The sequence below is a fragment of the Phalacrocorax aristotelis genome, chromosome 1 (assembly GCF_949628215.1).
Source record: "Phalacrocorax aristotelis chromosome 1, bGulAri2.1, whole genome shotgun sequence".
Taxonomy (NCBI): Eukaryota; Metazoa; Chordata; class Aves; order Suliformes; family Phalacrocoracidae; genus Phalacrocorax; species Phalacrocorax aristotelis.
The window spans coordinates 105668205-105722790 of record NC_134276.1 but is presented as its reverse complement, the minus strand read 5'-3'; the positions used below and the strand labels follow the sequence as shown (position 1 = coordinate 105722790).

Below are 54586 nucleotides of genomic sequence, written 5' to 3'. Positions count from 1 at the left end.
CGGTACCTTAGTGCATCACACCCCCACAGCCAGGCCCTAGAGTTGGAAGACCATTCTCATCCAAACATGGATCTTGCTGTACAAATGAATGAACTGGTGACATGGGAAAGCTTTGGGGAGTTGCATGACTTGCACTTACTGAATCTGAGATCTCTCTGACAGGCAGATAACAGATGAGGCCATCCCCTGACCCCCAAACGTAGAGGTGAGAAATATATCCAACAAGTGCGATTAGTATGTGCTTTTAAGAAACATACACCCTTGACACAACACAACCTGTAAATTAAAATGAGTTAAACAGCAACAATGGCAGGCTTAGCTATAAGAATTTAATACTGTTATCTGCTTATTAGGGTAATGATCACATGGCTTTGAGGGGTTAGGGAAGGATTTGCTGCGCAAATGTTTCTAAACAGTTGGCTTCTAAACTCAGCCAGTGGAAAGGCAGCGCCGCAGTTGCAAATAAGCAACATCCTCCTAAAGCTGATGGAGGTCGTTCAAAAACAATTCTTTGCAGAAACAATGGAGGCAATCAGAAGGAAGCTTTGCAAGTTCTGAAAAAAAACCCATAGGCTTCCAGATGGGATGGACAGAAAACCAAAATAGATTTGTGTAGCCCTTGTATTATAAGTTGGCTTGGTGGTCCTTTGTAATCACTCTTCCCAGTGCTGAAATCAAACAGTATTTCAGCTGCTGCTTCTCTGGATGAGCCAAGCGCGCTTCCTTCCTCACGGTGGCCAGGCAGGCAGGTAGGAAGTCCCTTTTGCCTGTGGCTAAGAGTGGGGCATACCTGGAGGGAGAGCAAGGAAGGCTCAAGTGAAAAGGTGGGGAAAAGTCAAAGGTACAGGAAGACCTCTATGAGATAGGTGTTTCCATTTACAGCCAGTAAAAACCAGTGACAATAGCCAAAAACCAGTGACAATACATGCTAAGATTTCATTAAGTTAGCCACGCTGAAAGGTCGTAACTAACGACTCTTTTTGAAAACTGTTTGCAATGTCTACAAAGTTTGGAGGTGAGCTGCTGATGGGAAAAAAAAACCCAGACCAGAGATTTTGTCCTATTTTCCACTTTCTGTCTTCCTTCAGGATCTGTGTAGAAGGCCCACTATACTTTTTTCCTTGCCTTCTCTACCTGTCATCTCAGTATAAAAATTCAGCCTCACCAGGCCTTGGAAGCCGCCATAGCTGGAGTACCACGAAGACTACTACCACCTCACAACAGAACAAACAAGGGAAATCGTCTTCCTGAAGAAGAAAGCAGTACAGGTTGGATCACAAAATGGTAGGGCTTACATTCAAATCTAATAAAATGCTTTGAGCAAATAATCACAAACTATGTTCAGATATGATTTTCCCTTTAATTGCTGAGCTTTGTTATTCAGTCTTAATGTGATAACTTCCAAAATGATGACAAAACATGCACGTCAGGTTTCATTTTTTGGCCACTTCTGTGCTCTGCCTGTGGATCTTTGTGTGCAAATGATGTCTAATATTATTTTACAGCCTTTTTATTTTAATATATTACGCATAGGGAAACATTGTTCAGCCATACAATTTCTCATTGAATATTCATGAAGCTTGTCTAGACTGTGCTCTTCCTAGAAAGGTTGGACTAGATGATCCCTGCGGTCCCTTCCAACCTGGGATTCTGTGATTCTGTGAAGTGGACCTTACCCACAAATGATTATATTATTCTACAGTAGACAATAAAACACCTCAGCCTGCTTCATAACATAATGAAATTCAGTGGTAAATAAGTGAATGGCTATTTCACCCCACCTGTGTGTTGCTGCCACGCTTACCAGAGCAGTGCGTGGTCAGGTCAGATGTATGATTTCTCCTGGAAAACAGTCTGTTCTTTTGATGAAGAGGAAAGAAGGAAATTTTTAAATTCTCCAGTGCCCCCCCCCAAAAAAAAAAAAAAAAAAAAGGGCAATTTAAGTTGTTTGCTGGGGGAAACAAAGGTGGTACAGTCTTTGGAACAGTGTTTGATTAATTTTAAGCAATAAACTTCCCTTTGATGTTCCCATGGATCTCTCAGCAGAGAGCTGTAAGGGGAGGACTTGTACATGGTTCCTGAAGGGGGAACAGGCAGCCTGTGGCATGGATGCACTCATGGCATTGCCAGATGTCTCTGAATATGTGCAAGTGTTTTACAGAATACATGCATTTTACCAATGTTCAGTGAATTTCTGATCCTGGAAACTTATTTCATCCACACCAACAAAAATTATTGTTATTAGTCCAATTGTCCGCTGTATTTTATTCATATTAGGGATGGTTCCTCAGGCGGATTCTTTCAGTACAATGCTACAGCCAGTGCTTTCGCAGAGATGTTTTCTCCATTTGTTCTCAACTCTGAGGAGAGGGGTCCAAGTTGGCAAACTTGAGTTTTGGTCCAGACTTTGATGCTGACTCACTCTCTCCTTCTGGAGTCGCTTCGTTTCAGTGTTCACCATTTTCTTTACTGGGGATAATACTGTTTCCCTGCCTTTGTGATTCATGTAGGGAACAGAACAAAGCACTAGGGTTAGTATTTCTGAATGAACCTCTGCAAGTTAAAGACTGGGAGCCTACTGAGCGGGCACCTTCTGTGTTAGTCCCAGCTAAGGAGTTTTTCTGTAGTCTGAAAACTACTACAGCATAAATTACCAGATTTATTTTGGACAACTCCAGCAGGAATTTGTATTTTCAAACAACAAAGAATTAATTTTAATGGAAAACCTTTAGGGTTTATGCCACACCTTGAACCACTGCAGGTATAATTAATCTGCCCACTGTCATGCAAGTGTCCTCTAGAGACATTTTTTTTTTCCTTTGGAGTCAGCCTGCAGCCCTGAGAAAGAGACTCTCTAAACATTAATCCAAAATAGGAAGAGAGAGATTGTACCTAATCAACCCTACAAAGTATGTGCTGTTAGGAACAACAATGGGTGTGGATACAATTTCAAATAGTGAACAGTTGATCCTTGTCTGAATTCTGCAAAGTTTTTGGCTTTTACAGATGCAGTACACAGTTAGGTAGCCAGTAGCCATAGCGACCTACTCAAATGCAAATGATTTGTTCTGCATAGCGCAGGAGTATTAAGAGTTGATGATATCTACTGGAGCAGGTACACAATACAAATGGCAGAGCCAAGTGAATAATGAAATCACAGTCCAAAATCCCAGGAGTGCTCAGCCAAGGAAATGAAATGGAGATGTGAACAACAGTAATTGCTCCAGTGATCAGCATGTGAACATGGACATCACTCTGTACCAAAAAAAATACGGTGTTGTTATGGCTTCTCCCTTTGTTGACAGAAGCTGTTGTTGCTTGTTCATGGTGTCAGTGGAGAGGAGACCTTCATGATGGCTCTTTCTTCACTTGATTCTGTACCTGGTTTTGTTTACCCAATTAGTACATAATGCAAATATTCCTAGCAGAATCAGGGTTTAACATTTATTCCTTTTTGTTTCCACTGCATGCACTGAATCTTCATTGATATTTTTGGCCTCATGCCTCATGTGGTCAATTTACTAGTGAAGTATTGCAGGTGCAGGCTCTCTGGTGGTGTTTTTCCTCACCGTCCTACATGCAAACATCTCAATACCAACACGCTTCTCCTAACAAATAAAAATATCACCCTGCAGTACAACAGGCCAATTTCTTTTCAGGCAAGTTGTGTTTAGCATCGCTCAGAGAACAATCAGCATTTCCAAACGATTAAAGCAAACCCTTGAGAGTAACCCACAGGAACTCCAGAGCAACAATGCAAATGACATTTAGCTATTTGCACCCCTGTAACTGGAAGTTATGACGTGCTTTTTGCATGTTATGAAGGCCACCAGATGAGATTGTTATGGTACTCTCAGCCTCTTTTCAGCAGCTTGTTCTACTCTGATTTGCACTCCAGATAAAACAACATTGCAGTTTGTGGTGTGAATATCCCCAATCATTAATATGTAACAAAAACAGAGGCAACTAACAGGATGTCTCTGATTTCTCTCAATCTCTGAGTGCACTAGGAAGCTTTTTTAGCACTATTCAAAAGTCATTAAGTAATTTTTTTTTCTCTCAAGGATTTACTTTTATTTTTATCCCATCCTGTGTTTCCCTGTGCTTTGCCCCTCTCTCAGCAGACACAGCTCCTGAGCTTTGTCCTTGTCAGGTACCCCCCCATGGGATCTAGCTCTTCTGTATCTTCGTCCAGAGCTGTCCTGCTGTCTGACATCTGTCCATCCCTCCCCAAAGGCCAGGAATCCCCGAACAATCCTCTCAGCTTTTGGGCTCTTGTTACCTCCTCTTCCGTAGTATGAGATTGCACATATTACTGTAAACCTTATTTCCCTTACAGACTTTGTACATGAGAGAAGGGTTCTGCTGATAAATCAACCAACTGCACCTGGAGGTAGTGAAGTTATTAAACAAAAATCTTGGTATTTTTGAATAGGCTTCCACTTTTTCCAGGTCACACAAACCTTCCATGGATGTCTGAATGGGCCCCAAGATAAAAAAGAGGTTGCTAGCTGGGCAAAAGGAACTATCTGTACAAAGTCAGACGTGGTGTTTTGTTTCAACACTGTCTTGGAACTGAAATAAAAAATAGAAACAGGAAATTTAGCAGATGGTGTATGTATGTGTATATATATAAATAAAATATATCTTAGATTCTCGGTTCAGTTAACTGGAGACATTTGTACAGAATGAGAAAATGCATTGCTATTTGGATTCTTTCAGCATCCTGAAATTGCTAACAAAGCAGGTTGGGATGCTCAAAGACCCATCCTACCACCTGTTCCTAGAAATACAATGCCCGACTCAATTTTGAAGGTCTCAGCTAGTTTGCAGTAGTAAAATTAAAACCAATAAATTTAAGAACAGTAGCAGACCCCACTTAGTACAGAACAGCTAGTTGTCAAGAAACTTTAATAAAAGCATCCCCATTCCTTAACTTGCTTACAGGAGGCTTAACTCACCACATAATATAGCATTTCCTCAACTGTCCCTGGAGAAAAAATATTGTAGCTTTTCTGAAGGCTGTGAAAATCTGAAGCAGTCAACAGAGACTGTTAAGAGTAAGTGAAGTCTGAGGCCTCTACATTATAAAGTGACAAATTCAGCTGAAACGCAACTCCACCAGGTGACAAGGAAGTCTCTCGAGCCATAAGCCTTCACAAAAAGCACCCAATCCGAGAAACTGTTACACGGGTGCAATAATTTCAGCAGCAGCTGGGTGTGTAGGTGCCACAGGTTTCTGTCTCTTCACTCCCTATACAGTCATTTGAAAGACTAAAAGCATTACCTGAAAGACTGTGGCTCCAGCTGGAGCGATGGAAATGGGAGCTGTAATTAACGGTGACGCTGCTGTAGCCCCAGACGCTCTCTCTGTAAGTGACTGGGGTTTTCACTCTGACAACTGCCGTCACCCTCCACAGCACCGGTACGTTTGCGTTCCCAGTGCCACGCTGCGGCAGCACTTGTGGTGGGAGGAGTGGGAGGGAAAGGCTAAAGTGTGCCTCTGTAACTCTCTGAGCTCACCATTTGCAGATTCATATTAGGAGACTGAAAGAGTGTCATGGAGTAGCCGGTGCAGTGCCTGTATGTGTGAGGTTGTTATTAAAGTGGAAACAAAGTGGAAAGCAAAAAGAAATCTCCCTTCATTCCTCTTACTAAAATCTGGTAGTTTTTTTCCTCAAGATCTGCCGTTCAAGTCAAGTGGTAGACCTGAAAATAAAGGAAACATATTCGTTTTAAATTAAAAGTAATTCTTGTTCTCTTCCTATGTTTTTACATGCTGCAGAGATTGCTAATGCCTCCTATGGTTACTGTCTAGAAGTAAATTTATTTTGCAGAGTAAAATGTAAGAAGGGGGAAGAGGAGGAAGCTTCAAAATATTACATCCTTCACTGATGGTTCTTCTGGACCCTCCCCGCAGCTGTAATTCACATTTGCCAGGCGAGCTGACTCGGTGCCCTCCTCAGAACTTTGCATGCAACTGTTGAGCGTGAAGCACCTTCTCATATATTAGCTGGGGCTCGAAATAATAAGTCTAGGCTAATATGCACACATGAGAAAGTACAGATCAGATTGCTTGGTGCGACTGTTGATATTGCTCAGGGACAAGGACCGGTATCATCTCATGTAGTCTCGAAAATGGCTGTAGGGTAGCTATCAGGATTTTGGTATCACAGTCCATTATCACAAAGCATAGTACACAGTGCAGCTATGCAGATTAGGTGATCATCAAAATATAGATGAACTCTTCCAAGAGATTAACTTCTGTAGAGTGTCATAGTAAGACTGAAATCACTGATGAGAGGCCAGGAGCATAATAAAGCAGCTGCAGAACAGCACAGGAACAGACACGCTCAGTCCATCTAGGAATTGCAACCATCTTTTATAAAATGCTCACAGTATTAGAAGCAGGAAAGTTTGATCACAAGCACATAAATCAGTGACTGCAGGAGCTCTGTAATGGATGGTTTTGCATTGAAGAAGGGGGTGTGGGGGATTGCAATGAAGAACTGCAGATTGTTCTGTATACAAGAATAATGCCATCCTTAGATCCTCTGTGTTTTGTAATCACCCTGCAATTTCTCTCAGCAAAAGGATTTAAAAATATTTGTTCAAGTTCATTTGGCATATATCTGCTTTATTCCTTTACACACAAGAAAATGGACATATCTTTCCTTGACTTATAGCACAGACACAAAAACATATTGAGAGTAGGAGAGTAGGTGAAATTTCCTTCCTCCATAGCAGGATTTGTGAAAGGCCCCCACTGGTACAGACAATGCTGCTTCCATTGAAAAAGGCTATAAAACTAGACTTGGCATGCTGGCAAGCTCCTCTAACCAGCTCTTAACACATAGATTCAGCATCATAACCCACTCACACCAGGTGCGGAGGGCTTACACACGCTGTGCCTTCCGCCTCAGCACCCAATGGGGCCAGAGGGCTGCAGGGCTGCCCCCTCCCTACTTTTGGGCTGGGGCTGGGTCCCAGGCACCAGCACCTGTGCAGCTCACACAGCGTGCTCGGTCAGGCACCCATTGGCAGAGGTGTGAACGTCCAAATATTCATCGTAACAGAGACACTGACATTATTCTTTGCCTTTTTTTTTATGAGCTACTAGTGAAGCCTTGAAAGTGATGTGGCTGCTTTTATATTAGCATGGAAATACATGGAGTTAAAGAGGATCAGTGTCATGTTAGACATCTGAAGAACCATCTGGTTTTTTTCAAAATATGAACACAGTGCAGTAGAGAGAACAGATTCTGACACCTGCGTATGAAAGCCTATCTTTGTACACAAAAGAAAGACCTCCCCGGGAACTAATGCTTGGTTCAGTTTATTAAGAGCTACTGCACTACATAATCATAGAGGGAATCAGAGCAAGCTGTAAAAGCTAATATCCAGTTAAAGCTTGCAAAGTCCTATTTTCAAAAGTGATTAGTCTGAAGTTGACTTAATTTCATTTAAAGTCAGTTTTGAAAATGTGAGAAATTACTCTGAAATCACGGAGGTTATTTCAAATACATCCCCTGACATAGTTTACTTACACATTCATTGCCACAAATGAAGCCTCAATTGTTTTTCAAATTAAAAACCCAAAACCTCATTTTTGAAGAGGCGGCAGGGGGTTGTACAGCACAGCTGAGGTGGCAAATATGTCTGTCATTTGCTCCAAATTTTGAACATAATACATTCAGAAAACCTCATACAAATTCAGTTTTCAGAGACAGAAAGGGAGATTCTTACAGCAGAGAAAATTCTGGAATTAGCAGCATCTCAAAACATAATGGGCAAATATTTCTATCATAATAGCTGTATAGTATATCTACTAAACCATAGCTATAAACCTAAATATATTTAAAATAATAAACAGATATAAGTACTGATGTTCAGCCTCTAAAGTCTCAAACAGAAGAAAATTGTGCAGGAAATTAAGCAGATAAATCCAACATTAGTGGGTCCAATTTCTAAGTTGTTCCATTTGGCTTCTTTCACTTTTTACATCACATGTAATACAGCTCTTACTGTCACACTGTGAAAGGAACTACTCCTTTCCCCTCCTCCTGGCACTTAAATGTTGTATCTATACCCAGAAACTCTTTATATACATAACTATATTAAATATATAGAGATATATAAAATGCAATACACTCTCTATGGTGTATTTTATAACTATGTATCTGTTAAGGTAGTTATTGATGTAACTATACATCTAGATGAGGAAAACAGCCCTGACCCCCATTAATCATGTGGGCTGTTGGAAGCAACACATCAGCATTTCAGCAGCCCCAGCGACATTCAAAACTGGCTGAACCACCACTGATCACTTAATCTTATGAAAAATGCCTAAGAAAGCAGGACATTTATTGTTCTTATTAGATGCTCGCGGGCTGATCCAGGTCTCATCGTGATCAACAAAGGCCTTTCTATTAACTAGCAGATGCCAGGCAGAATTTGAAGGGAACAATCCTGCAGTCTCCAGTTCACATCAAGAAACACTGAAGATGTTCTGGTGCAACTCCACAGCCATTTAAACCAACCAGTGTGAGGGTCACCCATGCCCCTGTCTTCGGCCAGGCTTTTCCACCTTTTATCCCAGCACCAGTATGTAGTCCTGAGTCAACTCCTAACTGATTTGGTTGAAACACACGTTTTTTGGTAAGATTTGTTTGTGCAGTCATCCCAACCTATGTAGGCTTTAATTATGATGGAACCACAGCCTCATTCTTCAGGAAACATCCTGAATCTAGAGGGAAAGAGTAAAAACCAGTGTGCTGAAATTACCAAAATACATATGTCCATGTACATATCTATACCTATGAATACAGATATAAAGGTATAAGTGGGAATTGCTATGATTAAGGATGCTTTTCTCTGTTCTTGCAAAACTGCATCATCTACTGTCTTTAGTTGGATATTAATGGAATATTGCTCAAGCTTACATATAAGTTACCTAAATTCCTTCAGATGTCGCATCTGAAAAAGGAAAGGACTTATGTGTAACAGCAAGGATGCAAATGACTGGTATATTAGAAACACACTTCAGGTAAACTTTGTGAGCTACATAACATGTCATAACAGCAGCCTGAATTAATCAGCAGTGTCCATTGGAAGTATTTGACTTATTCTGTGGTATGTCTCTGCCTGTGCAGGCAAGGCACCCATGTTAAGCAGAAAATGTGGACTGAAAATATGGTGACATATTTAACGAAAAGTTTTTACTTCATTTCTTCATGATTATACCTGGGCAGAATTCAGTAAAAATGATGCTTAAGTTGTGCTTTTCAAAACTGTTTAGAGTTGACAGGGTTCTACTCCCAAGTGAAAATAAGTAGGAGTTTTACTGACTTCCACAGAATATAAGCCAATGCTGAGCACTTCTGAAAATAGCTTTCCATCTGTATATTTATTTAAATGAATAGGGACTGTTAGTAGAAATAGGAACTGAAAAGATCAGGCTTTTAATTTTGAAAGTTAAAGTTAAATATAGGTTACTACACTAGAAAACTCAAACATAAGAAATACCCAGACAAACCTTAACACTTTTTGCTCTCATTTATGGCAGAACCGGATGGAAAACAGCTCCATTGCCCCAGGTGACACAGATCCATGATTTCTGAGGTCATTAGACATGACTGACTCTTTAGCAATGGCATTTCACGCTTTCAGTGGGCAGATGAGACCTCTAACAGAACCACCTATAAGTTAGTCCCGGGTAGTCAACCCATCCTAAAAGAAATTATTGTATTGGCCAAAGTAGTCAAACCTACCCTGTTTCTACATTCAGGTAGAGTCCTACTTCCCATTTTCCCAAAGTGGCCCTTTTCTTCTGCTGCTAAATGTGGTTGCTTTCTTTAAAGGAATAGCCCTTTGTGACAAACAAATGTAGGTTGGCTCTGAGCCAGCTAACCATTTACTGTAGTCAGTATTTAACATAAGAATAATCCTACTGACTGCAGTGTGGGTGCTTGTGTGTTTGTAGTTAAACAGCCATACGAGTAGTTTGTTGGCTCAAGGCCTAACTACTGCAGAAACTAGCAAAGGTCATGGTAAGATGTGGTAATACCACTTCCTGGCATTTTAGGTCCTCTAAAATTTGGTCCCCTTAGGCCTCTCTGACCTCACTGCCCTTTCAGAGGACTTTGCTAACGGAAAGGTCATCTTGGGTTCTTGCTCTGTTGTGTACCACTATGGACAAGAGATCTACTGGACTAGAGGACAAGCTGTTGTTTGTTGCCAGGAGCCTTACCAGTGGCAAATTTAGCTCTTGAAGTCTTGAAGGCTCGGTTCTGATCAGTGGCACAGTGCGGGAAGGAGCACCTACGCAAGGCTGTTCTTGGGAAGAATTAAGAAGCTGTGTCTGAGGGAGATGATTATCTCCCTCATCTCTAGGGAATGGGACTGGCTGCTGCACCTCTGCAACCAGTTCTGGTTTCTCTTGCTTTCACATTCTGAGCAGGCAAAGCAGTAGACTTCATGCCAAAGACTCCAAGTCAGTGCAAGATGGCCCCAGGAAATCTTCTCAGTAACACCTGAATAACGAAAGCCAGGTACAGTCACAGGCTCCTGATTTCTGATCCTTAAGCTTGAAATATACCAGACAATAGAGGGAACAATACCTTTTCTATTTATTTTCATTATCCTTTACTTCTTTCACTTATAATTTTACATTTAAATATTGCTTTGGTTTGTTTTTTTGAAGTTTGTCTTTCACAAACAAAAGAGAAGCCCAGAGACTAAAAGTCTGTCCTTAAGTTTTCATTGGATCTCAATGGTAGAAGAAAAAGTCAAAACTACTCAGTGTCATTCAACCCATGGGAGGCCAAACTGGGTCTCTGTTCCACCCAAAGCAGGATGGTAATTGTTATTGCCCATTGCTTTTGCAGCTATTTTGTCACTTGTTGCAGGTCAACAATTACCTACTTAGAAAAGTCAGTTTTTCTCCGTTTATATTTGGAATGTAAATTCCTGTTCTGATTTTGGTAAGACATTTTCTGATTTTACTTGGGGTTGTCTTTCACCCTGTGTAATCTCTGACCTCATGAGCATTCAAACACGCATTTAGACACAAGATTATTCAGAGACATTAAAGCCTGGCATGTTTTGAGTTTTTTTCTGGTCAGAGGTTTGGAATCTTTGGTGTACTTTGTTATATTGCCCAACTCAGATTTAAGTCAATAGAATTTAAGTATGTCCTTTATTGATTTGCCCACCCAGGTGGCACTGCCAGTGTTATGTTTTGGGGTTTTTCTTCTTTTCTTTGAACAGGTGTTTGAAAAGAAATCAGGAAGTCAAGAAAAGAGGAAATATTACTGAATATGAGATAACCTTTTCTTCCTATGGCACTCAGAGTTTGATGATCCCATGTTTTGAGCATATTGGGTTGTATTTGTGGTCTCAGAAAATTGGTGAAGCTCATTCCAAATCAAGGTCTGCAGAATGGAATTAGTTTGGTCGTGGGTTTTTTTTTGCTTTGCTTTTTAGATGCTGTAGAGAAGAAATAATGCTTTCAGGTTGGTGCTAGTAATTAATCTCTACCACCAAAGTACAGAAAGCATTACATCTGATGCTTCACATAGAATGTTTCTGCCTTGTGATCAGCCTAAAGTTGGCTTAACTGAAGTTGAAACTATCCTAGTCAAAGCTGTTAGATCTAGAACAGACATGCCCAATGATAAGATGCAAAAGGAAGTGCAAGGGTGAAATGTGAATACTGATGCAGGTTTCAGACACTCTGACATTTCACAGAGTATTTTCTCAAGTTCTAGAATTTGTCCCTCAACCCAATATATCTTAAAAGTTACCCCAGTACTCCTTGGGGTTGGAGTTGAAGTCTGTGGTTGACAATCCTGCATCATCCTCAGCGGCGTTCTGCCATGTGAGTACCCGTGTGTTTAGGCAGGAGACAGAGATCTCAGGGACTGCTCTGAATTTGTTAATGGAGATTCCTCAGACACTCAGAAGACTTAATTCCAAGCGCTAGGAGGATTCCTCTGACCTGTCTTCATTACTATATAGCAACCAGTAACACATTTGCAGACACAAATCATTCCTAAAACCCCCACAGTGCCTGCACAGTTTGCAGCCTGCAGAAAGAATCACATTTTGTGTTTGTCACTTATCCTAAGGAAAACAGTATATGGAGCACAGTAGAAGAAAAAGGGGTCTTTCACTAAGGAATTTTTTGTCTTCTCTCATCAGTGTCACTGGAATCACCACAAGCAGACATGTTTACTGAGCTCTGGGTAGTTGACTAGGTAGCAGTGCTATGTAAACCTCTTCATCACAAATCAAATTGTTTATCTATGCATGTCATTTCTGGCCATATCATGGGGTGTTTTTCAGTCTTTTGCCGAGTGTATTTTCCTAATGTCTCCTATAATGTGCAGTAAGTTATGAGCAGAGCTGGAAACTTCAGCATAGCTAGATCTACAACACAATCTGTTATTGTTTCAGGATGTGATTGAATAGAAATTCTGCTCCTCTAGTCTCATGCACATATCTGCCAAAATGTACAATTTAAGTAAATTGTGTTAGGAATGAAGTCATACTGTCATACAATATAATAATGGAAAGTGGCTGATTACATTCTGTATTATAAAGAGCTGGGTCTCATCATAGCAGGAGATTCAAGGCCTTTTAAGAACAAAACCTGACTCTCTGAAGTAATGACATTTAAACATTATTTGTCAAGTAAGAAAATATCAGAGCATATCTTTTTAGGCTCAAGTCCACATTAATCTCAATATTCAAAAAGAAAAGAGCTTATCAACCTGAGCAGACCCCCTCTTTTTCAGAGCACCAAATCTGAAGACAATCTAGTACATCAGTTTCATTAAAAAGAAGACATAAACATTACAAACTAAAAATATCCACTACCAAAAGATGCCTAAGCACACACAGAGAGTTAAAACCAAAGGAAGTTAATGTTGGCATGAGCCAGTAAACATCAAAGGAAGATATGATAGATTCATGCCAATAAATTGGTAGTGACGCAAGAGTTTTATGAGCCTTGGCAGTCCTGTTGGCCCGGACATTTTTGCAGGCATAACAAACTGAAGATATTATCTCTTACTGTTACTAAGATATTATTAGTCAGAGCAATCAGATTTTTTTTTTCTTTAGGGCAGACTGAGTTCACACTGAGGCAAGTGCTGTGTTGAGCTAAATAACAGAAGTGAACAGAAAACCAGGAACAAGCCAAGAAGAATGGATATATTTCACAACTAATGAATCTTTTAAAATTAGTGCTTTGAGAATGCTCCTGCTTTCTAGATATTCCCATCTACAGTTAGTTGGATCTGACTTTGTAAATCATATTTTGCTGTGATCCTAAAAGCTGTGCATATGAAAATAAATCAAAATGGACAAACGTAGTTGACAAAAAGAATGAGGTTTTTCAATAAAAGTGAAAATGCCAATCTAAAGTGCTATGGAGTACCTTTGTTTTGCCACTTTTGGCATTTGTATTGGCATCCAAAGATTTGTGGAGACATTTCTGACTGCTTGCTGAGACATTGGAGAGCAAACCCAATCATTTTTGTGAGGAGGAGTGCAGCCAAATAGGAAATGACCGAGTCAAGTAAAAGAATGTCATCTCAGAGTTTTGATTCAGGAAAGCATTTAAGGAAGTGCACGACTCCAAGCACTTGAACAAACCCGTGGAAAAGAACAGCACGTGCTCACAGGTAGGTACCTATCTCTGAGCAATGAAACAATGAGCTTTGCTGGGCTCAATAAGGCTGCATGTTGGAGGAGAGGCCAAATCCCCCTTCCCTTCCCCAAGCTTGTAAAAGTACAACTGTTTTAGTAAAAGTCCCCCTAAGCTCCTGCAGTTAATAAAACAGACGTAACATTTTTGAATTTTTTATAGGGAACTCTCCTGATAAAAACATTTTAAGCTGCATAGCTTATCTAGTTATTGGATTTGTTTAGATCAGCAATGTGACTGAAATCAACCTGCAGAGTGTTCAGCATCAATTGCAAAGTCCAGCTGAAAACGTGAAGCTCCTGTCCTGGCAAATGGAAGTTGTGGGTGGAAGGTCCTTTATCCAGTCCAGTCATAGAACCTTGTCTATTTGGCAAGTCCTTATTTGAGGCAGCACCATCCGTGCCATAAAACTTTGCTGTGGGTGAGTGTTGAAGTGGAAACTGATCTTTTAGGGCATTCTAAAAATGGGCATATTTCATTGTTCCTGTCAGTACATGATAAATACTTCTAGAGAGAGTAAATGTTTTACAGGTTGTTCCAGTACCAGAATGGCACACTTAATGAATTGCTGGCTTCAAAGTACATCAGAAGTCCAATATTCAGACTGAGGTTCTCTGGATTTCAATCTTTCTCTCTTTTTTTTGAGGTTACAAGGGACAGTAGTAGCATTGTGGAGTCTATATGAGGCGAATGCATGGCAAGGATACATTTTACTCTGTCAGGTTCTGACATGCATTCTTTTTGAAGGTGATTATTGATTTTCTGCCTCCACAAGAAGAAATGACTCAAAAAAAAACCCCCACAACCTGAGAATATAAATCATGGCTTAAGGAAAAAAAGAAACCCCATCTTGCTTTTTTAAAAATGTATATATTTTAGAATAGGAATGGGGAAGGAAAGAATAATGCCATTACTTTTTACAGAAAGAAGTGTTTCTCCGAAATAATACTCTGCATTACTTAACTAGCTTGTAGAAGACTTGGACATTATCAGATGTGGCAAACCAACACTTCTTATGGTACAATTTTCTTTAGGTGAATGCTAAATGTTTGTGCTTAATGCACTCTCTCTCTGACATCACACACGTGATAATCATCTTTGCTGTGGATCTTTGTGTCTTTGGAAATGAAACAAAATGGCTGACTAAATATGGAATGATAAACTATATATTTTACTGTCTGTTATAAAGATTTACAAATATGGCAGCCTAGCACTGTTTTAAGATTAATTGTGTCTGTTCTTTGCTGTGGGTTTTGTGTTCCAGTCTCATCTCAGTAGCAGCTGCACTTGAAAATGAGCATGAAAAACTGAACAAGAAGTGAAGGCTTTGATACTGCAGATTTGTATATTTGGGGCAGTAGCATTTTTATATTAGTGGTAACATTTTTTTATATTGCAGATTATATTTGTTCACTTTTTCTTTCCTCCATCCAAAAATGTAACCAAAAATATAGAAGATATCTAGGGGAAAAATATTCCAGCTGAAAGAGAAGACCACTCACGTATTGGTGTTTTTGCCCGTAGACATCAAGGACAATATGGTTCTACAATATGATGAGATGTTTGCCTTCTCTTGGCATATAATTTAGATCCTTGTTCCAAGAAAGAAAAGAAAAGAATTAGGAGTGGGTAAAAGGTTGAAATCAGAAGAAAGTTGAGAAATTGAGATGGAGCATGGAATGCAGATGGGGAAAGGTGCAAGGGGGAATAGGTGGGAGGAAGAAATGAGTAAGAAATAAAAAAATAGAAACAGTGGAATAAAACCTGGAAGGGCAAAGGCAAGGAAAAAGTGGGATGGAGAAACACGGATGGTATGGAAAATGAAAAGCCTTCCTACTCCTTTCAGGTCAAAATAGAATAATGCCAGCAGGAAACAGATGAAATTTGTGCCTTTTCAGATTTCACTGAGGAGAGAAGTTCCCATGCTATTCTGACAACCTTTTTAAACACTAAATTTACTTTAAAATATATCCCTGCCCCTTACTCCCAAAGAAAATGTCAGCTGAGAGGAAAAAAAAAAGTATCATCCCAAACTGCTGGTAGTCAGGAAGTGTAAAAGTGACAGGGATGACTCATATCGCATACATCAGGCACACTGAAAACAGAAGATATGAACAGGAAAATAGGAAGATGAGTGTCTTGTGGTCTATTTGAAGTGCTTTAAATCTGTAGTTTATAAAGCAGCAGGTGGGAATAGGTGTCTAGTAATAACTAGCCAATGGATAAAATATCAAGGGAGTTTCCCCCCCCCCCCCAAATCATATATTGCTTTGAGGACAAAATACAACTATTTTGGTACAGAGGTCCACAAAAACCACCAATAAAAAGTTCCAAACCTCAAACCAGTAAAGACATAAACCAGCTGCCACCTCTCTTCTGGATATCGAATTTTTCTTCTCCAGGCAAATACTAAATGGCTTGTCTATTGCAGGGCAATATTTTTTGCTCATATAAATGCCCACAGCAGTGGTGTTAATATCACTCTTGTCCTGGGAAAGAATGGCAGAACTAGGTTTTGGGGTAGGTCCTAGAGAAACATGCATTGGCCAGTGAAAGAGTAGGCAGAGCTCTGGGGGTGATGCTGAACCACAGGAAAATAATACCAGAAGCAACGCTAAGGCTATCTACCTTGCCTGCTCTTACCACTTCAGATAAAAGAGAAAATACCATTACTTACTGATTCTTTTTACACATAAGAGGCAGCCCCAGGAGTACTAAACCAGCCAACTGGAGTAATACCAATTTAGGACAGAATCATCCAGCCTGGTCCTACACCACTTCTTTCATGCTATGGTGCAGATGAAGTCAGCGTGTTATTGAATCCACACTTACACTCTGTCAAGAACTATTCTGAAATAAGTTCTTACAAGCAAGGAGAGCTAGCGCATTCACTGTGTCACAAGCACATTACATCTGATTGCATTCAGCCCTACCTATTTTGTGAATCCCCAGATGAAAATAGCCACAGAATAATTTACTCTGGAAGGGACAGGTTGAGCACGCACTCAGTTGAATTGTCCACATTGTAAATAAAGCCATTAACAGTCTTGGCTGTGGTATTGATCCCTGAGGCGTGCCACTAGTAATCAGCTGCCAGCTGGACTTCGTACTGCTGATCACCACCCTTCGAGCCCAGCGGTCCAGCCAAATTTCCACCCACCTTATTGCCCACTTATTCAATCCAGATCTCACCAATTTGGCAGCAAACATACTGCAAGAAACAGTGTCAAAGGCCTTGCTAAAGTCAAGGTATACAACACCTGCTGCTCTCCCTTTCATCGCACAGCCAGTGATCTCATCATAGAGAGCAGGCAGGCTGGTCAGGCATGATAACAAAATATTTCTTCTTCAAATAATCTTTGCTTCCTCTCTTCTTCTGGGTGTAAACTAAACTGAAAACCATGCAAATCTCAGATGTAAATTCGCCCAGTAAATGTGCATGCAATGCATTATTACAGGTATACATTACTGTAACACCCAAAATCTCAAATTCAAACCCAGGGTGGTATTACAGACAGATGAAAGAATGCTACCTTTGCTCAAAGTGAATTTACAGTCAAGGACCAAACCTTACCATAAATGACTTGTGACTTCCTGTTACCAGTATAATACTATTTCTCTTGGGAACGATTGTGCAAAGTATTGCTTGCGAATTAAGGGTAGCTGTTTAAGAGTCAGCTTACGGTTTTGTTTATCTAAGAATTCACAAAGCTAATAACCTTAGAAAGATTATCAAAAGCTACATTTCCACTGTATATTACAGTCAAGGGGGTAGTGTTATACATTTTTGCATATCTATGCAGTAAACATTTTTAGGCAACAGAAACTCGGATTTGAGGGACTAAGTCTTATACTTCAGCTAGAGGCGCTACACCAAGCTTTCCAAAACACAGAATCTTCAACAATCTCTTTCACACCCACAAGCAGTGATTTAGAGAAGAACAGATTGTTTATCTGTATCGTAGATTCAGTTCAGTTCAGTTCAGTTTTAGGCCCCTCACTGCAAGAAGGACACGGAGGTGCTGGAGCGTGTCCAAAGAAGGGCAGCAAAGTTGGTGAAGGGTCTAGAGAACAAGTCTTATGAGGAGCGGCTGAGGCAGCTGGGGTTGTTTAGTCTGGAGAAGAGGAGGCTGAGGGGAGACCTTATCGCTCTCTACATCTGCCTGACAGGAGGTTGTAGCGAGGCGGGGGTCGGTCTCTTCTCCCGAGTAACAAGCGATAGGACGAGAGGAAACGGCCTCAAGCTGAGCCAGGGGAAGTTTAGGTTGGACATTAGGAAAAACTTCTTCACCGAAAGGGTTGTCAGGCATTGGAACAGGCTGCCCAGGGAGGCGGTGGAGTCTCCATCCCTGGGGGGTATTTAAAAGAAGGGTAGACGTGGTGCTTGAGGTTATGGTTTAGTGGTGGACTTGGCAGTGAGAGGTTAGTGGTTGGACTCGATGATCTTAAGGGTCTTTTCCAACCTTAACGATTCTATGATTCTATGATTCTATAGATGCGTTCTGCCCACTGATGAACACAAATCATTACCATTACTAATCAAGGATGATCTCCAGGGTACAGGTAGCAGGTTCCATTCTGCAGATGTTTATGCTGGCTCCATTGACTTCTGGAGAACTCAGCAGCCATATGAGTGCTGAAAATCCACTGCAAATCCATCATAATTGGAAAATTCATTGTAAGATCCAATAAAACAAAAAAGAAAAGTTACTTCCTTCTTTCTCTCCCAGCTCAGTCAGAAAACATCCAAAATACAGCAAACCCTGTAGAGAAAATGAGATAAATTGGTTTAAGATTACTTGTCCCTATAAACCATTTTGGACCTCAACAACATAAGTGGATATGAAATGCTTTCTAAGTTTTCATGGACACTAAAGTACTGCAAAGAAATTTCGTGCCCAATTTCAGCAGAAATGTTTCTTGGTCTGTCTTGTCCAGATCATTTATTATTCACACAAGTTTGGCTAAGTCAAAGGTAAATAACTTTCCACTGTACCTGATTCTACCTTAAAAGCTCCATGCAGTTTCTATTGCCAGAGCTCAAGAGATGCATCACATAGAGATAGCTGCCAGGATGGACTGACAGCGATCTGAGTCCATTCATAAGTCCCGAGTCATTTGTGCACAAGCAAAAATAGTCCAAACTCCAGTGCATTCAAAACTGAGACATTAATTATACTTGGTACATCCCTTCTCTCTGTCATTCAGCCTGGACAGACAAGGCATAGCATTGGCCTCTACATAATATAACTGCCCATCAGTGGTTTTTCTAGTTTTAAAACTTTCCTGGAGGTGGGAGCAGGCATTGTGTCTGAGCTGCAGCCAGAGGAATGGTAGACAGGGCCTGGCAGGTGTCTGCCAGGCTCTGGCTCCTCCAATGTGCATGGTGAACATAGCGGTGATACTGCACGCTACTTCTCAGCCTCCTCCTTTTAAACACGGCGATGCCACTGGACTGCTTGCAGAGCTGAATGCAGAGCTTTGCCAAACGGAGAAAACCTCATTAGCAACCCACTGGAGGGGGGGCTCTGCACTGCTTTGAGTGGGAACTGGATTGAAGCCTTTTTAGTTTTCAAAAAGAGTATGGAACAAGTGACTGTGCTACAGTAAGGGAGCAGTGACAGATCAGATCATCGGTTTTCCTTCTAAAGTTTTGGAAATTCAGTTTGCAAAATCATAGTTCAAAACTGAAGTAGCAGGACATACTGAATCAGGCCTTTTCCTGGGTTATACTTGAAATAAAGTGCTTCTAAGCCTGTTGTAGTAGCGGGGAATATGAAAGATTATTCACTGTCAACAAAGGCTAGAAACAAAACATTGCAAGAACACTGCAGATGGTTAAAATAAGGGTTTCTCGTGTAATGTGCCTTATGTAAAAGTGTCCTCCCCTGTCCTCCAATGTCAACAGGAAACAGTTGTGTGTCCTTCAGCGTGGCTTGAATACATTTTTATAGTACTATCCTGTATTGGTGCTTTCAAATTTAAATCATACACAAAGCTGAGTGCTCTACGATGATTAGGAGGATTTTCTTTTGAGTTTGTAGGTTCACTTCATTTCAGAACAGGAAGCTGTTTTATCTACTTGCTTAATACAGCATCAGCATGATGAGCAGGATAGCTTTCTAGCTGCAAATGAAAAGGTTCGGAGATTAGCACTTTCCCCCAATGGATGTTATGGCTCGTATACCAAACAGCCCTGAATGGAGATGCCGGAGATGTTTCAGACCTTAAAACTGTAAAACTGTGTGTTAACTCAGATGAGTCTTGTATTTTATTACTGCAGATAAAACATACAATTTAATTAAAAGTGCACCTATAAAACGTAAGGTTCAGTTAACTCTTGGCTTTATTTTAATACAACCTACATAGGTAACTAATGGTAATGTTATGTAAAGAATGAATCGCTTTTCAAGTCATAAACCACCTTGGAGCTATGTTGTTTTCTCAATTTATAACAGCTCCAATTTTGAGCTCAGTTTCTGCTCACATCATCACTTAACCCTTCGTCTTCTATGCTCATTTTTCTATAGAGTTTATCTTCACACACTATAACAGATCCATTACCACAGCTGCTTTCTATATCGTAAATGTAAGTGAATTTCAACCTGTATGCATCCGAACTCAAGGCTGAATTTTAAGGAGGGGAGATAGAGTATTTAAAAGAATGCATATACAGTGGTACAGTCAGAACATCAAGGGCAGCAGAGCCAATGAAAGTAAATTTGGGTATGTTTTTTACCTGGGTGCATATTTGAAAGTCAAAGGAATTGAGTCACAGGGCATTATTTTTTTAAGTGTAACCAGGTACCTCAAGGATTCATCTTTTACTTTGGTATCCAATGAATTTTATTTTTTTTTTAATCATTAAGCCTGGGTAGGGTACTCTTCATCCTGATGCTGATATAACTTCTGTTGTCAAAATAAAATCTAAAGCATTGCTGCTGTGCAGACATATATTTGTATCCACTTAGCAAGGTCAAGAGACCTGGCCTTCAGCTGGGATAAACAGAAGAAAATGAAAATGCTAAAGTTGTTTTGAATTAAATCAACTGATGAGCCGTCCAACATCTCCTTACACCAAGTACCTGTACCATTACCCATCTACCATACATTTAAAGTACCTTTCCTGAAAACAAGAAGCATAGGCTTCCTTTCTCCAAGACATTGCTTTTCATTGCTAAGGCAGCCTTAGGATATCCCCTTTTCAGATGCTCTTTCTTCAGCCTTTTCTCCTCAGAAGTAAGAGCCACATTTCAACTTCAATAAATAATATTGGAGAGGTTTTTTAGAAAACAGCAGTTAGCCAAAATTCTCCCAAATTCGGTTGGGCATACTGTACACCATGGTTTCTGTAAAACAGGAAGAAAGAAAAGCAACTCTATTCCTCAAGGCAGTATGTAGTACATTGGATGACAAGAGCAATTTATGCTGTACATCTTTCTGTCTGATTTAGGATGCTTCCTTAGCATATTTGGTAGGCAGCATCCTTGAAGCACACCTTTCTTCCTTCGTCTTTCTTATCAGCGCTTCCTCCCTCATGCATAGCTGGCTTGCAGAAACCCTCAACATGCAGATGATCGTGTAAGAGCTACAAGTGCTTAACTAACATGTTCCTGTTCCAAGAGCAACAAAAACGAAGCTTAGGTGGCACAGTACAGAAACGCCAGGCCTGGGGAGATGAGAGCAAGGGCAAGTTAGAGAACATGGTGCCCTGCCTCTCTGGGGCTTGGGGTACTAATACTCCCCACCCTGCAGCTTTCTTGCTCAGACCCACCTCAGGCAACTCCACATTTCACATCATTACAGAGCACCAGCATAACATGAGAGGCCTTAGTGCCCAGAGGAAATCTCAGTGCTGGGTCTTTATGTTCCCTTCAGAGGAGTTTTTGCTGGCCAAACACATGCATGGTACAAATCCTCTCCTCCACTGCTTGGAGCTCCTGTCCTGAGAGGTGGGGTCATCCTCACACCCTGCCTTCTTAATAACTTCTTAGGGAAGTTATTCTGACATGTGGCAGGGCTGCTTAAAGTTATGCCTCTTTGTGTCATGCAGAGGTGAGCCATAGTAGAGACCTAAGGCATTTGGGGAACTGGCCTTTTGTCCAGATTTATTAACTAATTACAACATCATCCATTCCTCTGGCTTTTAGACATTCATTTGTTTTTTGCTGGTTTACAACATCTTTTGCCAATAGAATAATGCTGATTGACTCAAAGGACGGCTCACCCAGTAATATTTTTCTCATCTGCAGCCCCTCAGATTTCTAGTTAATGAACATGTTTAATTAAGTTAATCAGAAGTAGATTTAATAGAGTTTACATGATAAAAGAGATATTACTGCATTAATGAAAACGTTTTATTTGGCATTTGACGGATGTTAAAGGAAGTGCATTCCAAGGCTATATTGACTGCATTAGTTTTTCTATCCTGTACAAAGAGCAGTCATCAAATTATCTGCCTTGTGACAGCAATAAAAATCTGGACCTTTACAGTACAGGAATTAATCATTCCTTAACTGTTACCCTGAAGGCACATCAAAATTTTTCCCCAATCAAAATTATTGGTCATTTGAAAGTCATATCTAGAACCATAAAGAAATTTAAGGAAAAAAAAAAAACAAGCCCCCCAAAATCCAACAAACCAACTTCTTTTTAAGCTGAAAAAAATCTCATTAAAATGTCCACTGAGAGAATTTCCACTTAGAGAAAAAATGTGGAGACAAAACCTGCTTTCTATCAGTGCTTTACTAATGTTTAATTTCAAACTTGTGAGAACAGCTTTTATTGATTTATCTTCCCTCTGGTGTGCCTTCCAAACCAACCATCCACACACATGCACAGGATTAGGGAAGCAATTGTAGTACTGGATAAAATCAGTGTTTTCCTTGCCCTCTGCTTTCTGTTCATCACCAGTCCCACCCTTTCTGCCACTTTCCTAGCAGCAGGTGATGGGGGAATTAAAACCAGCAGGAATGAAGGGCAGATGGATTTTTCCACCCAAACTGTTCAGTCCTAGCATGTGTTTGTGTGTGTATTTAGAAATAGACTCAACACTTGGTCTCCTGCTGCTGCCTGCTCTCCAGAGCTTCAGGTTTAGATTGGAGAGTTGCATTTCAAGAAAGGCACAATACCTAGGAATGATTGTAACAGTTTCTTTAAGAGAAAAGGAACATTTTATGCTGTGTTTAAATGTGATGGCAGATTTTTTACTCCTGAATTTGGCTTAGGCTTTTGTTTGAATGTCAATGATATTCTAAAGTTATTCACTTTTACCACAATTTGGTTGTTTATTTTTCATAACTGCAGTTTGAAAATTAAAGACACACACTTGTTTTCATGGAAGCAGGGAAGACTAACACTGGAGTCTCCAGTGCATGAATTCTCCAGAAGCAAGAATCTTTATGCTTCTAGAATAGGGGCAAACTTGCTCTCATCTGTGTGGTGCCCAATGTACACAGCCTGTGTCCAACCTTACTGATAGGACACCTGACTAACATTTTTAGCTTATCTTGCAAAGAACAGACTAAATCCTCTTTCCTTTTGGACAGAACTTAATCAGCAAGAGAGGGACTGTATTTTCTGAAGCTCTAGCACAAAGTTCATATAGCATATGTGAACTTAAGCATACAAGATGCCTTCTTAGTGCTTTTATCCTGATCTCAACAGCTCTGTGTTTGTACCAGATTTTTTTTTTTTTTGGCTTTTTCCTATTATCTTCTTCCTTATTTCTCTTCCATACAGAAGGGCAACTAGGATGCTGCTTAAAGGCCACCATTTTCAACAAGATTTCCTTCAAGTCAAACATTTATAGAAGCCCTAGTGAGGTCATACTCAAAGAACTGCATCTCTCTCTGCTGTCCATCTTAGATGTACATTAGGTTCTTCATAAACACTTGCATGAAGAAGCAGACCATGAGACTGGTATTATAAAACCATATACTGAAAATGTCCAAGGATCTAAAACCTTTCTAGCAATATTTCTCTTTTCTATTTGGTCCATATCAGAGATGTGCAATAGCTAGGTTTATTTTCAGTTGGACAGTGAGAAAAGCAAAAACTTGCATGCACATGTAATTCAGATAAAATTTGAGATCTGTAGATCTTTGTTTACAGCAATGAAAGTCTTCCACAGAACATATAATTTCATTCAAAACATGCCACTTGACTCTGTCTGAATTCCCAGACAGCTGGGGATTGTACCACTGACTCTGTATTACCGAGAAGCACAGGTTTAGAGCATTCAAAGGAAAATCTGAGGCACTGGAGGGAAAGGTAACACTACTATTCCCCTCAGCTCTGTGAATTTAGTTCCTCTGTTTTCCATTTCTACCCCTTCCCTCCTCCTGCCTGCCCCAGGCAAACTATTGTGAGCTGGCCATAACGCACAGCTCATTTGTGATAACAAAACTCAGGTATTTCACCAGATTTATTCTTTATTGGGAAATATTCAGCATCTCCTGGAGAGCAGTGTGCCAAGAGGGGCCTTCTTGGCACACTCAGCATGGTTTCCTCAGTTACAGATGTAAAAAAACCCAAATACCCTGATTTTATGGCTACAGATCAGCTTAAGGATCAGGAGAGAGCAGACGCAGTATATGCCTCAGTTTGTGTTCCCAATACTCATTAAAAAAAGTAGCAAGCGTGGCAGCCAGCCTGCCAGCTAGGGCAAAGGGGCTGACTTATCCAGGCCAAGACTCTTGCCAGGGAAAGAAACAGCACAAATTTATGCACTTGGGAAGAATGGCGATCCCCTGCTGGGGCAGGGGAAGTAAGGGCTCATGCAGCAAAACTCATCCCCTCTCACATGAACCATACTTTCCAAGCAGATTCATGACATTTTCACTGCAGGACTCATTCAGACAGGAGTTTCCCCCAGGAGCTCAATGCAGGCTTTCTGGAAGCAACCTGCGTAGGGAACAGTAATGCTGTCTGCAGGGCCGTTGGGTGGCTCCATCAGCACCATTCCTGAAGATCCCTCTCTGGGGCACTCCTGCCTGCACCATCTTGTTCCTACTTGGCATCTGGGCCCAATAGAGAGCAGATATGGAAGTTCTAGGCTTCTGTCTAGCAACCTGTGTCTCCTCTCCACCGCACAGCATGGCACCAGCAGAGGTGGCCATCCTACTTGGATGGAGATATGGGACCTCAATAGTCTCACATGCAGCATGGCCCAGCGACCCCAGGACTGTGCCACACTGGAGGGGGAACCACATTTACTGCAGGGGTAGCCTCAGGAGAGGTTTTCCTGGTCCTGCCTGGTATCCTTTCTGACACCCATCCCAGTGGGATATGAGGCTTTAAGTGGTCTATGAGCCAGCACATGGGGACCACAGCCTGGCCAAAGGCAGGAGCAGGCTGTCTTCAGGCCCTGGGTCTCAGCTTTGAAAGGCTGAGTATGTGCATTTTTGTGGGGAACCTAGCCACTGAGGACAGGTGGCCACCAGCACAGGGGACATACAACAACATGGTCCTGGGCACCACTACACCGCCCCACACACACTCGGATGTGTGGAGGGAGGGCAGGAAAGGTTTACAGCGGGTGGGCAGTGGGGTACAGTCAGGTCCCAGGGGGGCCTCGCTGTGGGGCTGCAAGGCTGGCAGGGAAATGAAAACCCAGCAGCAGTAGCTCAAGGCAGGGGGAGCCTGCCTGGAGGTCACTGTTGGGGCTTTGGGGTAGTGGTGGTGGCCTGAGAGCAATTCACTGGGGTGTACCTGGTGCTTCCTGGAGGCTGTGTGTTAGACACCCAGAGTGCTCAAGCCAAGACAGCCCATAATAATTTAATAGAACAGCAAAGACATTACCAAAACTACCTTTCTAAATTCATCATTCCCTGCTTTCCGCTCTTTGGGTGCATATCTAAGTATACATCACACTACTGCTAATAGCAAAGCGATTAGTATCTGCCCATCAATATTAGCAATACACCTGCATGTAACAGCACTTATCTTTTGTCTGTGAGACATCTCAGACTATTACATGCCTAGAATGCTTTGCCAAGTATGTCAATGAAATACGTATCCTGGCTAAAGTTTTCTAGGCAAAAGACACCAATCTTCCATTATTTTTCATGGAAAATGTATGGCATACCTAGTCTAAAAACCCAAACCCCTGTAGCTGTGCTACAAAGCAGCAGTTCTGAACTTCAGCGGAGTGCTGACAGCAAATAGAAAGTTATTTACAAGGCCTGGGCAGCAGCCACAATATTGTAAAGGCAGGCTTCAATTGATTAAAACAAAATTTTAAGTGGGAAGGTAAATTTTGCAGCTGCTAACTAGCATAGAATTTTCCAGAGCTTTTTCTTAGGTTAAGAATTAAAAAGTCAACAGTCACATTTTCCTTAATTTCATATACCAGTGCATTTCTATAAATGACTGAGTCATTCCTTTCTCTTGTAAGCAGCATGAATTTCACAGCATCTTAGAATGGTTTGGGTTGGAAAGGACCTTTGAAGGCCATCCATTCCAACCCCCCTGCAATAAGCAGGAGCCTCTTCAACTAGATCAGGTTGCTCAGAGCCCTGTCCAACCTGACCTTGAACGTTTCCAGGGATGGGGCATCCACAACTCAGGACAACCTGTTCCAGTGTCTCACCACCCTCAGCGAAAAAATTCTTCACTCTTCCTTCTATCTAATCTGAAACTATCTTCTTTTAGTTTAAAACCATTACCACTACAGGCCCTGGTAAAAAGTCTCTCCATCTTTCTTACAAGTCAAGTCCCCTTTATGACACGCATTTATAAGGTCTCTGCAGAGCCTTCTCTTCTCCAGGCTGAACAACCCCAACTCTCTCAGCCTTTCTTCACAGGAGAGGTGCTCGATCCTTCTGACAATTTTTGTGGCCCTCCTCTGGACCCACTCCAACAGGTCCATGTCTGCCTTTTGCTGGGGACCCCAGAGCTGCAGTCCTGCAGGTAGGAGTTTCACAAGAGCAGAGCACACAGGGAGAATCACCTCTCTCAACCTGCTGTTCATGCTTCTTTTTATGCACCTTTTTTTAGCTCCTCCCTGTTATGACAACAGCCCAAGAATATCACTTTTCCCTTTATCTTCTCACATGGTGCTGAACGAGCGTCCGCAGCAAAATAAGAACAAGAAAAGCTTCAGGGCTGTTTTGCTTGGAAGCTTCCTCCTGAATCCTCCATTGTCTTTTTTAAGTAGATTTCTAAGTTTTATAAAAACGGAACTGAGGATGGTAAATCTTTACCAGACTACCTCTGGAAAAATACCAGTTATTTCTGTAGCATTCATGGCATAAATACTTGGGGCATCTCATCACACAGGTGCTTCTGCTGCAAGCACTCAGCAGCTTTCACTGAGAATATCAACATGGGGACTATAAAATCCAAATGCTTATTTGGGCCCCTGGAAAGTATTTTCACGAAAGATGTTAAGGTAGCTTTGAGCTCCAATGGTTAAGACAGATTTAACCATGTTATATAAATCCCTAGCGGCAAACTATATTGGCCACAGAGCAGGGACAATGACTGCTAACAAGACAAAACACACAAAGAAGTAACATTTACTTTTTCTTCTGAATAGTATTGTGAAATTTAAAAAAAATCTTACTCAGAAGGTTGAAGATAATGTACGGCCTATGAGTTGTAATCCAGTTGTTTATTAAGATGTGGTAACTATCCTCAAGCCCGTGAAGACAAATACCCATGTATTTATCATAGAATCATAGAATCGTTAAGGTTAGAAAAGACCCTTATAAGAATGTTACCCCCAGTTGTAAGGAAAAAAATTAAAGAAACAAGTGCGTGTATGAAAAAGAAAATAGTCTACTACTTCAAAAGTCACTGGATCAAATGCATTACTGATATAACTTTATTAAGATCAATTGAGTCATATCATGAATGGAGTGGTTAACTGAACAGAAATTATGAGGAAAAATTAGGTCTTTTTTTAACAAAAAGAAAAAGCAGACTATCCTAAGTAAAGAATGAACAGAAGAGGTGGGAAAATAAAGAGTGGGAAAAACTTTTTACTCCTTTTTTTATTGAATAAGCAGGAAAAGAGATTAATTCTGGGAGGTGGTCGTGGCACACCATACCTGCTTACACTTCACAAACCCTGCATCCATGGGATGAGTTGTCATTAGGCAGCTTCTCCAGTCCAGTGCAGTCCATGAGCAAAGCAAAACAGAGGTGGTTGCTTGGAGTCCAGCTGTACTGAAGCTACTCAGCTAGAAGCCACCCTCCTATTGTCAAAGGTTATAATCCATAATGAATCAATTCAGTAACGCAATCATGAGTTACATCATAATAAATCTATGCCCAACATCTGAAGACTTAGGTCATGAGAAAATTAAGTAAGAGTAAAGTGGAAGAAGCAGGAGCTGAGCAGCTACTCGGACTCACTTTCCTTTCTTAAAGCAAAAACAAACAGCTTCAAGAATGTCGGAAAGATCTGGCATAAAAAAGCTATTGTATGACTCATCATTGTGTGATGCTCATCACAAGTGTGAATAATTTCTTAATAAGCAGTGAGAAATCAAAGCAATACTAGTAAGAATCCAGCAGCTGCACCAAGCATAAAGTTTCTGTACCTCGTGCACTATACAATTCAGCGGAACAGATTCTGATGTCTACAGTCCTTAAATCTATTATGTCTCAGCCCATCTGCTAGTGCAAGATGGGGCCCGAGATATTTTTTCTTCTTCCTTCAGTACGCTGGTTACTCACATAGATGGTAGGACACATGGTAGGTAGGAGGCTCTTCTGAGCTGTTTCATCCCTGTCCTGCACAGAGTCAGAGATTATAACAAGCCCTGTTCTGATCCAAATCTTGAGCAATGGGAAGATAAGGGCAAGCTGGGAAAGATCATGCTGCACAGGTGGCATCATCATTCCAACAGACCTCCACTCTTCAATTCCTAAACTATTCATATTAAATATTTATAAGTGTGTAACAAATGAAATTGTTATTTGCAAAGTCTTCTTTCCAGTTAAGCGATTTAATAAACCAATGAATTAGCAAACAGAAGGAAACAGAAAATAAATTAGAACATCATACTTGTGTTTACATTAAATGGTCACTTGTATTAATGTTTATAGCTGGTTTATCTAAGGGCAACATCCTATGATTCATTATTCATCAATATTAATGAACATTTTGTCCTTTAGTTTCTATGGAGTTTTGTGCACGATGTAACTTCAGTACAATTTTTGAAGGGTGTTTTGAGAACATCAAGAAGCTGAAAGAGAAGACCATTGACAAAAAGGGAAGAGTACTTTACAGAGACGATGTGCCCCTATGCTTGTAAACAAAGCCACACAATTAAATATCAATATAAGTTATTTTATTTACTGCCATTAAATCAACCATAAAGTCAATCCTTACTTGAACCTCCTGAAACCCATACTCCAGTAGATACTCTCAGAAGGCACCTGACAACCACTGACAGATCTGGATGTGTTAAGAGGCTGTAGTAGTGGCCGCAGACTTGGTAGAAAAGGTGATGCTGCTACCACCCTTCATAATAGAAAATAGCAAACCTCCAATTCTGTTAGGGCCCGTTCAGCCTCCTTACTTCAAGAGAATGGTGTGATCACCAGGATAATGGCTGTCATTAGTGGGAGAAGAAAGGAAAAGAAGCCTCATTCTATGGGGGTTTTCAGGACCTGCCTGGAGAAAGCCCTGAGCAGCCTGGACTGATCCAAGAGCTGGTCCTACTTTGGGCAGGGGCTTGAACCAGAGACCTCCACTGAGGCCAAGAGCCTAGAAATTCACTGTGGCAGTATCCAAGCTGTGGAGACACTGCAGCCTCAGTGCTTGACAACAAAACAAAGATCAAATAGATAAAAGAGCTGTGTTCCTTCTTCTCACTTGCAAACTCAGTTTTTGATGCAAAACAGCACTAATTTCTAGCCTGCATAGGTAAATAGGAACAGGAGCTTTATAATCCCAATTTTAGGTTGCATAGGATAGCTTTTAGGTAGCTAAATTACATTCTGAAGTATTAAATGTTGCTATGTTTTCCTTATACAGAGGCTGTTTAATTGGATTCCCTGTACTACGGTAGCCTAGCTCTGGAGTCAGAGGTGACTGCCGTTAGAACATCAGAAGGTAAAGCAGTTTTCTATATAATATGTAGTTCCTCAGTGCTCTTTTTGGTGGAATGAGATATAAAAAGACCTATTTAACTGACTCATGTGATGTCTGATAGCTGAAGCAAGAGAAATTCAGGCAAAAAAAGTACATCTTACTAGATGAACGGTGTTTATTCTCTATCCAAGCAAATCTGTAAATCAGCATTAAATGCTTAAAAGATATGTTCAGGCAGAAGGTAAGGGTTTGATGCAAAAAAAACATTTGGTAAAGTTATGGACTGAGCTTTGCAAAATGGCAAATTATTCCAATAATGCCTTCCAGGGCATGAGTTCATTTTGCTAGTAGCAGGGTTACCACCACGAGGCCACTACCATTAAAACCTGCATGAAACAGAACTTCAGCTAGAAACCAATAATCAGGCCTTTTCTTCACAGACTGATTTTTCAGAACCTAATCTATGAAACAAAAAAGATCAAATCCCTTCTTGTTTGATCCTTTCTAAAGTCTCTTTTCCTCATAAGCGGTCCATTCCCATTCACTTTCTGAATATCTCCAAATAGATCCCCTAGCCAAGGAGTACAAATATCCCTCCTCTATGCTTTCTGTCTCCTTTTTTATGGGGCTGTGCACTGGCTTTTTAATTGAGATCCCGTCTCCCTGCAGACTGCCACCTTGTTCCATAAATGTTTGTCTGGGCAGCCTCTCATTATTTACAGCTTCAGGTAAGGCCATCTCCATTAGTGGATATTAAGCCACAAACAGGAACTTTAACAACTGTTATATGGATTCTGTGTCTCTAAAATAGTTTTTAAGCATATTTTCACACTTTTTTTTTTGGTGCTCTTTGTGTGCTAAGATTCAATTCTGACTTTAGGACAGAATGCTGTTCTTGCCTGCCCTATTGCAGAGAATTCTGATTGTGTGTTGATATTTTTTGTAAAATGATCACTGTGTGAGTACAAAAGATGATGTCAAACCTATCAGTCCTGTTTTGACTCAGGGTAAGACCATTGCTCTTTGAAAGCTCTTCTATGGTAGGACAAGACATTATGACAGTAAGAAGAATTCTTTAAAATCCTTACAACATTGGGCCTCATAGAAATAATTCTTTTGTCCTTAACTCTGAAGAACCTGAGTCTGTTTACCTCTGTTTCCTAATGTAAAAATTGGAGATACGCCGTAGAGACTTCCATATTCTGCTACAAAAGGCAGTCTGAAATGTTTCATTTCATTCTTTAATGTTCCCACTTTCTTCAAGAGTACTTCTTGCTGTCCCATTTCTTCTGAATAGGGAGGAGCTGTAATTCCAACTCAGTGGATATGCTTCAAGTTTCCTAGTTCATATAGCATAAGGTAAAAGTTAGAGTCCTCATGGATACACCTTGGTTAAAACTTTTAACATTATAGGTCCTAGACAATATGCAATTTTAGGATAGAATACCACTGTAGAGATCTCTTAGGATGTAGATATATACATACATTTTCTTCAGTAGCATAGTGGACTGAGATGGCCCCAAGACTTCCCATCTCCACCATCAGTTCCTGTTCACGCGTCATGGTTTACCGCCATCTCAGACATACCTATGCAATGTGAGATGATGTCGTAATCCTGATAAGCATAGTAATCCACTTTTTATAGAAAAAGAAGACCTCTCTGGTGCTGGTCTGCAAGCAGTTGCAACAGCATGCCTGAAATGGCAGTCAACTTCAAGAGAGCGCACAGGGCAAGGGCGGGCTTAAGCCTCTTAAAACTGCTTTGCCTCTAGAGAAAATGTAGTTTTAAAAGATGTAATTCAGTCTGAATACCTCACATTTGGTGTCTCCAATACTATGACTCAGCTGAAAACATTTAAAGTAGGAAAGTTAAATCAGAGTTTAGAAACGTCCAGCTCAGTAACGGTGTTTACAGTAGATGCAAGCCACCTCCTCTAGCCCCATTTCTGTATACCAGTATAGCTGCTGATTTAGCAAAGTAATTAAACCATGCCTAATTTTAAGCATGTGAGGAGTCCCATTGGGTTCAGAGAAATTATTCATACGCTTAAGTACATTGCTGAATCAGTGCTGAAATGAAAATAGTTACATAATTACAGGATTATATGAACATAGAGTTGCAAATGTGATGTTTGAAAGAGAAAGGCTAATTTACAGGATGATAGGAACATTTAATTGCAGTTTAGAGATGGAAGGAAATCCACAACCATAAACGATGATAGAAAACACAGCATGTCTTTTACAATCACTGTGGCATCTTTAACTTGGAAAGCTTAAACTGAGAACCCAAGCAGGTGTACGAACAGCACAGTGCTGCAAACAAGTTTTCACATACAGCCTTTCCGTATTCCATTCTGTACCTGTACATTTCCATATAAAAATATCTGCTTTTCAACATTCTTGGGTTTTTACTCTAACCCAACACCAGTTTCACTGCAGTGTAATACTTCAGCCTCCATGCAGTGAGGGTAGATGCATCATCTGCTGACCCAATATAAGTTGCTCTGTTTGTAGTTCAGAGCCTTCAAAGGTGTTGCAAAGATCAGAGCAGAAAAACTCGGTGTGCTTGAGTCCTGTCCCCCTCTGGATTTCACATGCCTGAATTGTGACTACAGAGAGGTTTCCTCTCTCTCCTCTGTTTATAACCTACAAGCAGCTTCTGAAGGGAGAGGTCTACAATTATCCATTGAAAGAATGGGCCTGATCTATCATCTGAGTCATCTAGCAGGAGTCCACATGCTGGTCTCAGTCATATCCAGTTAAGTCAGTGAGGTGGCATCCGTATAAGCCTTCAACTTGACCTCAGCTGTGCTGTTGTGTATGCCCAGCTTCCTCAGCTGAACAGCTGGTGACTATAGAGGTCAGCAATGTCTAACAATATTATTGAAACTAGAAGCTGTAACAAGTTTGTAAGGCTTTGTTCACATGGCTGTTTCCTTCCTCTTCAAATTTCTCACCACTGCATAACGCTGATGCCATTCTATCAGATACAGCAATTTTTCAATGGGTTACAGTTCAGGCCACTGCTCTGCTTTTCAAATCAATACATCTTGGAATAAATCTAGGTAAGCCATATCTCTGTGAGGGTAGAATACGACAGGCAAAGCCCACAAGAAAATCCACTGCATTAAGAGGAAGTAATTGAGACACCCCTTTGTTTGTTTGGTTAGCAGGCAGAACAAGATTGGGGTGTTTTTATGAGAATGTCTGATGTGTGATACTTGCTTCTGTTTGCTCTTCAATTCCATTGAGTGCTCACTCTAAAAGAACACAGGGCTATCGAAGCCCCAAACAGTAAACCAGTAACAACTTTTCAATAAAGACTTAAAAACCACATCAATGTCAAATATACTTGCAGAAAATCTTGGTAGTGTTAAGCTATATCGTGCCTCACAAAATGGTTTCCCAAACATACAAACTTGCAGAAATACTACCAAAGATCACCAAGATCAACGAAAGTTGAGACAACCGTTTTCTGTGGTAAACCAGAAATACTCAAAGCTTGCTGACATGCAATATATTGTGCTTTGTGCTTTACCTGTTAGAATAGCATAGTGTCAATTTCCCACCATTTAAATCTAAATTTTTGAAGAACAAAAGCCTGGTTTTAGAAGACAGAGACAAGTTACTAAGTTTCAGAGTACAAGCCTGGCACTGAAAGTTGCGCTTTTATAGTCCTTGTTAAATTAACGTGACTTCAGTACTTGGTATCCTCGGTTCCCGAGATGACGGAGGATCACATTCATGTCTGGGAGTTTCTGGAGTTACAGACTGACGACTGTGCTGTAAGAGTAAACTCCTGTGCTTGACAATCTGTCTTCACCTCACTGCATTGTGTAAGCTTAGATGATTGAGGGTACATTTAATCTAGTCAATGTAATCCCAGTTTCAGGAATAATTGTGTGCACTTCCCAGCATAAACTTGGCTGAAGAGCATTTTTGCTGAGGTATGTGAGAAAAGGTTGGCCAGCTTTTCCTGGTGGACGTCAACTCCTGAGAAATTAGATAAATCTGAGGATCTGCATATAAGTGACTTTTTGCTGTTTCTCTCCTCTTGACTTACCTCCTCTAAACAGTGCAAAATGGTCAGTTTTGTTATGAATAAATTGCCTATTACGTTGCAAAAAATCAAAGCCAGGCTCGAGCAGCAGGGGTTTCTCAGCAGGGGAGGCCCATGGCTGCAGGGGGCCACTCAGCCCAGGCCTCCTGCCAGAGCCCCACAGCAGCTCCCTGAAACAGATGGGGATTTCTCCAGGCACCCACGCACACAAACCAAGATCTTTACCTGAATGTGATGAGACCCCTGCTGACATTTTAAACTTGCAGCCAAACCAAGAAGTCTTAAAGTAGTCTAACCTGAACAGAAACAAGACCGTGGGGAGTTCAAAGGGAGTGATTTCTCACTTTTAAAAGAATTCCTAATCTTCTGATGCTGTCCCCAACAGAAACACAGCAGCAGCACCCTCATCATGATTACAGTAATTACTACTCAAGCAGCTGGCAAAAGAAACAAAACGGCATTGTCTGGTCAGTCAGGAAACAAGGGGAAGTTCTGAGATCAGTCGCAGCTAACCTCCACAGCTCAAGTTTAAAGCACTGAATAGCAATCCCCTGCAGCCTGAGGTCTGCAAGCATTGAATAGAATTAAAAAATCAGTCACTTGAATTCATTCAAACAAGCAGTTTCTTTTAAAATATGTAATGCTTATGTTTCATGAAAAAGAGGAAAACCACAATTTAATGAGCTTCACTTATGAAGTAAGTGTGATTTTCATGTCGTGAAGCCAAGAGCACTATGTCTTCATAGGTGGGCTCTGATGTCAAATATTCCTGTAGGCCTGTGTCACTGTTCTGCTGTCCCAGAAACATTCATTGAATGAGAACCTTAGCAGCTTGGTGTTTTAAAGGTGAATTGCAAAGGTTTTTTTATTTTTTTCCCTAATTATTTTCTAAAAGTAAAAAAAAAGATGCTAGATCTTTATGCAGTAAGAAAACACACCCTTTTAATCTTTCAACTTTTTTTCCGGTGCTACCATCTTTTTTTAATTCAAAAATTATTAAAGCAGTGGTTTTAAGAAAAATTGGCACTTTACAAACACTCAAACCTACACGTTAAACCAAGAATATGTACAAACATCATAACCTTGCAATTCTTTGGTTTATATCAGTAAACTCTGATTAAAAGCTTCTTACATGGTTTAAGTAATTGGCTAAAATAGCTGTGGAACAGTCCTAGTTCCTTTGTGCAGTCAGATATACTGGAAGTAATTTCTGTGACGAAAGTGTTAGCTGAAAGAAGAAAAGGAAATTTGCCACTTGAAATTTTCTTGCTCTAACTTGGAAATAGACTTGGTACATAATCCCATCATCAGATATCAGCGATCTGATTGCTGAACATCAAAGCTTCAACATAAATTACCCTCCTTCTGCATAAGAGTTAGGTTTTCTGCTCTGGGATTAGGATAAATTGTTTTTAGAAAAAAAGAACAAATAAGCTTTGCAAAAGGTCTGGTATTTCCATTTTTAGTGAGCTTTCCTCAGCCTCGTGAGAATGAGTCTGCAGAACGCCAACTGACTGCAAAAGCATTTAACCGATTATCAGTGAAACCCTTCTAACTTTGCAGTTACCTTTGAATAGCAAAGGACACATAAGGAAACACGATCACTGACTTTGCCTAGAAATTTTGCTCTAGATTTCAGCATGAGAAAGGTGAACAGTGCATCAAGAGCTGAAGGGTAGCAAGGGAAAGCACTGAAAAAAAAATGTTAGTCCTTATAGTCCTTTAAAAATTATACGCTGCGGATAGGCTGATGTTCTTCATTTTTATATATGTATCTTAAGAGAAGATTAAAATCTTCATGAAATAAGACCTGATGAGACGTAAATAAAGCCCTTTATCATCTCTGGCTACATCCTATCTCCTTAATCATACTTCCACTTCCAGTATACTTCTGTCAAACATCAGCTACTATCTCAGCAGATTAAAAAAAAACAGGCTCCCAAAGCCAACAGATGGGCTGATCATGGAGGTCCTCTGTGTTTGTGGGCTCCAGTGACTTTTCCTCCACAGCTTCAAGCAATGGATTAACCATGTTTGCTGCAGGGCGGTAGCGGACCAGGCATCTACAGCCAGCAACGTCCCAAAGCAATATCCCAGTGCAAGTGCAACCTGAGCATTTCCCAGGAAGAATAGATGGAGCTTGTGACAAAGTTCCCCTCAGCAAGATGGATCTCAGCAGCCAGGAGCTCTCCCTCTGGCAATTCAGTCTGTCTTCCCTTGTTTTTGACAAGCTATCAGCATTCTTCTGGCCTCATATTATATTTGGCTGCATGGCAACATCTTCGAGAGCTACAGTGAAGCTCTGAGCACATCTAGTCAGGAAATAAATGGTGCATAAAAACTCTTATGAACACACTGATGGACCATGCAGCAGGTCACTCTGAGCAGCAGGTGAGAGCTGTGAAGTGTTTTGCTGTTCTGGCTGGAGACTGACCAAAGTTATTCCCTTCAGTCTCCAGATATCTGGGTGTCAGAAGCAGCCGAGGCTCTGCAGGGGCAAGGGAAAGGCTGCCGTTTCTTCTAGCTGTCCCTGGCTGCTCCTCAGGGACACTGTTCATATCCTTGTCTTTCAGGACAAGTGATATAATTTATAGGTAAAAGAAGATAGTATATCAGCAGACTAGAGGTTACACACAGCTACAATACACTTCTCTTCTAGGTCAGCTCTATGATGTGCTTTGGGCTGTCCTCCCCAGCAACCCCGCCAAAGCCTGAACTGAAATTTCTTCTCTGAAGCTTTCAGGATTCTCTCCTCATTTCTTTCTTCTATCAGGCCACATGCTGAAGCAGCTTTGCTAGCCAGCAGAAATTAGCCTTCCTCAATAATCCATTTTACCTTGGATTTCATTTAGGTAAATCTTCCAACAGCTCCAAAGAGCTTGCTTTAGCAAGAGACAGGTCTGCCTCTCGAAGTCTGAGTGAGGTCTACTACTCCGTAAGTTTTCTAGCAAAAATATAGCATGATTTGTAGTTAAATTTTTTAATGACTACCTTTTCTTAGGCACGGGAGAAATGATAGAATTAGAGAGATGTGAGCAATGTTTCCTTGGCTATAATGGTGACAGAAAAACTATGTAGGCTGAGCATTTATATATCACAGATATACCACAGAATATTGTGCATTCCATACTGATTTACAATATAGTATATCAAGATTATCTAATCATTATCACTACTTAGAAGACCTATTGATTTGGGAAGTCTTATGACTCTTGCACGATAAACTGTGAATCTAGCTGCAGGAGAACTAAAGTATTTGTGTGTGAAACATCTGACTCCAGCAAAGTCAGTGAAAGTTTTGTGAGGGAGCAGTAGTTGGGTGGGGTTTTTTTAGACATCTAGGGTTTCTCCCCACTTTGTACTCACTCCCATTAATACAGACTAGGATGGCATCAGAGCCAGCCGAACCCCATACTCACGTTAATATGGGGCTGTCCTATGAAAGCCTCACACAAATAGGAACATCCTGCAGAAATGGCCAGAAAGAGAAAAATATTTTACTGAAGTGCCACAAAGTCACTGAAGTAACAATCATAAAAGGTCAGTCAGGTTTCTCTTAAGGTACAGGATTACAAGCTTGGAGACCTTCCTTTTGATGGCTGACCAGTACAGATCCCCAGGTACTGTAAATCACATATCACAGAATGGTAGGGGTTGGAAGGGAACTCTGGAGATAATTTCATCCAACCCCACTGCTTGAGCAAGGCCACCCAGAGCAGGGGGCACAGGACTGCGTCCAGGTGGGTTTTGAATATTTCCAGGGAAGGCGACTCCACAACCTCCCTGGGCAGCCTGTGCCACTTCTCTGGCACCCTCACAGGAAAGAAGGATTTTTCTCATATTTAAGTGGAACTTCCTGTGTTCCAACTTGTGCCCATTGCCCCTTGGCCTGTCATTGGGCATCACTGAAAAGAGTCTGTCCCCATCCTCTTGACACCCACCCTCCAGATATTTATAGGTATTGATAAGATCCCCCCTCAGTCTTCTCTTCCCCAGGCTGAACACACCCAGGTCTCTCAGCCTTTCCTCATGAGGGAGATGCTCCTGTCCCCGATCATCTTGGTAGCTCTCCACTGGACTTGCTCAAGCAGTTCCCTGTCCTTAAACTGGGGGGGCACAAAACTGGGCACAGTACTCCAAATGTGGTCTCACTAGGGCGGAGTAGAGGGGGAGGATAACCTCCCTCGACCTGCTGGCCACACTCCTTTTTATGCACCCCAAGATACCCTTGGCCTTCTTGGCCACAAGGGCACAGTGCTGGCTCAGGGTCAGCTTGCTGCCCACCAGCACTCCCAGGTCCTTCTCAACACAGCTGCTTTCCAGCAGGTCAGCCCCCAGCCTGTACTGGTGCGTGGGGTTGTTCCTCCCCAGGTGCAGGGACCTTGCACTTGCTCTTGTTGAATTTCATGAGGTTCCCCTCGGCCCAGCTCTCCAGCCTGTCCAGGTCTTGCTGGACGGCAGCGCAGCCTTCTGGTGTATCACCCACTCCTCCCAGCTTGGTATCATCAGCAAACCTGCTGAGGGTACACTCTGTCCCTTTGTCCAGGTCACTGATGACTATGTTGACCAGGACTGGACTCAGCACAGGCCCCTGGGGAACACCGGTAGCTACAGGCCTCCAACCAGACTCCGCGCTGTTGACCACAACCCTCTGAGCTCTGTAATTCAGCCTCTTGGTTCTTCAGCTTTCCTCAGTTCAAGCTGTCAAGAGTGCACTAAGAAACTGAACCGAGTTTTTTTCAGCCATGCACTGGTCATGGAACAGAAAGTACACACGTGTGGCAAATTAGTTCATGCAAGCTGAAAATGGGTAGCATGACTTTTTCTTCCCTCAAAAGTACCCAGCAACAGTACTCAGCTTGTGTCAACCCTAATTCCATGCAGATCAGATTTTCCTTTGTTGCAGCTTATCAAGAGTTAATAGTTAAGCCAAGAGAAACAAACACCAAGAAAGAAAAACACTATTATGGCTACATTACATCCTTTAACATATTCTTTTAAGAGGCTGAGTATACATATTTGAAGGAATAATTTTCAGATCATTAAGCACAATGCCTTCCCGAAGAAAACATTCTTGCCTGATCACTTCTAGAAATAGCTGATATCTGAGGCTATGTGAGAAAATTGCCATGGATCAAGATAAAGTAGGATTTGAAGCCAGTCCAGCTAGACTAGTGAAAAGACTATATATTCACCCTAATTCTGAGTTAAACTGGATTTTTTTCCTAATAGCATAATGGCTTGAAAAGTCTTTGCTCCTTAGCAAGGAGGTATTGACAAATCAAAAACACTAAATGCAAAACATTTCCTTGAATTTATAAAGTAGGTTTTCTGTGCAACGCATCAGGTATAAAGTGGTATATAAAATCACATCAGATTATGTGAGACCGTTCAGCATTCTGAACCCTTTTGATGTTACGTTATTTGGGAAAAGATCCAATAAATTAACTTAAAAAATGTGTAAGAAGGGTTAACACAGTAATTAAATACTTCTTTTCAGTGTTGTATTATAGGCTTCCTCCTCTCTTCAGTTTTATGAGCACTGCTGGAAAAGCTGGATTATGATTTTGTTATTTTCCAGCACCTCAGTGTTTCCCCTTTTCCCCAGGATCATTTTATTTGCAATGAGAATTCATGAGAGAAAGCCCTCAGTAAAACTGACATTTTCAAAACATGCAGTTTTGGATCCTACAAGGCCTTCAGCAGACATCTCACTTTCCTGCTGAGCTCAGGCGGAAAGCTGCCGACATGGTCAATGGGAAGATTAATGTTCCAAGAGACTTTTTTTAAAAAGGAATAAGGCAAGATACTGGCACGCATTTTGTATCTGTTTGGTTTAACAATTAAGATAAACCAAATAGAAGCTTGCTGCACCATATGCTTAAAGTAAAGAATTTAGTGTTAAGAAAACTTTATATTATTTCAACTGAGAAAGCATATCCATCTCTGTCACTGCGTTCTATGCATGCATATGCAGGACACAGATCTAATCAGTGGCTGAAGTTGTGCTATGTCAAAAATCTAATAAATGTAATATTTTAGTCTTTCATGGATGTAGCAAAGGTTCATTTTTCTGGGGAGCTATTTATAGCATCGTATAATGAAGGTACGAGCTTCCCTTCTCTGCAACCATACAAATATTCCTTCAGAAGGATTAAATCTCTGAATTATAACTTGGAAACACTGAGCTCTGCTGTGAGTTTGATGGCAAGCCTGGCTCCAAATACGGTGGTTTTGCATCTCAGTGGAATAGCTACATCAGTCACATTTGTAACCCCTGCTGCCTTTAGGGTTTCGCAGAGTTGGCTTTGTGCTTCCATTAAACAGAAGCTGTGGGTCTCCAGGTGTCTGACAGCCACTTGAAAGTCAATTTGTAGTTGTTTATGCCTATTTTAGAGCTGGTCCTCATGGTATTAGCCAAAGGGACAGCGGCAAACAAGTAGCACAACATTTCAAGTGGCCCATGAAAGGGAGGCGATAGGGAGCTTTACAGGCTGTTACCAGCAATCTTGCATTTCCACTTGGCAGGACTGGGATGCACACAGAGGAATTAATTTGGATGTGGGGCAAAAATCACTAAGAGCTGGACTGGTTTAGGATTCCCTCGAAGATCATAAAAATAAATTGGTGTCCTGGATTTATTCCTAAGATTCAGTCTGTTTTCTCCCAATACTTACCATATTTCAACAGCTATGCATTATTCTCCTTACAGTTGTCCAGCTGCCCCCATTTTACATTTACTATATTTTATCTTTTAGGGATGAATTAAAACCAGCAGTTCTGCCTTTTCCTCTGCCTGTAAAATAAAACTCCAATATAGTTATAACTGCTTATATTTTCTGAGTTTTACCTATCATATCCTTTCCATTCTTCAAGAAGACACTGCTGTTGCCAAGTCTGGGGTGATGCTGTATCCTGTTCCTGTTATCATGTGACTTCACGTTTGCAAAATTTACCACTAAATCCATTTTGCTTCTTGCTAAAGGAAAACACTCTAGTATACAAGCTCGCTTTAATTTTAAGTTATATTTCTTGTCTATATGTTATGAAGTGGAATAATATAAACAGATGTAGTGATTCCTCTGAGCTTGTAGAGAGCCCAAAAAACACCTAGGGTAAGAAGCAAGGATTGACCAATTCACTTTATAAGGTCAAACTGACAATTATGAGCAAGTTGTTCTAGCTTGAAATTATCATTCGGTCTCTTTCCAGGCCATGTTTGGATATTCAGTGTTTCTGACTTTCACAGAACATCAAGTGCATTATCTGTACTTTGTGCCTTTTAACATCACCCGCGCAGACCATGTGGAACACCATGTAACACTGACCCGACAGCAGAGAGGAGATAATTCTGCATCTCAAGAGAAGAATGTCTCAAAACAGTATTAAATACACTTACATGCACCTGAACCCACCAATCTACAGGCCCTACCATCTGGAGCAAAATCCAGTTGGAAGGACCGGGAGCACCTGCTGAGCTCCTGGTTTGGAGCTCAGCACACCCCACCTACATCCCATGTTCATCGTGTGTGTTAGATTTCAGAGTAGATCACAGAGGAGTCTAGTCTGTTCAGGAGGACCAGGAGAACAACCCCCCTGTGATCCCTCACCTTTCCCCAACCCCCCGGCCCACCCTTTCTGGGGGAGTAAGGCTTGAGGGTGAACTGCAGAGCACAGCTGTACCACCAAATCAACATAGTTTTAATCTGCCTCTGGTTAAAAATATATTAACACATCAAAGTCACAGAATCTCCTCCTACTATCAACTCCCACAAAAATGGTTGATCAAAATAAAATAAGAAAAGGTCATAGCGATGGAGAGACAGAAGCAAATTTTTGCATACAATAAGAATACCCCAAGTGGATTAACACGGAATAGAAGTACATTTAATGCAGCACTGTGGTACACATAATGAAAGAGAGGGCAAATCAGCCATTAATTAGCCATCTTTTATCATTCCAGAAGACAGCATCTAGGATCAAAGTCTGGGGTAATAGCTCAATAGTATATCAAAATAAGCATCACATATGCCATGCTGAATTTCTGCCCCATTTGCTGAATGCTGTAACTCAGAATCCAGATGTTACAATAGCAAACCTCACCATCTCCTTTCCAGCAACTGGAACCTTGACAGCAAATAAAACAGTAGCATTCATTCCTGAGTGAAGAGCTATACCAAGGTTAAGGGATACGATCACAGTATTGCCAAAGCTTGATCTTGGGAGTATTCAAAAGCAAACTTTTCTCTCTAGAAATATATCTGTTCTCCAAGATGGACTCAGATTGTCTGAATTAAACTCCTGCTTTTAATCCGCTTCTAGAAGGTTCCACCTCTAAGATTATTTTAGTAATTTCTTATCTTGGATGAAATGTGTAATTTCTTTATTGACTATCCTACTAAAGGGTTGGTCTTTTCTCCAGGCACTTACAATTCCAAGTTTTCCTCCATATTTAGTAGTGCTTTCAGCTTAATCTAATATTACCTCTTTTTCCAAAGCCTCATTCGCACTGGGTGCGTAAACTTCAAGTTCAGATTCAAAGTCTTGATGGTTGAAGGAAAAAAAATTAGGGAAACCTTCCACAGTGCCAGGTCAACATCCAAGCATACACTTTGAGTAGATGCTTAAGTCTCATGAAGGTCTGTTTCTCTGTATACAGGTAATGGCTCAGAATATTTCCTAGTTACGTCTCTCAAACCAGCATACTGGATGCTTCTCTTTTACTTCCAAGACAACATGTCAGAAAGTACATTAGATCGATACATCATGCATTTACACTTAGCTTTACATTTAGAAAGTCTTCTTGAAACCACCCTTTGCATGCACTGTGAGAACTAAAGCCACGTGACAAGACTCCTTTAACCAGTGTCTAGGAAAAGAACCACCCACACACTCACAAGATTAAAAAAAACCCAACACAACTTGTGATGCTATACCTTTATTCAACACAAAGATGTAAAGTTGGAAATTTGTTTTTAGAGAACAGATTTTTCCTCCAGCTATGCAGAAGACTCCTCAGATTTTATTTTAGGATAGAATTAAGGCTCACAATACACGTCTTTTTAAACCCAGTCATGATTATCAGCACTGTATATAGGTACTATTTAAAGAGTTTATTCCAATTTAAGTACTCCATGGTTATTTGCATTGCACTAGCTTCTTTGCCTCTTTCATTGAGCCACATAATATTTAGATGTACAATTGTTAATTTTAACTGTTAAAAGGGAAGTCCCAGACTTCCTCTTATCTACAAGAGACAACCCACAGCAAGTAAGGGGCTGCACTGGGCCTCATGTGATTAAAGCTGGTTAGTGGCCTGTGCACCAGATCCCACTCCAAGATGATTTCTGGTTAGAAAGGAACACGTTTGGACTAATCCAGACTTTCACTTCTGATTTAGTACCCAGGCCCATTAGCAAGGGCTGAAACACAGCAACCATTGGAGGAACTGAAGTAAAAGGACACCAGAAAGCATCCCAAAATGATGACCAGAAAGCAGCAGAAGCATCTCAGAGGGCATCCGCCAGCAGTTCAAGACGGCCAGGTAAGCGACCATTCACTGTGCCAGTCTCCTGCAGTCCCCGCCTGCTGGGGAGCAGCAGGCAGCCGGGCTGGTGCCAGAGACTGCCAGCAGCCCTGACGGAGCGGCAGAGGAGGCAGCCAAAGGGAAAACCCTGCAGGGCCTGAGTCGTGCTTCTTGCTGCTGCAGTGAGCAGCAGGGACAACTTATAACCGGGCTCCAGGGGGTCAGGGGGCCTCTGTACAGACTGCTGCTGCCACCTCCTCCGCGGTCTGCAGGGCTGTGACCCTGCACCTCTGCACTTCAGGGCACTGGCAGCGCTTCAACAGTAATAAGATGGATACTCTTGGCTGCTCACTCATTTTCCGGAATAGCCACTCGTTCCCGACCAGTACAGAAGACTCAATAAGTATGAACTTCACATCTCTGGAAGATTTGCCTTCTACTAATACAAGCTATATCCCAAACTAAGGTATTCCTGTAGCCATTTAGAAGAACTCTCTGGACAAACAGCTGTTTGTCAAGAATGAGAGGAAAGATACGGTCTTAAAGTACACTGTACCAAGCACAGTCTGGTACTTCTGAGGTGTTTTAGGAGTAAGAGGTTTGGCTAGTTATAAGACAGCTTATATTGAGAATATCTGGCGTCTCTAATGAAATACTTGATATTTCTCCTAACCGATGTTACAACTAGATCTCATTCTTACATGAAATAAAATGCAAAACACTAACCAATAAGCGTTAATGAAATTGGTGCTGCTGAATGCCAGTTGGCACAAGGACACATGCTATTAGCCTTCCAGGTGATGCCCCAAAATACAGTGACAGTTATTGTATTGCCCTTTTCTTTGTTATTCATGGGTAAGTCTCACTATGGAACAGCTGGTTTTCCTCCACTGAGCAGGTGAATAAAATCATCACCCACACTTTTTCTACTTGAATTAACATGCTGTTGCCTCCAGAATTATAAGGTTGAATGATTAAACTCAAGAAGTGGTTGTTCCTCTTAATCTAACACATACCAGAAACTCCAAACCAGCAGTCAACACGCAATAACTGGCTTCCTGAAAGACAGCAGATCTGAAGTCTTTTCATACCAGCTCCTGACTGATCAGATGAATAAATGGAAGATGCAAGGGTTCCCTCATTGCTACTATTAATAAACATAGTATTTAAAAATATATATCTTTCAAGACCCATTCATGTTTCATGCCCGAAACCTGAACAACAAACAACAATTCTATTTACTAAGGAGAGATTAGTCATTCAAGAAATGTGAAGCACCAGGAAATGATTCCAGAGTTTATTTTAAAAGATTCATTGTTACCTGCAGACACAGACTAAGCAAACATTTCCTTCAGCAATAAAGTCAATAGCAGTCTTTCCAGCTACTGTAATGACTGCCGTTTTTGACATCTCAGTTGATAGTTGCCTGCTCCGTATTAGTCTGTTGAACTGACACCCACTATAAAAACAGAGAAAACTGAGACATTTTTAATTCTAATCTCCACACTCTAAACAGATAAGCAGTTTCCTCACATATTCATGGTATAATTAAGAAGTTATATCAAACAAAATGTGATTATCAGACAGGGAGCTGAATTACCCAGCACTTCAGAGATCCATAAGGCAGAAGCGGAGGACTTGTCCCTCTTTAGGTGCGCAGCTCCCTGCCGTGGCCCATGAGCTGCCTGAAACGGAGCACGGCACTGAAGCTCAGTTTTGCCACACGGTGGATATTTACTTACATGAAAATGAGCTGTGACTATATTAAGGGTGCTCGGGGGCAATACTAGGCAGCTGAAGAATTAAGGAAGGAGGAGGAAGGAGACTTTTCACAGAATACACCTTCCTGCCTTCTTCTTTTGTGAAATACTTCTGGATTTGTTCCAGTTACCCCTCCCTCTGATTTTGTTTGCTCTCTTTTTATCACTAGCATTGTTTGCATCAGAAATGCAGAATCATGAAAAAGAAGTTATAGAAAATGGTACTGACAACGAAAAACTTTATTTCTCCTATTCCTTGACCTTTTTCTTCCCCACGCATGCCAGGGAGGGAGCAGATTGCATATTACCTTCTTGCAGGCTAAGGAGTGTGCTGGCAAGTGATTCACCTCACAGCTGTAGGGACCTTCCTGTCCATTTGAATTAATGTGCTGCTGTGACGGGGAATAATTTATTCCCCTCCTTCCCCCCATTCTCCCTACAGGATTTTTACACACTCGGACACAAAGGTACATGCTTGCTCCCATGCACGTGTAAAAACATGCTCACACACAAAGCAGGTCTTGTTTCTGTAGCACTACAGCAAAAAGATTCTGTTACATGTCAGAAAACAAAGCCCAGCAAGCAATTATAGGTCCAAAGCTAAATTAATAATTTGCTATACTAGTGTGTAAAAAAGAAATATTAATGGATATGACGACCGAAGTGCAAATGGCTGAGGAATTCCAGAAACAAAAGTGTTGATCAGCACGATACTACCAGCGTCACTGCTCCAGCAAAGGGTCAGATTTAAAAATGATTTCTTGCTTTCTTGAAACAGGAACCGAGAACTCAAGAACTGCACCAGTCTGAAGTTCTTGTAGTTACAGTAGTGCCAAAGAATTGCCACAATTTATAGATAAACACCTCTCCCCCCCTGCAGCTGATTTCATTGCTGTCACAACAGTAGAGTTCCATGGATGTTACCCAGACCTACAGGGCATGCTAAGAATGATTCCTGAAGTCACCCTAATTCCTTGGGGCTTCAAGCTTTTTTTTTTTTTTTAATCACATAGTTCATGAAAGCCTTTTCTCTGTATTGAAACAGCCGGAAGAGATTTACATTGTTTTTCCTGTCTTTCACTTGAAATTTCAAGAGCTGCAAATCTTTTATCAAGGCATATTCCCCAATAACGTGCCAGAAGAAATCAAGGGAATACTCCCCTCTGCTAACTGTAGCATTCTAGGTATAACTCAATAACAAAGCCACAAACTTCCAGTATCGCTTGTGTACCCTCAGCCTAACCTACCTGCTACTTCAGAAGATGTATGGATCCACCAGTCCTAGATCATCTCTACCAGCCCCACGCTGCCCCTCCAAGGAACCTGAGAAAGCTAAAGTAACAGGAGGACTAATATTTAAGCAACTGAATACCACCCCAGGTGTTTAGACTGATCCATCCACAGGCAATGAAGAGAATAAGGCGTCTTCAGTAGGTGATTCATCTAACTTAACAGCTATCTAACATCTATTGTGTAATGGGTAGTTCTTTCTTCAGGAGCTCAGAGTCTCAGATAGCCTAAACAAGGCATGTTTCAAAAGAGACGTGCCAATACTTGCTATCGCTATGAAGGTCAGTAAACTTCATATTTATCTACCTTAAAGACAGCAGCAAGAAAAAAAAAAAAGAAGAAAAAAGCCTAAGTAAGAAAAGGCCAGACCCTGAAAGAGCAGGGCATGCATCCTTTTCAGATAAACTTTTTTTTGTAGGCAGTATCGTTCTCTTTCTAGCAGAGCATTTAAGTCAGAGAACAATGACAGCATAGGCTGTCAGTTATCTCATAGACATATTAACTTCTATGGTCTTGTTTCCCTTCTCATCAATATAGTTTAGGCAACATGACAGATGTAGCTTTTATTTGTTTTCTTGTTTACTTTAATGGCGTCAGGGTGACTTGCTGCCTGCATGAGGCCATTTCATTGGCCTTTTTAAGAAAAAAACAAGGTGGCAAATTGACAGTGGCCTGAAAAAAAGGTAGGAACCAATTATTTTGCTACCAAGTATCAAATTATGTTTTTGTTATCATACAGCCCTGCATTTGTAAACTTCAAATTTTGAGAATTTCAAACAAAGAAAAGAAACAAAAATCCCTGTTTGCTCAGCGCATATATACACAGCAGAAGAAGGATCTGTCACAGACCCAAAATCTATGGCAATTTTTGAAATCAAAATCAACGTGCATAGTTTGGAGGCATACTAGTAAATCCAACCTACCCATGACTGTCCCCTGGCTCTGGGGCCAGGAGCCATGGAGCACCCTGAGCCCATGGAGCGCCCTGAGCCCCAGCTCCCCCGCATAGCCTGGCTCCAGGCAGGCTGTTGATGGGCTCCCCGGTCCATGCTAACTCCCATAGTTGTACCCAGGAATTGTTTGGCAATGTACGAGTTCTTCTGGGCTAAAACCATTCAAAAAGTCAGAATGGGATCATGTCCCAGTGCCCAGGAGCCTTTAAACTAGTCGTACAGATGCATCCTTCCTGACTGCAGCACTGGTGCCAACCCTCTCTTTTCAGAGTGGCTTTAATAGCAGCCTCAGGGACAAAACCTCCCACCCAACGTAGTGTTCTCTGGGGCTGGTATGAAGCTTAGTGCCCCTCTGGCCACCACATTGAAGGGAAGGCTGAGCAGGTGAAGAGGACCCAAACTGCCGGCATTGAGCCCCGGTGCTGGCAGAGCTGCTCCGCATGAGAGCCAGGCATCTGCAGCAGGAGCAAAGGAGCTGTGGCAGGAGCATCTGGAAATAGAGCAGTGAGACTTTCCTGAGGAGGATGAGGAGCCAGCTGTGCAAATGGTAGAGAGCTGTATGCTGGGGAAACAGGAAGTTCTTCACACCCTGAGACTCAGCCAGGTGCCACCCAAAATCTGCATCGGTATTCAAACATTCAGCATTGCCTATAGCTGAAGGGGAGCCAGCAGAAAAGACTAGAGATACTGCCTGTGCTCAGAGAAGACAAGTGAGGTAAAGTAAATGAAGTTTAGAATGAAATCTGTGACTGGGTTGAAGACCCACATGTTTCTCCTCAATATTGTCTGGAAGTGCTAGTACCTCAGGAACACCTTGGGTTGTTTTAAGGCTTTTCATGAGTCTTTCTATAGCTGCTTCTCCTGTTTAACAATAAAAATCCCAAGGATGTTCAACTCTTGCTATATCTGAAGATGAGAATACTAACCAAAACCCACAAAAGACTTTCATATGTGTGAGCCATACTGACTTGTCTTTTTCTCATTGAGACTGGGATCTGGGGGCAAATGCTGACTATTGAACTAAAAAAGTGCCGTAAGTGTTTAGCACAGAAGATGTTTTATTTAGCCGAGAAATGGCTAAGAAAGAGCCAGTGTTATTTTACAATACTTTATCCTAGAATCCAGAGAAACTCCACCTTCTTTACTTCAAAGACATCAGTAAATTCCAGAGCATCCCATGAAGAGGATGCCTTCTTCTGCTACAAATGTGAAATTTTATTCAGAAAAGAGGTCCAGTTATTTATTTTAGAGATAATGCAAAGCAAAGGCTCACCAGAAGAGCTCTCAGTTCCTTGGGCTGCTTATTTAAAACAAGGCTTACCGTATAAAGTAAGAATATAAAAATACCTGTTTGGAGTACAACTTCAGGGAGGACAGAGAACAGCAGCATCACTTCTGATAGGGTTCTTCTTCATATGTGCCTTTGAAAATGTAGTAAAGATATCCTGTATCCTCTCTCTTTCTGGAACAGATGAAGGAACCATTTTGGGTCATAGCATCTCAGAGTTTTGACGTCCCTTATTAAGCTGAGACACAGAGAGATATTTACAATGATACCACTCTTCTAAGTTCCAAATGATTTGTTTCTCACATAGTCATTTACGGCTAAAAAAAAATATTAGATGTTGAAATGAAATAATTTTGTACATAGCACTGTGAATATAAATGGGCACTTTGATCACTAGCTGACACAATGGATTGTCTCCCTGAGAATAATTTGTGTGTTAGACTTATGTGTGCTTGCCCACCATCACGCCTATAGTAAGTTAAGCTACTTAATATGATTAGCTTCCAAAATGGAATTTACTGAATCAGAGAAGACAGGAGAAAATGAGGAAATAAAGTTTTCCTTACTGCTGAGTACTAAAAATACTGTGTGTCATTTTGTCTATGGGAATCTGAGTTTTGTCTTGTTTTAATTTATGGCACAGAATAGAAGTCACAGAAATGCTGTCTTCTCTTCAGATGACAGTTTAAGTGATAGAGTATAAGAAGCTCAAATTTAGATTTGGTTTATGAGAAAATAATTCACACAGTACGTCAGCTCTACCAGAGGCATCGTACAGAGACTGAAGACTGTCAGAGTCAAGGTTGCCGAGTTGTTCTAACAAGGTCCATGTCCTCTGGACACACAGAGATAAAGCTGAGACCTGGCTTTTGTCTCTGGTTGTGAACTAGGATCTTGTTTGCCTGTCTGTCTGTAGAGATGTCAAGAGCCATGGCTGTCCCTGTCTCCCCAAAGAAGCAACATTCTCTTCATGAAAAGACTGACAAGTTATAGTGCAGGGGTCAGCTTGATACAATTTCAGACTCCAGACATGAAATTTCTGTAATGTAAAAAAAAAAGAAAAGCCTGACAGGTTTGATAATCAGAAGAAAACCAGGGGGAACATTATTAAATATAGCTACTTCCATTGGCAGCAGTGGTACTAATTAATGTTGCCAATACAAGAAGTCAAACTTATAGCCATTAAAAAATTGCAAAAGTAGCTTCAATGTAAGCAATGTCATGTTCAGCTGAGCTTTAGTGGTTTCATTTTCACGCAGCATATAGTAAACATGCAAATAAGCTATTAAAGGATGTTCAGGTTAGTGGGGATCTAAAAGAGGAGGAGGAAGTTGGCTCCTTCCCTAGTGTTACCTGGAAGGTACCCTTTAGCATGGAAAGGATGGGGCAGATCTATACTGGGAAGGCATTTGGCTGTGTGGACGTCTGCCGAGCTGTGCGTGGTTGTGCAGGTCTGACTCTGGTTGCTACAGTCAGGAACAAAACAAAGTAAAATTTTTTCTTTTGAAGGAAACCAGGTCTGAGAAAAGCCATAAAACCAGCAGGAACATAAACTTGTTGAATCCCAGGGAGAAAAATTTTATGCAAATATAAGTAATGTTTTACTTAGAATTAAGCTTCTGGAGCTATTCACTCCCTGATTAAGCTGTGTGAAGAATTAGGCCAATTAAAAGGAATAGACAAGAAGAGAGAATTTTCCTGTCGCAGTATTTTATCTGGGGGCTGCTTGCGGCAGGAGCATTTCAAGTAGATGCAAACTTTTTAAAAATTTGTGTTTATTTATTCATTCTTTCGGTCTCAACAATCTTCAGCTGAAGGCAAATGGGAGGTCAGGGATACATGCATGTGTAATAATCAAAAGCTTCTAGGAAAGCACCAAGTTTATCCCTTCTTCTGGGAAAGGCAGACAGCAACCCTTTATTTTTACCAAGACAGATATAATTATTGCAGTTCTGTTTGTACAGTTTTATTGGAGATTCTTTTGAAAATCATAATAGGAGGGAGAAGAAAAGATGGCCTTTCACCAAAAGCTTGGAGAACCTGAAAAAAACCTCTTACTTATCACTGCATAAAAGGAATATACTGTTCAAGAGATGCCTGCGAGCTGGCCTCCCACTGCTTTGAGCCTAATTTGGTTGGAGATAAACAGAAAAATAGTGGCCCTTGAAAACTCAACATCACACTGCAAAAATCTGGTCTAATGTTAACAGGGACCTTCAGCTGCCATTGCCACAGTCAGATGTTTTAGAAGTGTTGATTTTCTTGTACTGATGATAAAATGTTATGAGACTATTTGTCCAGTGTGTGCTTAGTGGCTTATTTTTCAAAGTTAAGTACATTATCTCATCTGTTTCAGAACATTTTTCTCTCAGAGAAACCGTATGACATTAGACTGCTCTGAGTATGACTGCCTGCCAAGTCTCCTTTGTCTCTTCACTATGTAATTACAAGTCCAAAGAATGACACAAATGTAGGAAACTGTAGTCTGAAAAGCTGCGCTTACAGCAACCCATTTTTCTCAGCAAGGAGAACAACAAAGTCAGAGCAAGGTTTTTGGCCGAGTTGGACAATGAAAACATTTTTGCATGAATATTCATTCATATCTTCTAAGTCTTCAGCTGATTACACCGGTTCTGCCTGCCTTCCATGAATTTCAGATTTCGAGAACATTCGTCTTGGAAATGAGGTCCCATAGGAGTTATGACAACCTGCATAACAAACCCATGTGGTGACTGTGGGGGTATGTAACTCCACCTCCTCAGCGTTACTTCACCCTGATCGTTCCTCTCCACCAAACTGCTGAGATCTGCTCCTGGAGCAACCTCACATTTGTTACCACTTTCGTGCGCTCTTGACACGAGTGTGGTGCGCATTCACTGTGCTAATTGAGCAGATCTGTGCAAGTTCAGGCATGTCCTGATCTTCCCTACAAGAATCCGTGTACAGTGTGGAATAACTCAAAGAATTGTTTTGAAAAGTAGGATCAGCCCATTCTGATACACAAAAAGATTTGAGAACAAACCATCCACATGAACTGCTCATTTAGAAGCTCGTCATCAGGTGATGCACCAGTCTGGTCCCTTACCTGATCACCTTCCTTGAGGGAAGGTGACTTTTTAGCACCTGTCAGAGTTGTCATATTCTTCCCTGCTTCTGTTCTCTGGACCATCACGGAATGAGCTCCTGCAGGTTCAAAGGGAGACTGAATCTGAATCTAGGAGCCTTTTTTCTTCCTTCCTGCCCGTTTCCCCAGACATTTTGGGTGACTTAAGCTAACACAGTCATGTGGCAAACCATTTTACAGTGCTAATACGCAGTTACAGAGCAATCCCTAGCTCATTAGGGTGCCTGTCCCACAAAATACAGTTTTATTATTATTTTCCCTGCCATCATTTGTGCAGAATGCTTTAGCTCTGAAGGAAAATTTGGGGCAATAAGAAAATTAAAACAATGACATAGAACTAGAGAAAGGAGAAACTATTTGCCCCAGTAGGTCTCTTAAGGTCAAGCAAAAGAAGGATATATCTGGTTACCCTCCAAGTGACTCTCCCAAAAGGCCCACAGGTCTGTACCATCTTTTGTTAAACCATCTATGTTTGTTCTTTTTATAGTCCTGAACAGTAATTTATGCCTGGATTGGCTGAGATATTAAGTCCCTGGTGTTGCCACTATGATGCTTAGGCAGAACATACCACAAATGAAGAAGGACAACTGATTGTGTGTGCAGTTTTGTGTGTCAGAAGTGTTGAGGAGAAGGGCATTTTGAGGAGGCACATGACCATATTAATCTCAAGCGAAGCAGGGGACAACTCACTACGAGAGGGACTTACCTGGCCCAGGGAACTGACCCATGAATCATCCTTGTGGGCGATGTGTTTCCTTAGCCTGTAAGTTCGACTTAAACTCAACTCAGAAGCTCAGTTTTGCACTGGGGGGAGTCTCACTTATTTCTTCCAATGCTGATATCAAGTCTTTCATTTCACTCTCTACGTGGGCAGCCTAGGCAAGCCTTTTTAGACTCAAGCCCTCCTGGCCTTTAGGTTGGAAATGTCCATCCTAGAGGGAGTGCCTTGAAGGCAAGACGGGGCTTTGAGGGGGCTTCAATGGAGTTTGCAGAGCATCGTTCAGTTTTCACTGGGGAACATTATTTCCTCTGCAAAACTCCTCCACCATCCATAAGCCAAGGCTGGGGAATTCACTTTTTTCTTTTTTTTTTTTTTTGTCAAAAGCAATTTTCTAGAATTGTCAGAATCATTCTGCCTTCATCTGTACCCACAGGCAGATTTCTACAGAGGGCTATCAACCATTGTGGTTAAAGACACAGGTCTTTTCTACTTTGCAAAGACCTCTGTATGGTCTGTCTTTCATGAATACACACACACACACACACACACATAAAAACCTCCACAGCCCCATTTCCCTGCTTGTTACGGGTAGTACAGATGATGTGAGAGGCAGTCTCCTAAAAGCTTTCTGGCTAGCAGCACACAACTCCTTTAATCTATTCAAGTTCTTTAATGGCCTCACCAGAACCATACCTGAACCCCTTGCCGACTTTACGTGGTTCTGTTTTACAATGCCCCTCTGACACAGAGAAATGCCATCCCTACCTTACAGACAGGGAACTGAAGCACAGCAAAGATTAGATGTTGAAAATCACAGCTGCAGCAGAGTTAGGAGCAATAGCAAAGTACATCCTTGGTGAGTGTTCTATTCATCTGACTATCCTATTAAGAGTTACATATTTGGAAAGGAAAATGAGGGTAAAATAATGAGGGAAGGAGACATTAATAGAAAGAAAGGAACCGCAGGAAAGAAAGATTTATCATCAACTGATTTTACTGTGTAATCAGGCAATTGCTCTCCATTTTGACTGCTTGAGAGTGTCCCCAGTCGCATAACTAAAATGGCATTTGGGGCAAGATTTCATGTTCCATTTAGTGCTGCTGCAAGTGTGGGATGTACGGGAATGAGAAGGGCCCCTGCATGAGGGAGCAAAATCTGCTTTGATCCAGGACCCCAGGGGAAAGAGGGAAGAGAAAAGCAAGACAGCCATAAGAAAACCTCTGGTTAGTGATTTGAGAACATGTCCTGTAAATAGGTTAAACGCTGATGACTGGCCAGCTGCTTCTAAACACTGCAAGCATATGAAGCTTCGGGTGCTGCTTACTCAAACTGAGGCGCTTGGAGTCGGATTTTTGTTCTGGGGAAATGGCTCAGAGCTTCAGGCACTCAAGTTTCAGAAACTCAGGCCGAACTCATTCTGACCATAAAAAAAAGAGCAGGAAAATAAGAAAAGGAAAATCAGCCATTCTGCAAAGTGAGCTAGAGCCACTGTCCCTTGGGTATCTCATAAATAGGGTTATCAACAGACACTCTGTTGATAACCTTTGGGAAGCTGTTTTAAACTCAAAGGCTGTATTTCAATAATTATACAAATTATACTTTTCTAGATTATTCTTGCTCCCATTTTAATCAAGTTTTCTTTTGCAAGAAAAACAAAAATCTAGACTCTTAACTACCATCTCCCAAGACAGCACTATTATTATAAAAGAAAAACAGATTTAGAGACTTAATAATGAAGTATAGATTACGTTTTCTTGAGTAAAAAGAATCACTTCATAATATATTGCTTGCAATAAAGAGTAAGCCTCAGATTTCATGCAGCAATATTAATTACTAAGGAGAGAGAATGAAAGAAATCACGTCAGATTAAGATTCTTCTGAATCACAGCAGAGAAGATAGAGTGCATCTTCTGAATAAACAGATTATGTTACAGGGAGTAAAATTAGCAGGCAATCTTCAGCGATGCCTGCCTCTAACAGTTCTCCATATGACTTCTTGTGGGCAGGCCCAGGGGAGAACAACCGACGGCAGAATGATTATTTCAGCTTCCCGTGTTATTATTCTGCAGCCTTTCTCAGAGCGAGGGGATATTAACTATTCCAC

General features: G+C 41.1%; 1 long non-coding RNA gene across 1 annotated transcript; it reads right to left on the bottom strand.

The window, feature by feature from the left end:
• Positions 1–328: 328 nt before the first annotated feature.
• LOC142061004 (uncharacterized) lies at positions 329–48845 on the bottom strand. Its single transcript, XR_012662009.1, has 4 exons — positions 48696–48845; positions 5656–5709; positions 1166–4575; positions 329–790 (listed from the first exon to the last, which is right to left on the bottom strand). It is a non-coding gene; the product is annotated as an uncharacterized LOC142061004 (long non-coding RNA).
• Between the last annotated feature and the right edge of the window lie 5741 nt (positions 48846–54586).